This window comes from Echinops telfairi, unplaced genomic scaffold (assembly GCF_000313985.2).
Source record: "Echinops telfairi isolate 266 unplaced genomic scaffold, ASM31398v2 ScPeMD7_1713;HRSCAF=2227, whole genome shotgun sequence".
Taxonomy (NCBI): Eukaryota; Metazoa; Chordata; class Mammalia; order Afrosoricida; family Tenrecidae; genus Echinops; species Echinops telfairi.
In genome coordinates this window covers 21,759,279-21,828,131 of record NW_022105611.1, presented here as the reverse complement: position 1 = coordinate 21,828,131, position 68,853 = coordinate 21,759,279, and the positions used below count along the sequence as shown (strand labels likewise).

General features: G+C 49.3%; 5 protein-coding genes across 10 annotated transcripts in view; 3 read left to right on the top strand and 2 right to left on the bottom strand.

Moving 5' to 3' along the window:
• NUP98 (nucleoporin 98 and 96 precursor) overlaps positions 1-5,374 on the top strand; it is an 89,826-nt gene extending 84,452 nt beyond the window's left edge. For all 6 annotated transcript variants that reach the window (XM_013006202.3, XM_045293061.1, XM_045293060.1 and 3 more), the window contains 2 exons: positions 774-885; positions 1,002-5,374. In XM_013006202.3, the coding sequence (XP_012861656.1) occupies positions 774-885; positions 1,002-1,219 (330 nt within the window). In that variant the 3' untranslated portion in view covers positions 1,220-5,374. The remainder of the gene's footprint in view (positions 1-773; positions 886-1,001) is intronic.
• Positions 5,375-14,967: 9,593 nt separating this feature from the next.
• Positions 14,968-21,835, top strand: CHRNA10 (cholinergic receptor nicotinic alpha 10 subunit). Its single transcript, XM_045293096.1, has 5 exons — positions 14,968-15,052; positions 17,143-17,288; positions 17,710-17,864; positions 19,123-19,655; positions 21,306-21,835. The coding sequence occupies exons 1-5, from the start codon at positions 14,968-14,970 to the stop codon at positions 21,764-21,766; spliced, it is 1,380 nt and encodes a 459-aa protein (XP_045149031.1). The 3' UTR covers positions 21,767-21,835.
• Positions 21,836-23,824: 1,989 nt separating this feature from the next.
• Positions 23,825-28,575, bottom strand: ART1 (ADP-ribosyltransferase 1). Its single transcript, XM_004708907.2, has 4 exons — positions 28,513-28,575; positions 27,482-28,250; positions 25,819-25,863; positions 23,825-23,927 (listed from the first exon to the last, which is right to left on the bottom strand). Exons 1-4 carry the CDS (start codon positions 28,573-28,575, stop codon positions 23,830-23,832), a joined length of 975 nt encoding a protein of 324 aa, XP_004708964.1. The 3' UTR covers positions 23,825-23,829.
• Positions 28,576-33,256: 4,681 nt separating this feature from the next.
• Positions 33,257-36,450, top strand: ART5 (ADP-ribosyltransferase 5). The gene is made up of 4 exons (XM_045293167.1): positions 33,257-33,740; positions 34,636-35,365; positions 36,024-36,056; positions 36,138-36,450. The coding sequence occupies exons 1-4, from the start codon at positions 33,684-33,686 to the stop codon at positions 36,251-36,253; spliced, it is 936 nt and encodes a 311-aa protein (XP_045149102.1). The 5' UTR covers positions 33,257-33,683; the 3' UTR covers positions 36,254-36,450.
• Positions 36,451-36,923: 473 nt separating this feature from the next.
• On the bottom strand, positions 36,924-67,726 carry XNDC1N (XRCC1 N-terminal domain containing 1, N-terminal like). Its single transcript, XM_045293095.1, has 21 exons — positions 67,550-67,726; positions 64,711-64,852; positions 63,801-63,956; positions 61,756-61,934; positions 61,136-61,218; positions 60,143-60,315; positions 59,435-59,507; positions 55,418-55,602; positions 54,586-54,806; positions 52,199-52,906; positions 50,285-50,491; positions 49,233-49,397; positions 47,715-47,889; positions 46,265-46,465; positions 46,001-46,163; positions 45,008-45,100; positions 41,225-41,417; positions 40,634-40,761; positions 40,451-40,529; positions 37,979-38,108; positions 36,924-37,385 (listed from the first exon to the last, which is right to left on the bottom strand). Exons 1-21 carry the CDS (start codon positions 67,592-67,594, stop codon positions 37,000-37,002), a joined length of 3,885 nt encoding a protein of 1,294 aa, XP_045149030.1. The 5' UTR covers positions 67,595-67,726; the 3' UTR covers positions 36,924-36,999.
• Between the last annotated feature and the right edge of the window lie 1,127 nt (positions 67,727-68,853).

The window sequence follows — 68,853 nt, the reverse complement described above, 5'->3', positions numbered from 1 at the left end:
AGGTAGTACCATTTACCAAGGCAGGTAGCACTGGCTGGAAGAAGAGCAGATATGGTAAAAGTGGGTGAGGATTGTGAGTTCAGATGCAGAAAATTATGTTTGGGTTTTTATGAGATAACAAAATAGAAGTATTCAGGGAGTTAGCTATTAATGACTTCGAGCTCAAGATTAGCCTATATTAGATTCATATCATAGGAGTAGATTGCAACATAGGGAAAGAATTACTGTATATACTAGTGTATAAGCTGAGTTTTTTCAGCACATTTTTAATGTATTTTTTGTGGTAAAATTAGCTGCCTCAGCTGATACTTGGGTCAGCTTATCCTCGAGTATATACGGTATTAAGAGTAAGAAAGAAGACTGCAGTATTTTCGAAAAGGCTATGAATTTGGGAGTGAGGAGACCTAAATTAAATGGTGAATTTGTTTCTCCTCCTGAGAATCTGTATGCGCTTAAAAAAAAATTCAGTACTCTTTTAGAAGCCATATATATATATATATCTGAGAACTAGATTTATTTTTTGTGCCAGATTACAGCTTGCTAGTCACGTGTTCATGAATAGTAATCTCAAGACTTGCTCAGTTGCAGGGTTATGTCCACTGTTGGGTGCTATTGCTAACCATAGTACCTTGTCCTCCTGGCTGCCTGGTGGTTCCCTCACATTTCCAAGCAGCTTCTTGGATTTCTTACCCCCTTCCCTCACTGTTTATGGGTTTTGCATAGAGAGTCTGCGAGTAAGATTAACCTAAATTAGTTTACCTGTTTCTGTGCAGGTGGATTGCTCAAGTTATGAGCTGGAGCAGCTACATACCAAAGTGACCTCATTGTGCAACCGGATAGAGCAGATCCAGTGTTACAACGCCAAGGACCGCCTGGCTCAATCAGGTAAGCCTTTCACATTTCTCCTTGTCCTGCCTACCTCCTTCCTACATCTATGATTGTTACCACAGCCCTAACTTCTCCACCCCATCCTCAGTGCTTGCTCTATTTTTTCTTTGTAGACATGGCCAAACGTATAGCAAACCTACTGCGGGTGGTACTGAGCCTCCAGCATTCCCCTGATACAACCTCTGACTCAACAGCAGACCCACAGCGAGTCCCTTTGCGTCTGCTGGCTCCCCACATCGGCAGACTGCCCATGCCTGAAGACTATGCCTTGGAAGAGCTACGCAGCCTCACACAGTCCTACCTGCGAGAACTGACGGTTGGAAGCCAATGAGTCGTAGGCTCTTGCCACCACATTCACATGCTCTTTCACACTCACCACACGGCAGTCCTTGTATTCTCTGTGTTGGGCTCTGGAATCCACCCTCCCTGCCTGCTGCCCAACCAGCGTCCTCTACTTGCACAGGAATTTTCTTAATAATGAATATAGTGTAAGGGCTCTGGAACCCAAGAAAGGAGCCAAGTGTCCTTTTACCTTCCTCAAGGCCATTCAGTTCCTCCCACCCTTTTTAAAGATGGTGAATAAAGTTCCCCCAAAGAACAACAGAATCCTTTTTCACATCCAGCCATTCTGGGTCTTGTGACCCTCCATGCCACCCTGTTGTCCTTTTGTGCTTGGACTCTTTAGAAGGAGTTGACAGGTCATGGGACAATTGTGTTGGTCTGGGTATGTCCTTACCAGATAGCTGCCACGGTAGGAGGAGGAAATTGTCTTTAAGTTGTTGTAATCATTGGGTTTGGGGCATCAAAAGTTGAGTTAGGAAGCCGGTCAGAGTGTTCTGATATAAGTGAGTACGTGCCGTGGAAGGATCAATCTTCATGCTTGTTTTGTTCCTGCCCCAGAATGTTCCATGTGCACCATACCATCCTTAGGTGCAACAGCCCTGGATCACATGCCCCATGTCTTTGGGACCTTAAAACCCCCAGAATTTGGTTTGGCCCCTAGTTCTTGGTCACCTTGCTAGACCTTCTGTCTGGATTTGATTGAAGATAAAAAGTGGAAGGTTGGATAGCCCTCCTTAGGACTTCCATTCTAGCCCCAAAGCATCTCCTACCCTCCATTTGCCCTCCTCGAAGGTAAAACCATCACTGATGCGGGCAAGGAGCTGGGCGCTAGGGGCAAGCAGAGAGCCTGTGCTTCACTGTCACCAGCTCTGGGGAGCCCCTAGGTAGTGTCCGGAGATAGCTGGGGCCTAGGCTGTCACAGACAACATGGTCACCTGGGATCTTTATGCATGAAGATTATGTAAAGATTTTTATTAAAACATATATATATAAATATATATAAATAAATAATCTAGATTATTTTCTTTTTCTGAAGCTACTTTCTTAAAAAAATAATAAATGTTTATAGCATTCTTATAATTGGGTTTCCCATTGTATTTTTGAGCTTTCCTGCCCTGAGGATCTTTCTGGTGGCCTTGTTTAGCCCATTGTTGTAGAGTGTACAACCCGAGACAGGCCATGAGGTGAAGAGAGAACAATTTGATGCTAAACTGAGAGACACCATACCAAGAGCTATCTAAATGGAGATTTATAGGGAAGGGGGCTGAGATTACTGAATAATCCTGCCTGCTGTACATATTGTATGTAAATAGCGATTCCCAGCTGGGGGATAAGGTAGACGTCTGAAATTGCACAGTGAAATATACTTAGCATTCAAAGTCTCCTTGCTATTCTCACTACTAATGCTTTTGTTTATTTTTAAACCCTGGGTCACACACTTCACTTTTTGGTTTTCTCCTGTGTGTAAGGGGCAGAAGGAACCCTGATGTTGCCAATTGACAAGGATGTTGTAGAAAGAGACTAATGGTAAGCTGTTAACATACTATTCATACCTTATTTTGATAAACTGAAAATATGAGCAAATTCCAGTTAGTATCAGGTCAAAGCCTTCTTGGGGACTCCAAGGAATTGATGTGAAAGGAGACTCAAGTATGCCTTTTGAATAGGGCGTCCCTTTAAATTGAGAACAAGGGCTATTCAACTGGGATTCCTCACCTTCCCACTGCAATTAATGATTCACTGTGTCTGTCCTAAAGCACTGCCAGGGTTTCACAATGAATTTCTGATTTGTTTTCTTCACCCAATTAAGTGGTTTGAGAAAAATTATTCTAGAAGTTGTTAGTCTTTAAAAGTGTTAGTAATTGTGAATATGAACATTACATCATGCCCTCTTTGGGCAATTACTATTTTCTTTAGACTCAAAAAAGGGAGCTTTAAATAAAGTCTGTTTATCGTAGAAATCATGTACTGTAGCCAAATTAGAAATGACAAAAGATGAAGAAAATCTCTTCTACCTCCCAAGATCTTATTGAAAAAAGAATTTCTCAAAAATCCAAAATCAAGGAACCTATTTTCTAAAAACAACTGGAACCCACAACCTCATGCGGGTGATAGGAACACCAAAATAAAGTATTTCCTCAGCAAGCTCTGAAATAATGCCAAGATCGGGTGGGTTGGTTGGTTGGTTGGGTTGTGTTTTTTTTGTGTTTTTTTGGGGGGGGGCAGGTGTTAAAGGTTAAATTAGCTGAACCAAGGCCTGCAGAGTAATTACTAATATGGTTTTTTTCACTTTGACTCAGCTTTGTTCTTTCTAAAAGGTTGTTCTAGATTTTCAAGTTTAATGAATGACTCTTCAATTTCTTCTCTATCTAGGGTCTGTCTAATCCCTAATTATATACAGTTGTGCTTGCTTTATCTTTTCCTGATTTGGGTTTCAATGAGTATTGTTTGAGAACCAGCTTTTAGACTTGCTGATAATTTTTACTGGAGCTCTGTATTATAAGATGTTAATTTCAGCTTTAAACATTCATTTCTGATGCTTCCCTCAGGGTTTTTAAAAGTCTTTTATTGTAGAAATTTTCATCTACACAAAGTAAAATAATGTAATGATCCCATGTTCAACTTATGTCTTACTTTCCAATCAATTTCACCTTTACTACCCTCATTCCTTCCCCACTGCACAGTGGTATATTCTAAATGTTTTTAATCCATCGAAACCTAAACGTTTTTAACAGATAAGTATATTTTTATACACGACAGTATTGCTGTCACACCTAACAAAATTATAATCATTCCTAGATATCAGCTAAGAATCCACGTCCAAATTTCCCTAAGTTGTCTCAAAAATAAATGTTTACAGTTTGAATTTATTGAATTAATTGATCTACGCTGATCCACATAATTGCATTTGATAAGTCCCTTAGTCTATTATTAACAGCCCCGTCATGTTTTTAGTACCATTTATTTATACTGAAGTAGCTGGTCATTTGTCCTTTGGGTTAAAGGTCCAGGGACTTCTCGTAAGTAATGATGTGTACTTTAGAAGACACAGTGTCTGGCTATCCTACTTATGTGATTGATTGTAAGATTGTTGGTTCAGGTGTTACCAGCTTGGTTCAGCCTTTACTAAGCTTCCCATCAATTTTTCACCTACTGATTATCATTGCCAAGATTATTATTTCATTATTGTATATCCATTATCTTTTTTAGATGTGGTGCTCTCATTTTCAAAATAAAGACTTAAAACAGTAAACTAAGTTCTTGATTTTTACTTTTATTTTTACTATAATGACTCCTTTTAAAAGGTACCCAGCTAATTTTTTCACTTTCTTCATATTTTCCCCAACACGTGATAGGAAGTGTTTTGACTTTTTTCCCCCAACCACGTTACCCTAAAAAAACAAATGATAGTACAGAAAGATTTTTGATTGTGCATGTTTAGATGAACCCAAGTGGACATGAAAAGGCATTTTGTATAACTTGGCCTATTTCCACATATTTTCAAGTATTATTGAAATTCACCTTTGTTTTGTGCTTCTATTTCAAATATTTTTAAGAGCCATTTGCATGCAAAATAGCCTTAATAAAAACTTCAAAATCATAAAGACTATACATACTGGTCTGGTAGTCTAGATTGGTGGAAGAGGATGGCCCTTAGACCCCTTCAGTCCTGAACCTATTGCCCTCCTGGAGATCACCTTTTAGATAAAGAATAGTCCTCAGAACAGTCAACCGTACAGGATCAAAAGGGCAGCAAAGATGGGTGACTGGGACCCAGGGAAGGGGTGAGAAGAATTTCTGATACACTTTGGGGAGTGCAACTAATGCCACAAAACAATGTGCATAAATAGTTGAATGGGAAACCAATTTGTTCCATAAACTTTTGCCCAAACCACAATAAAATAAAAGCCTTGCCCCAAATGAATTAATAATTGCTGAAGAAAGTAATGCAGAAAGAAGTATCTATCTTTCATGCCCAGCTTTCCACTTGGAGGCTAAGGCAAAAAAGAGGAAGGCTCCAGTTCATATATGGATGGGTTTATTCCAAATAAAACATGTTTAAACAAATCTCTGCAGTAACACCTGTCTTAGTCTTGTCAAAGGATCCCTGTAGGTTATATTAGACCAGTGGTTCTCAACATGTGGGTGGTGACCCCTTTGCTGGTCAAACAACCCTTTCACAGGGGTCACCCAATCCATAACAGTTGTAAAATTAGTTATGAAGTAGCAATGAAAATAATTTTATGGTTGGGGGTCACCACAACGTGAGGAACTGTATTAAAGGGTCGCAGCATTAGGAAGGTTGAGAACCACTGGGTTAGGTATTGGGCTACCAATCACTACGTCAGCTGCTCAAACCCACCAGCTGTTGTCTGCTTCTGTAAAGATTTACTGTCCTGTAGGGTCACTATGTTTCAAAATCATCTCAATAGCAGTGGTTTGGGACTTTTAGGCTGCCTTTAAATAAAAGGTCTTCAATGGTCAGTTTCCTTTAAAGATGAAGGCCAGTTCATGGGGGCTTATTCAGAAGAGGTTTTAAAAAGAAAGTGGAAAATTGCATTGGTGAGAAATAGGCCAGAAAAAAATGAATGCCTAGGGAATTTGTTTCCCCTTTCACTACTGGGAAGCCTAATTATCTACTCTTCACAGTCCTAATCTTGCCTTCTGTTATGATTCCCAAAACTCAACACTAAAAGGAGCAACTATTGGTCTCTCCCTGTCTGGAGGAAAGAAAAAACACATGGAAACCATTAGCCCAGCTACACTATACCAACTGCTCCGAAAAGGGTCACATTTGGAAGTCCTGGAGAGAGTAGGAGAAAATGTGGAACAAAACAAAATCATAAAACAACACCAGGCTTAATTGGACAGAAACAAATGGGACCCTTAAGACTGGTCTTCAGTCATGCTTAGGTCTGGAAATGAACTCACATCATGGCTCACAGTTGAGAGGAATTCAAAAGAAAGTTCAAGAAGGCATCGCATTTATTGCCAAAAGACATTTCAAGAGTGTTTTTTTTTAAGATGAAATTTTACTTTGAATTCTGGTCCGTTTTAATTGAAGATTTTATTAGGGGCTCTTACAACTCATTACAATCCATACATCAACTGTATCAGATCTATTTATACATATATAGCCATTGTTCTAGACATTTTCTATTTCTATTTCTATTTGGTATCAGCACCTCTTTTCTTCCCTCCCTCCTCCTCCCACCCTCATGGCCCCTTAATAGAGTATAAGTTCTTTTCATATGTCACACCGACTGCTGTCTCCATTCCCATCTGGTTTTGTTCTTCCCCCTGTAGAGGGTGTGTGTGTTTATGTGCCAATGATTGCAGTTGGTTCCTCTTTCCTCCCCACCTCCCTGTACTCTTTTGGTGTTATTCCTGTTCCTGGGTACTGTGTGTCATTTTATCTCTATACCTGTGTACATGTTCTGGTCCAGTCCAGAGTGAGAAGCAGCACTAGAGTCATTCATGACAGTGGGGGGTGAGGAAGCCTCAAGAAACCAGAGGAATGTGTGATTCATTGGTGCTCTGCTGTACCCTGATTGACTCATCCCTTCCCTGTGCCCCTCTGTGGGGAGATGTTCCATTGTCTACAAATGGGCTTTGGGCCTCCACTTCGATCCGGCTCGTTCTCAACAATGTGTTTTTATTTGTTGTTTGTTATGAATCTTCTGATGGCCTGTTAACCTGGTCCCGATAACACGGCATGATCACACCGGTGTAATGCTTCCATGTGGGCTTGTTGCTTCATTGCTGGATGGCCATTTGTTTAACTTCAAGCCTTTAAGACCCCAGATGCTGTATCTTTTAATTTTGGGGCACCATCTGCTTTGTTCACCTCATTTGCTTACAGGGCAAGATATGACAAAATAATTTATAAATTATCAAGGGGTCATGAGAGAGGGGGGAGCAGGGAGGAAGGGGAAAAATGAGGACCTGATTCCGGGGGCTTAAGTGGAGAGCAAAATGTTTTGAGAATGACGAGGGCAATGAATGTACAAATGTGCTTTACGCAATTGATGTACGTATGGATTGTGGTAAGAGTCATATGAGCTCCTAATAAAACGATTAAAAATAAATATATGTTAAAAAATGTTTTGGGAATGATGATGGCAACATATGTACAAATGTGCTTGATACAATTGATGTATGAATTGTTATAAGAGCCCCCAATAAAATGATTTATTAAAATTAAAAAAAACACCATTTTGTCAAGAGCTATCTTTAAGTACAATGCTCAGTGATTGGGAAATATCTATCCACATACAAAGAAATTCAATCACTACAACTAGTATTCAAATTTAAGCCCCAACCTCTAAAGCTAGTGATGAAGAAATTGAAGAATTTTACTACCATCTTCAGTCTTAAAACTGATCAAAGGTGAAATCAAGATGCACTGATAATCATTGGCAATTGATATGTAAAATTTGAAAAAAAAGGAAAGAACGGTAGTTTGAAAACACGGACTCAGTGATAGAAACTAAACTGGAGATCCCATGAATTTTGCAAGACCATGACATCATCACAAATACCTTTTTCAACAATACAAGCAGTGACTATATCCGTGGCCGCCTTCAAGTGGAATACACAGAAATCAATTGACTACATCTGTGAAAAGAGACCATGGAGAAGCTCAAATATCAGCAACTAAAATGAGGCTAGGGGCTGACAAACAACCAACAGTTGCTCATCTGCACATTCATATTGAAGCTGAAGAAAATTTAAAGTCCATGAGAACCAAAATACAACCTTGAGTATATCTGATCTGAGTTTCAAGAACATCTCAAGAATAGATTTGACACACTGAACAGTAATGACAGCCTGATGAGCTGTGGGGATATCAAGAACATCATACATGAAGAAAGCAAACGAGCACTAAAAAGACTGTGCTGGAACTGTGCGTTATTTCATGTGGCTCTTCTAGCCAAGTCTTTAACAACCGATCTTTCCCTGCATGGAACTGGTAAGAAGGAAGGGAAGACACCGAGAGAATTAACCTGTAAGTAACTGTGAGCAGGATTCCCTGGAGTGCCATCCTGCTGTGTATAAAATGAACCGAGAAGCAGGAGGAGGGTTATTACCAGCACGGACCAGGAATAGAGCATGTCTTCTGGATTCGAGAGCCTTGGGCAGTGAACCTAGATCCAGATGACAGCTATCCCATCAGAGGAGCTGCAGCAGAACCAGGAGCCAAAGCATGTAACAGGGATGGACTTCCCCACCCAGGGAGCAAGTAGAGCTGAGTGCTTTTGTGCACGCGGCTGGCTTGTGGAGTAGGATGCCTCTGAGCACTTAATTCAGGGAGCCAGCTTTGCTAACTCAGAGCTTAAGCTGAATGCCTTTGGGTTGAGGCTTGTTTAACAGTGGTATATCCTTTGGGCATTTGTTAGCAGGCTTAACCAGAACTTTGAAGCATGTCCTGATAGACATCTCAACCATGAACATTTTCTCACTGGCATTACAACTTGTTAGCTTCCTTAATGAACCATTTAATCACTAATTTTGTCTGTGAGTTCTGTGTAGCCATTGCAATGGATATTAGAACCTATAGATAAATTATAGAAACTAGAAAAGGAAAATTGTGGACATTAAGACAGCATAGGATTAGGAACCGATTACACGGAACTGTTCCCCCCGCCCCTGGGAGACGGAAAACAGAAAGGTGGGTGAAGGGAGATGTCGGATAGGGCAAGATATGACAAAATAATAATTTATAAACTATCGAAGGCTCATGAGGGAGGGGGGAGCGGGGAGGGAGGGGAAAAATGAGGACCTAATGTCGGGGGTTTAAGTGGAGAGAAAATGTTTTGAGAATGATGAAGGCAATGAATGTACAAATGAGCTTTACACAATTGATGTGCGTATGGATTGTGATAAGAGTTGTATGAACCCCTAATAAAATGATTTTTTAAAAAGACAGCATAGGAAATAAAAAAAGGTCAAAATGTTAGAACAAACTGAAACTTGCTCTTAATTGTAGAGTACATAAAGTAGATGGAAGAAATGAACTTAAAAAGCTGAACAGAAATTTTCAAATGGCAGCTCTAGAAGCCAAAGTATTACAATGAAGTGTGCAAAGACAAAACCAAAAAGCAAGAACAAGTTCAACATTTCTTAAGCTGAAACAACAGAAGAAAACTTCAAACCTCAAGCTGCAGTACTGAAAGAGTGTACTGACTGGTGCAGGGAGCATCAAAGGATGATGGAATAACTACACAGAGTAACCGCCAAAAAGTGCTTGTCCACATTCAACCGTTTTTCAGAACTAATCGTACTGAAAATGGTAAAGAAGTCCAAGCTGCACTGAAAGCATTAGCCAAAATCAGGGCTCCAAGAAATGACAGAAAACCAACTGAAACGTTTCACTGGCTGATGAAACACTCATCTAAACCGAGAGACTTGAAACAGCTACCTGACCAACTGACTGAAAGAGGTCCGTATTTGTACCATTTCCAATAGAGGTGACCCAACAGAATGCTCAGCTTATAAGAACAACAGTACTCTCACATGCAAATAAAATTTTGCTGAGGATCCTTCAACAACCGTTGCAGCAGAATATTGACAGCTGCCAGAAATTCAGAAGAGGACGCTGAACAAAGGGATAGCAGAAAGCAGAGAATGCCAGAAAGATGTTTACTTGTGTTTTACTAACTATGGAAAGGCATTCGACTGTGTGGGTCATAACCCACAACGGATAGCTTAAGAAGGATAAGAATTCCAGGACCCTGGTGTTATTGTGTAACCCGTAACCTGTACCTGGATCAAGAGGCAGTGTAAGAATAGAAGAAAGGAATAAATTTTGCATGGTTTAACATCAGGAAAGGTGTGCCTCAGGGTTGAATTTTTGTACCATCCTTAATCTGTGTGCTGAGCAAATAACCAGAGAAGCTTGATTACTATGAAGAACTCGGCATTGGGATTGAAGGAAGACGTCTTTACAACCTGCGATATGCATAGGACATAACCTTACTTGCTGAAAGACGGCGTGGAGCACTTGCTGATGAAGATCAAGGCCTGCTGCCTTCAATATGGACTACAACTCAATATAAAGAAAACAAAAATCCTCACAAATGGACCAATAGGTGACATGATAAATGGAGAAAAGACTGAAGTTGTCAAGAGGTCTTGGTTGGCTCCACAACCAGTGCGCATGGAAGCAGCGGTCCAGAGATCAGAGGGCACATTGCATTGGTACAAGTGTTGAAAAGCAAGGATATCACTTTGAAGACTCAGGTGCTCCTGACCCTGGTCAGGTATTTTCAGTTGCCTCCTATGCATATGAAAAGGGGACAGAATAAGGAAGACTGAGAAAGAATCCATGCATTTGAACTATGGTGCTGGCAAAGAATAGTGAAAGTAAAGTACCAAGGACTGCCCAAAAGAACCCACACGCCTGTCTTGGAAGTAGTACAGCCAGAATGCGTTTAGATGGGAATATAATGAGACTTCATTTTATGTACTTTGGACATGTTCTCAGGAGACACCAGATCCTGGAGAAGATTATATTTAGTGAAATTAGTGTGGCCTCAAAAAAGAGGAAGACCCTTGACACAGTGGCTCCTAGATAGGCTCAAATATAACAATTGTGAGGATGACACAGAACGGCCATGTTTCATTGTGTTGTGCACAGACAGGGCACCTAAGAATGGCATAAGGGAAATAACTATTGAGGTAAGTACACCTTAGGATAATCAGTCGCTTGAGATAAAAAAGGCAGCATTTACCGAAAGATAACGTTCAGAAGAGTTAGCAAAGGAAGAGGAATGGAAGCAGGAGGTGGGATAAGTGATGTTACGCTGCAATTGATTGCAATCTGGATTAAGTATGAATTGTTGAATGTTCACCCAATTCACAATGAAAAGTTTAAATAAATGTAGCTTATTGCTACATTTTAATATTTTTTAAAAGGAACAATGATTATCAATCCCTTGAGGATACAAAAACTGCCCTTTTGACATGGAACAGAAAAGAGCATAGAATTCTTCAGGAAAAGGTTAGATGATGCATAGACCTAAATGCCTAAAGGTCAAAAACCTTACATGTGGGAGAAAAAAAACACTGCCAAATGTAAAAAAAAAAAAAAAATTGAAGTAAAGGGAACTTTGAACTTTATGTGCCAAGAAAATGCTAGTCCTAGATTATTTTTTTGTTTGTTTTTGAAGTAAAATATAAAAACTAACATTTTACAGACCCTGGGAAAAAGAATTTTCAGCAAAGTACAAAAATTTAAAGCATTCCTTTCTTAGATTTTTTAATTCTTTACTGTGGAATATCTCAGAGGGTCACTTCTGTTTTAGATGACACAACTGATAGCTGAGCAAAGGTTAGACAAGCTCATGAGAGAATATATTATGACTTCATTCTAGTTCCTGTTGCCATGGAAGAGGTGAGCCCTTGCATACTTTGTCTCATGTCTCTTTAATTTCCCCCTCAATTACACAACCGCCCCTTGGACCCATTTGATTGTGGAAAGTCTGGTCCCCCATATTCTCGATTATAAAATGTTAATGATGTCTCTAAAGTGAACCAAATTTATATCTATATAAATTTGGGGCTTGCACCTAATCATCACCCTAGCCTAAGAATAATTAGTTCTTATGCTGTGGCCCTACTCAATAATGCCCTCATCAAGAGATCACTGAAGAGATGGGCACTATAGCAAAATGTGGGGAAGAAACTCGATGGTGCCCGGCTAACAGAAAGGAAAGCATCTGGGGTCTTGAAGGCTTGTCTTCAAGCAAGCAGTCACCTAAGAGCGATGGCAACTAAGGCCACATGGAAGAAGCACACTAGCCTTTGTACACAGTAAGATTCCAATTCGAAGGCAGCAACAGTATCAGAGCTTAAATTCTGAATGCCCAGTTTACAGAAGACTATACAGATATATATCCATGACAGTGGAAGCCCAAAATTTGCAGTGTCTCCAAATGGATTAAGCCTCCAGTGAATGCCCTCTGGCCTAGTCCAAGGATGTAAAGAGCCTTGCTGTTTGCCATTATTGCACTCACTCTGTCACTCTTTCTTACTAAGGTCTTCCTCTTTGTCACTGACCCTCCCCGATATCCTTCACCAGGGATTGATCTCTTCTGATGAGTCTAGAGTATGTGAGACCGAAGTCTCACCATGCTAGCTTCTAAAGAACATTGTTCCAGCACAAATTGTCTTCCTCAAAAACACAGATTACCCTCTCACTAACAGATTTGAAGCTTGACGCCACACATCTGTCAGCTTGTTATACTGTGGTGGCTTAAATGTTGCTGGGATGCTGGAAACTATCCCACCAATATTTCCAGTATCAGTAGTTTCACCCAGATGGACAGGTTTCAGTGACGTCCCGAGACTAAGACTGACTGGGAAGGTGGACTTTGTGAAGCTGGTCAGTGACGGGATCCAGGAACAGGAATGGGAACAGTGATACCAGAAGGGTAATAAGTGGGGGGAGAACGGGGAAACCAATCACAATGATTGACACATACACACACACACACACACACACACACCAGGGGAACGAACAACAGAAACAGTGGGGGAAAGGAGACAGCAATCAGTGTAAGTAAGATATGAAAATAATAATATATAATTTTTCAAGGGGTCATGAGAGTGGGGGAGGGAGGGAAAAAGAGGAGTTGATACCAAGGGCTCAAATAGAAAGTATATGTTTAGAAAATGATGATGGCAACATATACACTTGATACAACTGATGTATGGAATTTTATGAGCTGTAAAAGCCCCAATAAAGAAAAGAAATTAAAAGATAAATATATATATATACACATGCTTGATACAATTGATGTATGAATTGTTATAAGAGCCATAAAAGGCCCAATAAAATGATCTTTTAAGGAAAAAAAATAAAAGCTGGGCAGTGAAAACCTTAGGAATCGCTGCAGAACACTGTTATTGCCATCACTCCATACTGCCTGCAGTGCTTGAAAATGGAGAAAAGGTTGAGGCTTCCACTGCAATGGCTGCAGTGACTATGCAGAGGATGTGGGCCAGAGCTCATGCTGTGGGGCCCCCTGAAGCGGCCTGGGGGTCAGTACCATCCCTGCCAGCAGCGGAGACTTTGCTAGGCACATAACTCCGGACTTAATTCCTCAGTGGGAAGAAGCTGCAGGTCTAAGGGAGCGCCCAGAATTCAGGCAATGGGAGCAAAGCTAGTAGGGCAGTTACCAGTGCTGGCCCCTGTGGAAAAGGCATGGAGGCCAGAGCTGACCTCCTCTGGCTCCACAAGGGCGAAGAATCCATCTCCACATGTGCTCAAGGCTGACTGCCAACTGCCAAGAGGCAGAGCTAAGACATGCCTCTACCCTCCATCCTTCTTTACCTATGCAGACACCAGTTGTCCTCCCATGGTACTCTCTTTCTTTGCTGGGTTTGATTATCCATTGCAATGGCCACACAAAACTCACAGACCATACAATGATATGGGTTTATTAGAAAAGTTAACAGGTTACCACAAGTCAAACTAAAAAACCAAACTGGTTGCCCTCAAGTTGATTCGGACTTCTAGTAACCCTATCCCGCAAGTCAGGATCATTAAACAGTACGGATACAGCAGTGGCCCACCGCAGTGCCTCTCCCTCAGCCAGCAACCAACTCTCTCTCTGGCCCTCAGACTCTCCCTCATGCGGTCCCTTGGCTTTTGCCTATGGACCAGGAAGCCCACTTGCTCCTCTACCACATTGTTTCATGCCCTCAGGGCTCAGGGGCACAGCTCTATCTCGGGTTGGCTCCTTTGCTCTGTCCATGGTCTCCAGTCTCTATCCTCCAGCCTCTGTTGCCTCTGGTCTTGGTCTCACTTTAGGCAGGGAGTTCAAAGATGTTCCAGAGTTCTTCTACCTTGATGGTGCCTGGATTCTCTCTGTTCCTGCTTCTGAGATGACACTCTTAATAGCTTAGGGAATGGCAACTAAAACTACCAATCATCTAGCAGTGTTTTACAAAGCCCTATTTGCATAGTCCCACCCAGTCTTTTGGTGGGAGTTAGACATGGATAGGCGAGCCGATGAGCACATTTTACTTTACCACCTCTCATGGCCTTTGGCTCCAATAGCCCCCAGAATATAACTTGTGTCTCTGGGCTCTCTACCCACCCGTGCTGGGCCACTAAGCTGATCCTGCGTGTTGCTTTACACCTGCTGAATAATTCAGGTCCCAGTAGCCGGAGGTGTCAGTTTCAGTTGCTCTGTTCCCATGGGCACAAGTGTCCCCAGTGATTAAGCTAATGAAAAGGACTAAGAAGGAGGGGCTCTGCTGTCCTGTGCCTCCATCCCCTCAACAATGATGAGGCTGGGCTCCTATTGTGCTGAGAGAGCACCAGGCTCACCCAGAGCACAGGTGCAGGAGGTAAAGGGGATGCCAGGGAGGCTGAAGTAGCAGGAGGAAGTGGGAACGAGAAGATGGAGAGCAGAAGAACAGAGTCAGGGAAGGAGGGAGAGAGATCCAGAAAGAGTTACAGGTGGAAAGGCCAAAGGAAACCAACAGGAGATCTGAAGGAGAGGTATAGGGGTGGGGGGCATAGAAGAGAGTAAGGACTGGTGGGAAGAAGAGACAGCAGATGCCAGGGAGGACTGAAGTCCACAGTTAGGTAACTGGGGGATTCCTGGTGGGTAGCTGACCCCAGCAGGGATCTCAGTCTGCCTTCTGCCTTCCAGAAAGGCCTAACACTGCCCTAGATCTGGCCAGGAGGCCCTGCACACCGAGACCTTTCCACTTACTGCAGCTATGGTCATGGAACATGGGAACCGCTTCAGCTTCAGCTTCCTCCGCTCCAGTTGGGGCCTTCTGCTCCTGCTTCTGCCCCTGCCAGGTATGAAGCTAGCTCAGCCCGCCAGCCCTGACCTCAACTGGCACCACTGCTGTTGTCCTTCCCAAACACTGCCCACATTGCTTAGCCTTCTCTTCAATCCCTGCACCGGGAACAAACTCTAGGTGGGAATCATGGAGGAAGGGTGTAAGAAGGTAAGAGGACACTTGGCTGGCTTGGGTGGGAATCATGAGAGGGACTTCCAGAGACAGGACTGGGGGGGATAGAGAAGCCAGATCATGAAGAGCTCTGAATGCCAAGCTAAGGGTTTGGGCTTTGTTCTGGAGATGTTACACACTCGATGGGCTAGATCAGATTGGCTTTTTTTGTTTTTAAAAACAACCAAGTTTTTATTGTGACTTGGGCACACTGGTTTTCTGTGTAATCATCCATACAGATTTTGTTTGGTGATGGCAATCCCCTGTGACAGCATTCTTCTCCCTCTGTTTACCATATTCATACCTCCGGAGGCCTTCTTTCCCAGTCCTCCCAGCCTTCTGAGCTTTATCCCTGCCGAACGCTGCCGCTTCCTTTTCCAGTGGTTGGCAGAAGTTCGTGCCTCCCTGATATTACGGTTCGCCTTACAGGCCCGTCTGTTGTGTGACGGAAAGGTGATACACAGTGATGAGTTCAGTTCCATGCTTGAAGGGTGTATAAAGGCCATAGTCTGGGGGCAAGGGTCTGCCAGTCTAGCACACTAGAAAGCCTGGTCCTTTTTTCAGTCATTTTGAGTTTTGTTCACATTTTTCTCCCACTCTATCCAGAATCACCTATTGTGATTCCTTTCAGAGCATTGAGAGCTTTTCAGTTCTGGTCTCCGGGTCATGAAAGGTGGCATTCAAGGTCTGTAGTCCTTTTGACTTCCTATTTCTGAGCCCTTTTCTTCTCCTTCCTTTGGAAAAGGAGAGGGCAACAGTTGAACTTTTAAGTGGCTGTTCACAAGCTTCTATGACTCTAGTTGCTACTTACCAAAGTACGATGTAGAGTACTTTGTGGCTATGCCAACTGGCCTTGGTGTTCCCTGAGATTATGGTCCTGGGTCCCCAGTTCCAGTGACTCATTCCCTCAAGGTGTTTGCTTACAGTTAAGTTTTCACAACTGCCCGCTGTATGCTCTATTCATATTTGCAACATCAATACGTATACTTGTCACAATGTCCTGTCATGCCTATACATAACCTTGAGTGTCGAGGTTCCTGTTTTTAGATTTGACTGACCAGGGGAGTCCCTGGGTGGTGCAAACATTTAGCTGCTAACCCAAAAGTTGGCGGTTTGAATCTACCCAGGGACTCCTCAGAAGAAAGACCTGACAATCTACTTCTGAGAAATCCGCCACGGGGGCTTTATGGAGCACATTTCTACTCTGACACACCTGGGATGTCACGTCACAAAGGGCTGGAGGGGGGGGGGTGTTTTCAGGAGGAGGAAGTGGCCCACGGTATCAAACTTTGTAGAAAGCGACAGAACCGTGCCAGGGAGGTAGAAACTGGCTTGAGCGAACGGAGGGCGATGGGGTTCAGAATGCCTGGGTGAAAGTTTGGATTCTTGTGGTGTATTTGGGTCCCTCTAGCATTTGCGGCAAAGGCCTGGGGCAGTGCAAACCGTTAACGTGCTTAGCTGCTAACCGAAAGGTTGGAAGTTCAAGTCCACCAGAGGTACTTCAGAAGAAGGGCCTGGTGATCAGCATCTGTCAAATCAGCTAATGAAATGCCTATGAACACAGTTCCACTCTGACACTCATGGGGTCAGGAAGTGTCAGAATTAGACTAGAGGACAGCTGGTTTTAGCATTTGTGGCAAGGCAGACCGAGGTGAGTCCTTAGAAAGGGCAGAGGGGCAGAAACCTCCAGTTGCTCAGGATCCAAGAGACTTTCATAGGGGATGGGAGATGGGACCAACTTGCCCTGTGGTCTTTATCTCATTTGTGCCTGGAGGCAGGCCATGGAGGGTTTAGAGCCAGAGCTAGAGGGGGAGGGGCAGGCATCAAGAGGATAGTGGAGCAGGGGACAGGGGCTGAGCCTTGTGAGGGTGGAGGGTGTGGAGAGGCCCCCGGACTTTGGCTTGTGGTAGATAGCCCTTCTTACTGGTCCCCCAGGATGCTCAGGAGCTGAGGGCAAGCTGGCTCACAAGCTGTTTCGTGACCTGTTTGCAAACTACACAAGCGCCCTGCGACCTGTGGCGGACACAGACCAGACTCTGAATGTGACCTTGGAGGTGACATTGTCCCAGATCATTGACATGGTGTGTTTGTGGTGGTGGAGGTAGTGCAATGATGGAGTGAGCTTATAACAATGTCTGAGAATGAGAGGGTGAGAGCCTGGGAACATTCTCCACACAATTTTGTGAACCGTGATACAAACAGTTCCCACAGCTACTAACTGTTGGGGGCTGGCAATGTGCCCAGCCAGCACTGTGCACACTTGATTGACCTGATTTCCTGCTAGGCAGGGGTGATCACCCCATGTTACTGCTGAGGAAACTGAGGCCTGCAGAAGACACACAGCAAGGTCACACAGCCAGCTCAGGGCTGGGTGGGTACTGGAGCATGGGCAAGCTGGACCTGCGGGTGCTAACCACAGCTGTGGAAATGAGTGTGCTTGCACAGCGGAGGGTCTGTGTATACACATGTCCACTTCAGTGTCCACTCCCTGATCCCCTCTAGGACGAGCGGAACCAGGTGCTGACCCTGTACCTCTGGATCCGACAGGAGTGGACAGACGCGTACCTGAGATGGAACCCAGATGCCTATGGTGGCCTGGATGCCATTCGCATTCCCAGCAGCCTCGTGTGGTTGCCAGACATCGTGCTCTACAACAAGTACTGCTCACCTGGGCCCCGCCCCTCCCCTCTCTCTCCTTGCCCTGGACTCCCTACCAACATCCTAACCAGTTGCCCTGAAGCTCTCCGTGTCCCCCAGGACCCTTCTTAGCTTCCAGGAGCTCACGGCCTCCCCAATTCCCTCATGGCCTCTCACGTTGGATGGTCCCAGGCCAAACCAAGCTGAATGATTCCTGGGAGCCGAGGGCCAGTTTTGTGTCTTTAGAGAGGCCTGGGACATAAATGCCTCTTTCCTGTACCTGCACACCTTCCTAGGCCAGCTCCGAGGCTATCTGGGCTCCTTTAGAAGCCTGCCTAGGGGGTGGATGTGTTCCCTCCAGAGCTTTGGTCCTCTGGAACTTATTATAAAGTTCCCAAAAGCATTTGGCCTACCATCTCATTTTCAGGGGGGTGGGAAATTACTCAGTGCCCCTCTGGCAATTAATACCTGCTGTACTACAGCTCATATAATCCGGGATAAAGTGGTTTTTATCTGCTTTAGGAACCCCCCTCCACCCACAACCAACCATTGTTCCAGCACCTCCCAGGGGGTTGCTATCATCCTCGCTGGAACTACCCGAGGGGGCCGCAAAATCAGAGGCCTACACTTAACCCTGGAGTATGTGCTATAGTAAGTACAAAAGGTTTTCATTGCCAAGAGGGGCACTGAGTAATTTTGTCCCTGAAAGGGGTGTGGTGGGCCAATGCGTTTGGAAACCTGTGCTCTAGAGATGCCTTCTATGGCGCTGTAGCTAAGCGGGCGCGGGGTCTCCCAGACAAACTGGGCTCTGCAAATGTTCTCTCAGATTCCTCTCTGACCTTGGCAGATGACCCCTGCACTGCTGCCAGGTGTTTACTAATGCCTTGGGCCAAATGCGTGTCCCTTCGGGGCCTGCGGCTATAATTCTGCTGGGTTCTTCTATCTTCCAAAAAGCTCAAACCGAAACACTCACCGCCATTGAGACGATTCCAACTCGTAGCGACCCTAAAGGCCAGGGTCTCGAACTGGTCCCCCAGGGTTTCGAAACTCTTCACGGGTGCAGAGAGCCTCATCTTTCTCCCACGGAGGGGCTGGTGGGTTTCTACCACAGACCTTGCGGTTAGGAGCCCCCACCCCCCACCCCCCAGTGTTACCCACGCCGCCACCGGGGCTCCCTTGGCGCGGGGTTCCCTTGGCGCATGTCACCCTCCTCGGCCCACTTGCGGGCCCTTCTCTGCTTGGCGGCCTCAGCGAGCCCGTCCCACTGTCCGTCTGCAGGGCGGACGCACAGCCGCCGGCGTCGGCCGGCACCAACGTGGTGCTGCGGAACGACGGCGCCGTGCGCTGGGACGCGCCGGCCATCACGCGCAGCTCCTGCCGCGTGGACGTGTCGGCCTTCCCGTTCGACGCGCAGCGCTGCGGCCTGACGTTCGGCTCGTGGACGCACGGCGGGCACCAGCTGGACGTGCGCAGCCGCGGCGCCGCCGCCAGCCTGGCCGACTTCGTGGACAACGTGGAGTGGCGCGTGCTGGGCATGCCGGCGCGGCGGCGCGTGCTCACGTACGGCTGCTGCTCCGAGCCCTACCCCGACGTGACCTTCACGCTGCTGCTGCGCCGCCGCGCCGCCGCCTACGTCTGCAACCTGCTGCTGCCCTGCGTGCTCATCTCGCTGCTCGCCCCGCTGGCCTTCCACCTGCCCGCGGACTCGGGCGAGAAGGTGTCGCTGGGCGTCACCGTGCTGCTGGCGCTCACCGTCTTCCAGCTGATCCTAGCAGAAAGCATGCCGCCGGCCGAGAGCGTGCCCCTGATCGGTAAGCCGGCGGGCGGGGGCGGGGCGGGGGTGCGCGGAGCCCCGCGGAGCAAGGGGTGGCCACTGGCCGGGGGTGCGTCCTGTGAGCACACCGTCGTTTGCGATTGAGGGGAGAGGAGTAGGCCCCTTCGATGGAGGTCACTCCTCATCCACACATTGGGCAGGAGTAGGTCTTTGGTCAAGAACTTAATGGGGAAATGCAAACTCTAATAATAAAGCTGCCTTAATTTTTTTAAATCATTTTGTTAGGGGCTCATTCAACTCATCACAATCCATACTTTTACATCAATCATGCAAAGCACATTTGTACATTCATTGCCTCATCATTCTCAAAACATTTGCTCTCCACTTAAGACCCTAGCATCAGCTCCTCATTTTTCCCCTCCCTCCCGGCTCCCCCTCCCTCATGAACCCTTGATAATTTATAAATTATTATTTTGTCATATCTTGCACTGCCCAACTTTTCCCTTCACCCACTTTTCTGTTGTCCGTTCCCCAGGGAAGAGGTTATATATAGATCCTTGTAATCGGTTCCCCCTTTCTACCGCACTCTCCCACCGTGCTCCCGGTATCGCCACTCTCACCGCTGGTCCTGAAGGGATCATCTGTCCTGGATTCCCTGTGTTTCCAGTTCCTGTCTGTACCTCTGGTCTAGCTGGATTTGTAAGGTAGAATTGGGATCATGATGGGGATGGGGAGGGGGAGGAAGCATTTAAGAACTAGAGGAAAGTTATGTTTTCATCGTTGGTACACTGCACCCTGACTGACTCATCTGCTCCCCCGGCAGCCCTTCCATAAGGGGATGTCCTGTTACCTGCAGATGGGCTTCGGGTCTCCACTCCACACTCCCCCTCATTCACAATAATATGATTTTTTATTCTGATGATGCCTGATACCTGATCCCTTCGACACCTCATGATCGCACAGGCTGGTGTGCTTCTTCCATGTGGGCTTTGTTGCTTCTGAGCTAGATGGCCGCATGTTTATCTTCAACCCTTTAAGACCCCAGATGCTATATCTTTTGATAGCCAGGCACCACCAAGCTGCCTTAATTAAATAAATAAAAAAAAAAGAATTTAATGGGGCAGGAGAAAGTAAAATGAGGAATCACTGTACACGTTGGCATTTGTTCCATTTGGGTACTGTAAGCCTAAGAGGTAGGTTCTATTGTTATCCCCACTGTACAGAAAGGGCAGTATCTTGTGTAAGGTCATGTCCATATTGTTAGGGAAACGAGACCCTCTTGGGGTGAGTGCAGTCTCCAGCAAGGAAGAGGAACAGTGAGGAGCAGGGAGAGTGAGAAATGACTTGTAGCAATGAGGGTTGAAGAGAACTTGGCCCTTACCTCCTCCTCTTGCTTCCATCATTCCTGAGAACTTCATGGGTGTGTTCCTTTTTTGGCTTTGGCAGCTGGGCGACTTAGACCTCCTGAGTTCTTGTTGCAAGGTGACTCACTCGTTCTTGCACCCAAAAAACCCATTGCCAAGTGGATTCCGGTTCACCGGTTCATAGGATAGCACCCCTACCCAGGGTTTCCAAGTCTGTAAGTCGTTAGTCGTACAGATAGCTTCATCTTTCGCCCGCCGAACCGCTGGTTAGTGGACCAGTGTTTACCCAACAGCACCGCCACGGCTGCTTCTTTCTCCTGCAGGCAAGTACTACATGGCCACTATGACCATGGTCACATTCTCCACGGCGCTCACCATTCTCATCATGAACCTGCATTACTGTGGCCCCAATGCCCGCCCTGTGCCGGCCTGGGCTCGGACTTTCCTGCTGGGACACCTGGCACGGGGTCTGTGCGTTCGGGAACGGGGGGAGCCCTGTGGGCGATTCAGGCCACCTGAGTCACCTCCGAGGAGCCCCCAGCCTCCTGAGGGAGAAGCCAGCCCCCTGGCAGGCCCTTGCCATGAGCTGCGGTGTCTATGTCACCAGGAAGCCCTCTTGCACCATGTAGCCACCATTGCCAACACCTGCCGAAGCCACCGGGCTGCCCAGCGCCGCCATGAGGACTGGAAACGCCTGGCCCGTGTGATGGACCGATTCTTCCTGGGAATCTTCTTCTCCATGGCCCTAATAATGAGCCTCATAGTTCTGGTACAGGCCCTGTGAGAAGCTGTGCTGCAGCCACAGTGCCCTCGGTCAGGGAAGGCGGGGCCACGGTGGTTGTCTGCCCTCAGATCTTCCAGCCGGTCTCTCTCAACTGGGCCTGAAAACCTGTGACACCCTCTTTTCAAGATCAACACTATTGACTTCACTAATGGAAGAGGTGCTTGTTGGCTGCATACCCTAACCTCCGAGGGAAGAGTCCAGAGGTTTTCCACTCGCCTGTTTGCTAAAGAGGAGGAACAGGATCCAAGTACACTCTCACAGGGACAGAATTGTACTTCCGTGGTGGGTGTTGGAGCTTTTAGTGGGGAGAGTGCTCGTTATTAGATAGGAAACAAGAGTTGTCCCATTTGCTCTTTTCCCTAACTTAACCATGCAGCTGCTGTTGCAGGCACTCAATTTTGCCTATTTCTACCCGAGGGCTCCTGGAATGAGCTAAGTGCATGGTCTAGTTTCCAGACCAAGAGAACATACCAGGATTTGGCACCAAAAGCTTAACTCATAATAAACCAAGTGTGTTGCTAACACCGGTGCCGTGTCTGTCTTGTCTTTGAGCCGCCCTTGATGGTAGAAGTTGGGGATCTGGGGTTAGCTCACTAGTCAGAACAGAAGTTACATCTTTACAGACAAGAATGTGATTGGTATTGGATTGAGATCCTGGCACAAGGCCCAAAGCACTCTGTCATCTTTCTTTCATTCTGTCCTGTAGAGTTACATATAGTCCACTCCATGCCCACTTAGTGACTTTCTAAGCCCCAAAGAGATCGAGGTAGGGGCCATACACGGACTGACATTCACAACGTATACCTACTCCTTGCTTATCAACATGGTTAGGTTCCAAACCCCTACCGGTATTATGTGAAAATGGAGGATGACCCCATAACATCTCAAAATGGAGGATGACATCATCATTACATAGCCCCCAAATTGCATCATTACATAACTACCAAGCCACTAAGAATCATGGCCCAGCCAAGTTGACATATAACCTTAACCCTCATGGCCAGTGTTATTTTTGCCTCGTACCTTGTCATTCATTCCTGTTAGCCTTACATCCTTATGTGCAAAATAGTCGGGTGGTAGGTTTTTACTATTGTTGTAAATGTGAAGTATTGGATAATGAGAGAGTTGATAAGTGAGGAGTAGGTGGTGTATTTGTTCGATTCTGATTTCCATTCATTTCTTAGCACCTCCCATTTGTGAGGCCCTGGGACTCTGATGGATCAGACCCAGGCTCTGCCCTCAGTAAGCTGAGGCATGGACACATGCTAGAGGGGAGCACCCAAGGACCACCAGATGGTGGGAGAGCCCATAAAAGATTTCCTGGAGGATTCAATAGGAGCTCAACAAGCGAGCACGTGAGGCATCAAGAGTAATACCAGCCCTCCCCATCCCCTCCTTGCCAGCCCCTTTGCCATGGCCTGAATCTCGGGGAGTGGCGGGGACAGTTTGAAGCGGGGGGGAGCAAAAGTGTGTGTCTGGGTCTGCTTACTGTCCTCCCCTGGGTGACTGTTCTAGAGTGGCCTCAGGATAGGCGGGGCCAACACCATCTCTGCACCCCACTAAAGGTGACCCCTGCAGTCTCGGCTGCGGAGAGGGTGGCGCTGTGTGATGCTCAGGCATCTCCCCATCCCAAAGGCGGCCTGATGGGAGCAGGGGGAGGTCCTGGCTCTGCCCTCCCGCAGGGAGGGGAGCCATGCTAAGACGCCAACCTCAGGGACTTGGGTTGGGTTCTGTTCTGAGAGCAGAGGACAACATGGGGCATTGTCAATAAACCAATTCTGAATCTCAACAAAAAAAAAAAGAGTAATACCAGCAGTTAACATAGGCAAGTGCTTTCCTCTCCCAACTTAGCTCAAGTCTTACACCTCAGAGTGACTTTCTGCCAGCCTTGTGCCCCACCTCCAGCCAGAGCCTTACTCCTGGAGCCCTGGGTAGGGATTAGTCCCAACATTCTCCGATTTCTCCACCAGAAGGCTTGGCAGTTACCAGAGAACCTCAGAGAGCGCTGCAGGTGGGATTATCAGGGATCTTGGCCCACATTTGACCAGTGTCCTGAGGTTGGCTCAGAGGAGGCTCTTAGGAAAGTCTTCCGCCACAAGGAACCAGAGCAGCAGCAGTAGCAGCAGGGACCAGCATCCAGAGAGGGGGCCCTGACTCATGGCTGCAGGAAAAACAGAAGAAAGAAATGAAGTGTGGTACATGGTGGTGGTGGGGGACAGACAGAGTGTAGGACGGAGACAGGCCGGCTGAGGGAACTGGAAAGATTACTCCATACAGTGCAGTGGGAGATGGAAGTGAAGTGCAAGAATGAGAGAGGAAGGTGGACAGGAGTGATGAGACCTGGGATCCGCTATAGCCATAGCACCCTCAGGCAGGGAGAGCAAAGGTCATGGTAGTGGTTGGCCCTCAGATCTTCCAGCTAGCCACTCCCCACTGGGTCTAAGAGCCGGGGACATCTTCTCTTCAAGATCAGCACTACTGACTTCACCAGCCACAAAACCGAAAAGAAAACCCCACTCACTGCTACCAAGTCGATGCCGACTCATAGTGACCCTGTAGGACAAGGTAGAACTGCCCCTGTGAGTTTCTGAGTCTGTAACTCTTACAGGAGTAGAAAACCCTGTCATTCTCCTAGAGCGACTGGTGGTTTTGAACTGCTGACCTTGCAATTAGCAGCCCAACCTATAACCACTACACCACCAGGGCACCTTCATCAACCATGAGAGCCCCAATTCTACTTCCTGAGGTCATTAATCTGAATCACCTGCTTTCTAGATTTACTCCTCAGCCTAAACCTTGGTATGAGCAGTGCTGAATGTACATGGGGCAAAAATCATAAACTTTTTCAGTGCCTAAAATTTCACCATTGGAACTCAAAGAAGAGGCCTGGATTTCGGAGCCCAGAGACTTCGCTCTGCTATAAACTCCCTCTGTTGCCTCAAGCAAATCACTTCCTCTCAGGGTCTCACTTTACTGCATGAGGGCAGTGCTCCCTGTTCCAGCAGATCCTTGTATGGTGAAGATCAATGAGATGGAATCTAGGCAAGGGAGGGAGACAGCCTGGTGGTGCTCCAGAGTTTGTTTTAGAATAGGGGTGGGGAATGTGTGGCCCTCGAACCTTCTACAGGCTCAGGAAATCATCAGTACCCATGAGTATCACAGGCCTCACCAAAGAGAAGCCATTCCCAGCCATCATCACACTGGGGGTGAGCTCATGAAAGGTTTGACCAGGATGACCTGTGAATGATGTCATAAATATCCAAACGGCCCTTGGCAGAAGAAAGGCTCCCCACCTCTGTTCTAGAGCCAGTTTGGATTCTATACCTTCACTAGCTGTGTAACTCGGCGCTGCCTGCATCTCTCTTTTTGTAGAACGAGGATGATAAGGATACATGCACCATTGGGTTGTGGTGAAGATTAATGACGGGATGTGCCTGGCACTCGAGGTGTTACTGTGTCATGGAGAACAGTGGGGACAAAGTAGAGGCTGCCCCTTGTTCACAGAGCCTGAGTGGGGAGAAGAGGTCCAAGGTGAAAGAGCCACTGTGACTACTTTCTTCTCTAGGAAGAATCCTCTGGGAAAGCCTGTCCCCACCTAGAGAAGTGAGTTCTGGCACAGCAGGTGTTCAAGGTTCCTGGGGAACCACCTAGTTCCATCTGCTTATGATACAGATGGGACTTAGAGAGAGATGAGGCCCAGAGAGAGCTGGGGCAGAGCCCAGGTCTCTAGCACTCAAGGCCTGGCCTTCTCTAGGACTCAAGGCCTGGCCTTGACCTTGGAAGGGGGGTCAGAGGAGAGCCCAAAGTGCTGTAACAGAAACAGTGGACTCTGCAGCTACAAGACAAGCTACAAGGGAAGACTTCGTGAGGAACAGCCTCTCCTCCCTCCCCTTAGGACAACCACAATATCTCTAGGGTCTTCTCCTGTGGGAAGGGTAGGTCTGGGCCAGAGTGTAAGTATATCAGCTCCTTTCACCCCCCACCTACCCATACACATCCAAGTGAGGGCCCAACCCCAGGGCTGCCTGCTCATCCCCAAACCAAGCCCTTACCTGAATTATCCAGACGACGGCACGGCCCAGACTTACACTGCTTATCTAGAGGGAAGAAACACCAAAGCATCAAAGGCTCAAGGCTTCTCCAGACAGAAGGCCTCAGAGGTCTGACAGTCCAACCATGCTTTGTTCTGAGGAAGGCTGCTGTGTTTTCCCCTAACGGCTCTCTTATGGTGAGAGGTAGGGTTGAGATGACCATGGCTGGAGCCCTAGTGACACAGTGGTTACGTGTTGGGCTGCCAACCCTAAAGTTTGAAAGCACGAGTCATTCCGAGGGAGGCATTCTAGTCCTGTAAAGAGTTAGCCTCCGAAACCAACAGGAGGCAGTTCTATGCTGTGCTAGACGGGCGCTATGCATCGGAATCAACTCGATGGCAATGACTAGGGCTCGCAAAGCTACGGTCCATTTCTGCCCCTCCTCCTGGGCCTTTGCCTCCCGGCCACACCGGCCAAGGAGGAGCTAGTCTGTGTTTTTCCTCAAGCAACCAACCTCACTGAGCCCACCCCGAACCTTCTCCCAGCTTAGATGTGGTCTAAAGTTCTGGCCAACAACCTACCTCCGACTACAAAAACTGAGCCTCACAAGCCCTTGGACACTGGTCCACTGGGAACAGCAGCCCATAAACCCAGAGATTGAAAATCTGGGTAGGTCCTGACTCGCCTCAGACCCGAGGACCCCACACCTGCCCCCACACAACCTGAACTGGAGATGAGGGGCGCAGCACTTGACTACTGCTTCCATCCACCCACCCCACCCCATGTGCTCCCACGTGCATACGCACTACAGCTCTTAATTCTATGCAGTCTAATCTCTGTGCTCCTCTAGGAAACCGAGGTTGAGGCTCTGATCAGTTTCTTGCCCAGACAGCCTAGATCAGGGGTCCTCAAACTATGGCCCGCGGGCCACATGCAGCCCACCGAGGACATTTATCAGGCCCGCTGGGTGTTTTTGTCACTGCTGCCTGTCCTGCTTAGCAGCCGGCTTGTCCAGTTTGCATAGGAATTTGTTCATAGTTGTTTTTTTTAAAAAAACTATAGTCCGGCCCTCCAACGGTTTGAGGGACAGTGAACTGGCCCCCTGTCTAAAAAGTTTGAGGACCCCTGGTCGAAATATCAGGGCTGGGAATAGAAGTTCATTACCTTCCAGCTGCTAGCTGGAGCAAGGCCTGGCCAGTTCTGTTTCCCTTCAGCTAAAGAGCCTCTTCAGCTTCCCAAGCAACAAAGGTATTGGAGGTGGAAACCCACAGCCCAGAGGGAAGGCACCCAGGCAGTGTGAAGACGGATGTTGGGACAAGAAGCCAGGGCTTCCAACCAGTTCATTCCTACCCCACCCGATGCTGAGAATCTGCCTGCGGAATCAGGTGGGGATGGAGGCTCTGATCCAGTATAGCTGGAGTGGAAAGAAACCCTCCACAGGAGGTCAAACCAGAGTGAACTGGCTCAAAGCCACGCAAGCAGCACCTTATCGGGATATCTCATCTCCCCTAGGTGGAAGGAGTGGGGAGACTGGTAGGTGTGGCCGAGCCCGCATCACGGTTTGATTTCAATATTTAGCCCCCTATGCCCTCAAAATGTGGGGTAGGGATTTGAGTTTGCCAAGACCCTCGTGGTTGGAGCCAGCTCACCTTCTGCACATGCTCAGATGCGTAGCCCTCCTTACCTTTGATGTACTCACAGTTGTATGTACTGCGCTTGCTCAAGGCCCGTAGGTAGATGCGAGCCGGGCCCTCTGCTGATTGGCTGGCGTTGATAACCTGGAAGGTCTCAAATGGGGGAATCAGCACCTCCTCCTCCCCAGGGAAGAAGGAGTAGCCCTTGATAGGAGCTCCTAGGCAGGTCCAGATGCCAAAGAAGGTGTCCTGACCAAAATTCTGGGCCGCGGAATTATGCAGGGATGCCGATGCAAACCCTCCCAGCCTAACGGTGGCTCTGGGTCCTGTGGGCCGAAAGCGCAACCCACTCACCCCGCGGAACACCTGGCGACACTGGCCTCGGCCCAGAAGCTGCAGGGCCTCCGTCAGCAGGAAATGGAGTGTCTTAAAGGAGAAGTGGCGGAGGTAGTGTTCCTGGGAGCGACCAGCCTCGCGCACAGCCGCGTTGAACATCTTGTGCAGGGGACTGTTGGCCGTGTAAGCCAGGAGGGCCACCGCGTGCTCCTCGCGGAAGCCTGGAGGCGGCTGTGGTGGCCGGGTAGCGCTAAGGCCCCAGGCCTCACTCCAGGTCTGGCGCTCCTGCCACTGGCTGCTGGCCAGCGCCCAGCCGTCCGCATACACTTTGTTGGCCTGGAACTCCGTGTGGTTGAGATCTGGGAGAGCGGCGGCCATGGCCGCTGCACAGCCAGCATATTGATCATCGAAGGAGGTCAGGGCCATGTCCAGGGGCATTTCGTGAGAGAAGAGATTTCTACGTCGTATGGGATGGTTGGGGGCCTGCAGGGCAGGGAGCATCAAGGCCTGAGAGGAGGGATCTTTGAGAGAATGGGATCATAACCAGCTGTCCCCTCCCCTGAGGTGCAGCTGGTGTTGCTTAGAACTCCATACACACCTGGAGGGGCAGGGGGTCGGGAACTACCAGCTGGATGGTCCCTAACATCTAGGAAGCTTTGGGCATTGCTCATTGCTGTGCGACTCTGCAGGTTCCAAGAAACAGCCCAGCACCCTGCGTGGATGGGGATAGTGCAGGTGACCATACCTGATGTGCTCCCGGGAGACCCAGGGACACAAGCAGCAGAGTCAGCACCGCGGGCGTGTACATGTTCGCGCTGGCCCCGGGCAAAGTGATGGTCTCTCTGGGGTCTCACTTTCCTCATCTGGAAAATGGGAATGTTAATCTGTACAGCTTAATGCATATTATTCTATACCTAATTTGTGCCACTCCCAGTGCTCGGCCCAGAGAACCACCAGATACAAAAGCAGGCTCAGAAGGGAGAACCCTGTTTGCTGAAAGGAACCTGGGAGACTTCTTGGGGGCGGTAATTGTGAACAAGGGTCTTGCAGGACGAGTAAGGGAATAAGACTGGAACTAGTCTTGGAGGGAGGAGGGCAGGGGAGGGATTTGGGAAGGGAACTTTGGGGGATCATAAATGAGAAGAGCACATGTCTTAGAGTTAGCAACTCACAGGCTAGACGCAGAGAAGGTCTGCCTCCAGTGTAGCAGAGCTTGGGCAATAGGGATGTTGGAAAGACGGAATGGAGCCAGGCATGAAGGAACTTAGCTGTCATGGTGAGGAATCTAGTCTTCTTCATCTCCTGAGATGTGTGAGGCTCAGAACAAGAATAAACCCAGGGGTGCTAGCTGAGGGGACCACAGCAGGCCTTCAACGACAAGTTTAGCATCAGGCCCTGCAGAGACAAAGCAGTGAAAGAGACCACAGTCTTACGACAGGGAAGTCCAACTAAGGACTTTGGATGATGTGGCCTAAGTAGGGTGGACCCAGAATTACTAGGCAGAATCTTCTGGACTTGGTGGGAATGACATAGGAAGCAACAAGAGGAAAATCAAGGGTGGCACGCAGGTCTGCTCTCTCCAAGTTGCAAGCACAGGAGAGGAGCAGCAGGGACTGTAAAAGCTCATGTGGGGCATGTCATCAAAACCAAACGCGCTGCCATCCAGTCAACGCTGACTCAGAGTGACCCACTGCAGCCATTCCTGAGAGTAGAAAGCCCAGTCTTTCTCCCTCGGAGCTGCTGGTGGTTTCAAACTGCCAACCCTGGGGATCACAACCCAACACGCCACCAGGGCTCCTTGGCATGTAGGAGGTGCTCAATGAAAAAGGTATTTGATGAATGAGAAGGTTTGGAGCGGAAATGATGAGTTGTTTGGAACTTAGGAACGGTCCAGGGCCAGACATCTCCAGGAGGTAGCAGACCGGACCAGAAGAAAAGAGACTTGGGAGTCATGAAGGTACTGGTTCCGGGAATGATGAGATCACCATGGAAAGAGGAAAGAAAGGGATGAGAAGAGAGAGAGCTGCTTGGAGGTGACGCTGAAGCACAGGCCAAGTGCAGCTCCCTCTGGATTCCTGGAGGCTCTTCACTGCTGGCCCTTGGGTTCTGGGCGATGCCCTCAGATCCTTGTGGTAAGTTTCCCTTTGGGCATTATCTGGCTCGGTGTAGTTGCTGTTAACCTGCCGTTTGAAGAGTTTCATTCAGCCAGTTACCTGAGCGGCTCACCCAGGTGTCTGTCCTTTCAATTACTCATCAAGCATGAATGCCGTCTCCAACCACGGTGAGGCACAACATGGAGGCGTCCTACATTTCCCTTCTCTGCCCTGCCTCAGGTTTGCACCTGCCTCCTCTCAGATCCCTTTGCCTTCACTGTCCCTGCTGCAGAGCCACTCTCCACAGAGCTGGGGAGCTGGGCTTGTGAAATTCAAACTGATCATGTCACTTACCTGTTTATAAGCCCTCTGTGCCCAAGCAATCTCAAAATAAAGGGTCAAGATGCAGAATGAGAGTCATGAGAGAAGAGATGAGAACTGCTAACCAAATTGGAAAATTTCTCCGTACCCAAAGAACAGAGTCAACCGCCTGAGCAGACTTCTTTGCCTCCGAAGTACAGAACTAAATTTCCCTCGCCATGGCTGTGCACATACTACCCAGAATGACCTTCTCCTGGCTCCTCTTTCTTCAAGGCTTAAATCAGGGTCACCCACTCCAGGTTCCTTGGGGTTCCTATATCACCATATGCTTTCCCCTGCCACCCTCTAAACCACTGTGCTGACCTTCTGTGGGTGTGTCTCCCACCACAGGCTGTGAGCTCTTTGGGGGCAGGGGTGCAGCAGGATCTTTTCCCTGTTCCCAGGGCTCAGCCAGAGAACCAGGCACAGGTGAGCCCTTAGGGAATGCTTGCTGAGCGTCTGGGAGGCTTTCAGGGTGTAGTTCACAGTGTAGATTACTGTAGAGAAGGTGGATTGCCGACTTTGGCCACCAGTGTTGAAGAAACATGGGGCAGGGCCAGGCTAACGGCTTGGTGAGAACACAGGAGATAAAGAAGTAGAGGGGCAGGGACAGTCCTTCTTTTTATATAGCCCCTGCCCTGATCTTGTCCAGGGCACTTCCTTCCCCCAATCCAGGCACTTGCTGAATATTCCCTTTGAGGAAAATACTCTGCATTGACCTCCAAATCTTTCCCCAAACTGTCAAGTAGCTCAGAGTGCCCTGACTCTCCAATCAGAGGCCTTCCCCCAACTCCCTCCATGTATGCCAAAACTCCATTCATCTCCCCAAACTCCAAACCAAAGTTGATGCCGACTCAGAGTGATCCTGTAAGACTAGAACTGCCCTTGTGAGTTTTGAGACCGCTACACTTTACAGTTATAGAAAGCTCTGTCTTTCTTCTGTGAAGCTGCTGGTGGTTTCAAACTGCTGGCCTTTTCTATTAGCAGCCCACTACCAGCAGGGCTCCCAAATGCCCCCTAAAAACTCCTTTCCTTGCCCAGCTCCAGGAAGGAGGGTGATAAATTCCTTACCTGAGCCTTTTCCAGGGAGGGGAAGCTGGTGCTAGGCTCTTGCTCTGACAACCAGGGGAAGTGGGGGACAGGCTTCTCCTTTATACTGTCAATTTCCCCTGTCCCCTCCCCCCAACAGCTGCTCAGAAATGTGACACTCTCCCCATCTATTTATGGATGGCTCCTCAAAGTTCAGCAACACCAGCTTCCACTCAGTCTGCCCTGGGCCAGTGCTCCTCACCTGAAAAGGGGAATCCTTGAGGCCAAATGAAAGTGGGCTGAGACATGGAGGATCCAGGCTCAACAACTGCCCTCCACAGCCTCCCCACCGACTTCGGTCCCATGCTCTGATCAGACGAGGGACGGGACCGAGAAGGCCTCAGAGAGCATCTACCGACCTTGTGTTCCTTTCACATGAACTGTGGGACTCCCCTAACACCAGCTTCCACTCAGTCTGCCCTGGGCCAGTGCTCCTCACCTGAAAAGGGGAATCCTTGAGGCCAAATGAAAGTGGGCTGAGACATGGAGGATCCAGGCTCAACAACTGCCCTCCACAGCCTCCCCACCGACTTCGGTCCCATGCTCTGATCAGACGAGGGACGGGACCGAGAAGGCCTCAGAGAGCATCTACCGACCTTGTGTTCCTTTCACATGAACTGTGGGACTCCCCTTAGGGGCAAGGAGAGATTCCTGGACAAAGGATGTTAGATGGTGGCTCTCGTCCCCACCACTGGCTTGACATGTGACCTTGGAGACCTTTTTTGTCCCAATTTGGCCTCTGTCCAGTGAGTACATTTGAGTCCATCTCTTGGGGTCTTTCTTGGGTTTCAGGGTTCAGCGGGGGAGAAGCAGTTCCCAAAGCCAGAAAGCAAGGGGGACAAAGCGGTTGGCCGCTGCATCCAGACAGGCTCTTCTCTTCCAGCCACTACGAACACGCAGGTCCCTCCAGGGAGAGAGGCAGGCAGGCCACGTAGCCCAGAGGTGGCTTGTCATAATGACAAACAGTAGAAGGACTCCGGAAAAATCTAAGCTATGGGGACATTGGGATGGCCAGTCTCATTGGAGGAGGTCAGAAGAACTGGTCTTGAAGCTGTGTTTGTGTAATAAGCACTGTGTGGGGGGAGGCCTCTCTCCCTTCTTTCCTCAAGTGTGGCCATATATTTGTCTTCCCTGTTGGTCCACATGAAGGATTTGGGGAAAAAGAAACTTGGTTGACCATCTGAAGAGGCGGGGTGGACAGGGGTGGGGCTAAATGATGAGCACATCAGAATGGAGGCCTTTGGGTAGGTCTCACCTACCCCCTGCACCCCAGCTCCAGCAGTGGGCATCTGACATTCCCGGCCCTCAACTCCTGCGGCCACCGTGAGAGAGTGGCGGCCTGCCTAATGCCCTGGCTGTCAGCTGGCCATTTACTGCGTTCCAGCTGGCCTCTTCTCCTGTGACCTCTGATGGAGCTTCAAAGCCAGGGTATTTATAGAGGAGCCCAGAGGAGGTGGGGGAAAGACTGTGCTTATAAACACTCAGATGGCTTGGGTCTGGGAGTCATCAGAGAGGGCCTGGGGAAGGGCGCAGGCTGGACCCTGAGGATCTGAGGCAGAGTTCTGCATCTAGTCCAGCTTTATGGACTCAGAGAGATAGGGGAAGGGGTCTAGGAAGGAGAGGGACCCAAGACTCAATTCACTAGAGCACGTGACCCATAGCTGAAGCCATATGCAAATTGAAAGCAAATGAGCCAGTGCCTAAGCTGTGACCTCTAAGGGGGGCGGAGCTGTGGAACCCGCACGTGGGTCCTGGGGCCTAGCGGTCCGGCAGCCAGGGCCCAGCTAGGTCAGGGCCCACCCGAGTGAGAAGTCCAGTCTCCCGAGTATGCTCCCCACCTCGGCGGCAGAGGTGTCTGAGAAGGTACCCACCATTCTTGGGAAGTTACTCCCCTCGCCCCTGTACCGCTATCGCTGCCCCCAAATCCCCAGTAAACCAAAGGGGAAGGGCGGTGTCCAGTTACTGTCGCGGGGGCTATAGTTAGCCTCGGGTATTTTGTTTATCAGCGGACTCCAGGGACAGTGCTGCCCTGCCACCAGAGCGCCATCTCGCTCCGTTTCCGCGACCTCTGGGTGGGCCTCGGCCCCCTCCCACTTTCCTCTGCATTGGCCAAAACCGTATGAGGACCACAGCCGCTCAGCATGGGGCGTCCAGGAGTAGGAGCTGAGACCCTCCGTGGTGCTGCGGGACTGTGAAGGCCAGGGCCCGCCCACACCCGGGCCCGCCCTTGCTTCCCCCAGTTCGTGACCTGAAACCCCCTCACGCCGCCACCGAAGAAGGGGTCCAGGTCTCCACCCTTCAGCCCATCGAAGCCTGGATTCAGCCTCTGCCAGTCCCAACCAGACCTCGTCCTCCTGAGTCTGCCCCAGGAGAGATGTGGGTGGCTCTGTTGATGGCCCTCAGCTGCATCGGCCTCCAACCCCTACGGCAGGTACCTGTGGGGAACCACCTGTGCCACTAAGGTAGTTGGGGGACAGAGCCTGAAGAGCTGATACAGCACATCTCGTAGGGACGCTTCCCTAGGACCCCACCCCGCTTACTCTTTTTCCTCTCAGGAACCTCCATCCCTACCAGGAGCTCCCAGGTAATTCACTGAGCCACTCCCAGTGTCTCTGCCTCCACCCCTGCTTCCTCACCGACCCTCCTCATTTCACACCCCTCCCCTCCCCTCCCCTCCAAAGGTTCCACAGAAGCAGAACCATTGGGCTCCCTGTGTGCTGCAGTCCTGTTGACGTTCCCCATCCCTCCCCTCAGGTTCAGGGATAAGGGCTTCGAAAGCAGAGAGGACTCTGGGATCTCAGCTGAGCATCTTGGACAGCTCCCTGAGGAGGAGGGGGAACGTGTCTGAGGAGCAAGGAAGGGGTCTGGGATCAGGGGGGATGTTGGCATTGGCTAAACATTTGTATAAACATTTAAGACTCTGTGAACTGAGTCTTAAAGCCAGGAAAGCACTTAGAGGTCATCTACACCACCTCCCCTGCCCCCTCAGGGTGCAGGGTGCTCTCTGACGCCAAGTAAAGCTCTGTGAATCCTCACAGTAATCCTGTGAACTAGGATGGATCCCTACTTCATAGGCGGTAAACTTGAAATCCAGAAAATTTCTGTCTTGCACAAGATCCCCCAGCTCGGCTCGTAGATGGTAGTGAGGGTTTGGATCCATGTCTGTCTGACTCCAAAGCATCTTCCTGCACCCTCGCCAAACTGTTCGCATACACCAGATAGCCAGCTATGGAAATGAGGTTCCGTTTCTGAGCTCATCTGGCACCCAGCCCGTCCAGTGCTCTGAACTTACCCCCTTTCCTGTGTGGCTCCTGTTACTTCCATAGGTCCAGGCTGTCCCCGTCCTGTCCCTGGGCTTGGCCCCAGACACTTTTGATGATGCCTATGCGGGCTGCTCGGAGGAGATGGAGGAGCAGGCAGCCTCCCTGCTTCAGGAGGAGATGGCCTCCCACGCTCTGCTGCGGAAGGCCTGGGGGGCAGCCCAGGCGGCCTGGGAAGTCAGGCGCCCAGGGCTCGCCTTGCCGCCGGGTTTCCAGGCCCAGCACGCGGTGGCGATCATGGTCTACACCAACTCCTCCAACACCCTGTACTCGGAGCTGAATCAGGCTGTGCGAACCGGTGGTGGCTCTCGGGAACTCTACATGAGGCACTTCCCCTTCAAGGCGCTGCATTTCTACCTGACCCGGGCCCTGCAGCTGCTGCGGGCCAACAGTGGCTGTGACCGGGAAGCTGGCGAGGTGGTATTCCGAGGTGTGGGCAGCCTGCGTTTTGAACCCAAGAGGCTTGGGGACTCCGTCCGCTTTGGCCAGTTTGCCTCCAGTTCCCTGGATGAGGCAGTGGCCCGAAAATTTAGTAATGCCACCCTCTTCTCTCTAAGGACTTGCTATGGGGCTCCTATCCAGGCCCTGTCTGTCTTTCCTGAAGAGCGCGAGGTGCTGATTCCTCCCCACGAAGTCTTCATGGTCACCAGGTTCTTCCGGGATGGAGCCCGGAACCTAGTGACTCTCAGGAGCTATAATCAGACCTGCAACCACTTTAACTGTGCCTACCTGGGTGGTGAGCTGTGCATGGGGGAGACAGGGAGTGTGGAATAGGGCAGGATATCCTGATGCAACCCCCCAAGTCTTCCAGGCGACCCACTTGGTTAATGGGGGAAAGTTGAGGGGAGAAACCAGCCAGGCTTATTGGCCTCTGTGACTACAAGCTCTCCGTGTTTCCTGGACCCGTGACTGCTGTCGGGCATTCATAGATGTTCTGTAAAGGTTCCGTCTGCTAGCTCTAGATAGCCCAGCCTAGGACAGTGCTGCCTTGCTTTCGCCTTGGCCTTAATGAGAAGACCCTGGTCCAGGAGGTTAGCACACAGAGGAAAGAGCCAGGATGAAGACTGCTCAGCTCTCAGGAGGCTGCGGGCTGGAGGGTGGGGGTGGCGGGGGTGGAGGGGGGATTGACAAGACAAAGGCAGAAGCGCTGGTCCGGGGTATTAGCGGGCAGGGGACAGAATGGAGGAGTGATGGGCTGGGGTGGGAGCAGGGAGGGCTGGACAACCTGGAAAGTTCTAAAGGAACAGAGGAGGAAGGGAAACCAGCAGTTTGCACTCAGGAGAAGAGAAAGATGAACTGAGAGGTAGGGGGCCCGAGCTGGGGCCTGGTGGGAAGGGAAGTTTGGGATATGAGGGTCTGTCGACAGGGAGGCCTCACCATGCGGTCTGTTCCAGGGCAGAAGAGGCGGAACTGTGTATTGGCACCAAGTGAGTCACCCATCTGCCCCCGCCCTCAGCTGTTTCCACTCCCACTGCCAAGCCCTTCAGCTGCTTTCCTTCTCTCTGCAGAAGGGGAGCAGCCAGACACCCCTCTTGAGGAGGCCTTCTCTCGGCTGTCTCAGAAGACCATGCTTTTGGCCCCCGGGGAGTTCCTAGGAGCTGAAAGCCCATCGCCTGCCCTTTAGGAGCCCTGGGAATCGGTGGCTCTCATACGGAGAAGAGGGCCTTCAAAGAGCTTCGAAGTAAGAACATGGTTCCTGAGCTAGTCCTAGCAGCCATCTCCCCAGGCTCGGCACCCACGTGGGAGGACCCGAGGCCAGACAAGGTGGAGGGAACCTCACTTTGAGCAGGGAACTTCCGGGGACAACAAGGGCAGTGCTATGATGGCCACTCGATTAAATCGTGTTGCAGCGCAGAGGCGTCACATTTCATGACTGTTTTTTTCCTTGAGGCTGGAGCAACTGCCCTGCTCTGTGCCCGCCAGGCTCAGGACCAAAGGACAAACACACCGCCACACATTGTAATCCACAAAGCCAGAAGTGTTAGCAGTCAGAAGACCCTCAAAGCAACTCTGAGGGGGGGCTGAATTCCTCAACCCCACTTGTCGGGTGAGGGTGGAAAAGGGAGAGACGGAAGCCCTTGGCCCAGGGTTAGAGAATTAGTCTGGCAACCAGGCCTCTGCCTCCTGATCCAGATCTCTTGCCACCAAAGCATTTGAGGAAGCCCTGAGTAGGCCCCGGAGCCCCAGATGGATCCCTGGGACATCGCTGCCCTTCTCCCTCGGGTACCCATTTCTGTGGGGGCCAGGGGACCCTCCAGAGATCCAGAAGCAGAGATTCTCAGACACCGGGGACATCTGGCATCCAGAACACACATTGTATTAAGGCAAAGAAAGCAACACAGCTGTACTGAGTTCATCTAGGCTGTTCTACTAAACAACAGAAGGGGCCCTCCCACTGCCTAGGACCCCCCCCTTTGACTCCTGGGACAGGTCCTCAGCCTCCTCTGCTTCCCGCTCCCTGTGGACCAGCACATGAGCTGGGGAGGAGGGGCCAGACTCTCCAGGGTCCTGGGGTCCTGTTTCTGAAGATGCTTGGGTTTCCATAACTCCCGGCACGGTCAGCTCTGGGGTCTCAGGGATGGGTGGCCCCAGGTTCTGGAAGCTGTTCCGCACTCGGGTGATGTAACGACAGAGGATGCTGGCACCATCGGGGGGCCGGGGTGTCCGTCCCTCTGCTAGGGTCTGCCGCACTCCAGCAACCTCACTTTGCAGTCGAGACACGGTCTTGGTCAGCTCCGTCAGTCTGTTGCCCAGGTCTGCAGGGTACGGAGCATTAGGAGCAGGCCTCAAACGAAGTCCCCCCTGTGCCACTTCTTCCCCAACAGCACCCCAGGGTTTCAAACGCACTTGACCTACTTCTCCCTTTCCAGAAAACAAACCAATACCAAAACGTACTCAGTGCCCCTCACCCCTCTGGCCATTAAAACCGTTTGTACTACAGCCCATGATCCAGGATGAAGTGTAGGTGTCTGTTTTTGCAGCCCCCTTGGGTCACTGCAGTGCCCTTCAGGGGAGGGCACGAAACACTTTGGGAAACACAGCCCCCCACCCCCAAATGCAGCGCCTGGAACAAACAATAAATGTTGGTTGAAACGGCAACCAAGTGATTCAGTATTGGAAACGAACCCTAAGGTACACGAATGAATGGATGGGGAAGGAGAGTGAGTGAGAGGGAGTAAATGAAACGGCAGAATGCACTCCTGAGCCGTCCAGGGGGAAACTGACTGCAAGGGGCTTCTAAGAGCAGGGGAGAATGGGAAGACATCTATATGCAGGCTGGGTGAGGGCTATGAGTCTGGAGGTGAGCATTTGTCTCAGGAAGGGGGAAAGCTTGGCATGGACAACTAACCTTTCCGACGAGTCTCCTCAAACTCACGGCGGGCCGTCTCTATGTAGCGCTGGACCAGGGCCTTGATGACTCGAAGCCGGTAGGATCCTTTTTCTCCTTCCCCAGGCCCTGCTCCTGCCCCGGGATTGGCCTGGAGCAGGAAGACAAGAGGGTGGGAGAGATTGCCCACCTCCAGCATCCTCTCGTCCTCAGCTCTGCCTGTAGGCAATCAAGGACGGAGGCAGAACCTGTGCAGGCTTGCAGTCCCTGGAGGCCACACACCCAGACCCGGGTCCACTGCCTTCACAGGGGTGGATAAAAGGACAGGCACACACGGACGGTGGGGGCTGGAAGGTGAAGGGGGGGTGGTCAAAGATAGACTGAGCAGGGCATTGCTGAGCTGAACTTCCTCTCCTGCTTTTCTTGGGGTGAGTCAGTCGAGGCTAACCCTGTCCTTCAAATCCTACAGAGAGGTCGAGCTGGGGACGTGGGGAGGCATCTGCATGGACGTGCTTGTGCAAACTAGAGTGGCTGATTCTGGTCTGGATTTGGTTTGGGGACAATACCAGATGGGGCAGATGACTGGCGGCGGCGGCGGCAGCGGCAGAGCACTGGACTTGGGAGACATGGAGTCAAGGCCAGCTCAGTCATTCCGCAGCCATGTGCCTCAGCCCATGATTCAGCCTCTCCCTGCGTGAGGGTCTCCACGTGGAAAATGGAGATGGTAATCAGACCTGCCTCACAGGGTGGCACAGTGCCTGCTGTAGAGTAGGGGCTTTACACCTTCTTAAATTATTATTATTTTTTAATTAAAATACTTTCCTCTATTTTCTAAGTACTTTATAGTTAGCCTGTTTACTTCCATAACAAAAATTAAAATTAAAATTAATTAACTATCTTAAAAGGAGAAAGAGCTGGAGCAGACAGAGTTTAAGAGAGAGAATGACAGCCCTTCTCAGCCACAGAAGATTAAAGCATTTCCTTTTCCTGAGGCTGCAGGACAGGGAGGGAGGAGGGAGGGGCCTGACTGGGCCAACCCAGAGCATGCTAGTGAGGCGAAGGTGGCTGGGACCTCAGTGGGGATGCAGTGGCGGACTGAGGTCTGGTTGGTCTGTAGTCATCTAGCGAACGTAGTGTCTCTGCTCATCACAGTGAGACAGACAAGCAAAGGGCCAGGGAACTGAATGCTACACCTCAGGAGAGGCAAGAGTATTGCCCAAGGGCAGAAGAAACCCTGACAGGCAGCCTGCAAACGTGCCTCAGGTAACCCTAACAGAGCCCGGAAGGGTGGTAATCCTGGATGTGGGAGTTCCAGATCTGGGAGATGTTCACAAGGAAAGTGTGGAGGCAGGCTGGGGTGGGATCTGGGGAATCGGAGGCATGGACTTTTTTGAACGCATCCTGCTTTCTCTGTGCTTTTGCGCAAACCTGTTGCCTGAGCCCAGAGCTCCCTTCTTGATCTTATCCTTCCCTCTACTTCCTGTCTACCTTCAGAATCGTGATCTACCTTCAGCAGCTCTGGAAAGCCTCTTTGGTTCCTGAGGTTGGGTCTGGGGCTTCTTTCTATCCTATGCTTGTCATTCTATACAACTACAAAGTCACTGTTACTTCAGCTCTTCAACATACCGTTATGTATATTGCTGCTTCCAATATATGTGTAAGTGTTTGTGGAACAAAGCACTGACCAGCCGGAGTATCTGTCTATCCAGAGACCCCAGAGCTTGAGAGATGACTTGTGGTGCAAGGGAGGCTCTAGCTTAGGGGTGAGCAAACTGCAGCTCTCAAGCCATATGCGGGTCTTTTGGTGTGTACATGTGACGCTGAAGTAAAATTGAAATGTTTTAAGGGATATTATTAAAATAATGGTGATTTCATTTGTAAAAATACATTTATGGCTCTTGAAGAATGTTTAAACTGTTGTGAGAAACAGGACCGACTCTTCTATCCCAAAAGTTTGCTAACTCCTACTGCAGCTTAAAGAGATCCTCAGGGTAAACAATGTTAAGGGGCTAGAACGCTCCACAGACCTGAGTCATGATGGTCTGAATTAGGCAGGGGCTTTACGTCCATTCCAGACTGGTCAGGGGGCAATACAACGGGTCCCTGAGTCCTTTGCAGTCCTAGAGCCCTTTCTCAGGCCTCTAGCAACCTTTTTTCCCCCCTATTAAACTTAAATTCACAAGTATGTGGGAGGACTTGCCTCTCTGATACATGGCTCAGTTTAGGATAAAAGGCTTGTCTGAAGTTTAGAATGTGTTGGTGCTTGGGAGAAGGGTGGAGTTGAACTTATTCAAGCCTAGTGACAATAGGGTTAGAAATTTAGGAGATGGCTTAGGCAGAAGGGGGGGAAAGGAAACCCCAGGAGAGAGTGAGGCTAGGGAGACCTACTGAAAAGACAGACAAGCCAAGAATGTGCCGATAATTAGAAGACAGAATAGACAGGAGGGTTGAGGGCCAGATGTCAGGGAGCGAAACAACCGACAAGGTACTCACGAAGGTGGGCACTGGGGGATAGTCTGGCTCCTTGGGTTTGCAGCAGGCACAGCAACAGCAAATGACCCGGACAATTCTCCTGAGAGTGAGATAGTGGGAAGGGATTAGTTTTGGTAAAGAAGCTGGGGGTGATGTGGGGTGAATTTTTGGGTGACTAGGGGGTGAGAAATCGGAGGTCATCACCTGAGAAGGTAGAAGACGGATTTGGGAGAGGGCAAAATGTTGAAGGGCACGGGCAGTGTCAGCCCCTCTCGGAAGTAGGACAGGTAGAGCTTGGATCGAGCAAACTTCCACTCCACATCAGCATCATCCTGGGGACCAGGAAGTAGGAGATGGTGCAAGGATCACTTTGGTAGCCAGCCCTTTAGCCCACTCAATCTGCCTTCTCTTTTCCCCCATGCTCACACCTCTTATTCTCCATAGTGTTGACCTCTCCCCGATTCTGATTTCCATCCTCACAGATCACCTCCATTGCCTCACCTCTCCATCTTATTTTTACCCTTCCAGTTCTAACCCACACGTCTGCTTCCCTCCCTCTTCTCACAATCCGACCTACTGTTCCACAACTCTGTTAGCGTGAGGTAGGGGCTTAGTGTCCTGAGATTCTGGTAGCCTGAGACCCTCCTTTAACAGATGAGGAAGATGAGGCATCAAGAGGGGAACTTGCTCAAAGTCTCAGGAACCCAAGGGCCTCGACCACTTTCACTTTCTTCTTCTCCATCTATTCCTCCCTCTCCCTCTCTGCTCTACCTAAACTGACCTCAGGTCACGTACCTCAATCTTCTGGAAGGAGTTGGTGATCATGGCAATGAGCATGTTGAGCAGCACTATGACCATGACGATGGTAAAGATGCCGTAGAGGGCGCGGCCCACAAATTCAGGCACCAGAAACTGAGGCATGTCTACCACGCTGTGCTCCTCCATGCCAAACATGGTCCAGAACAGAAACTGGAATGTCTCGTTGAAACTAACACGCCAGGTCAAGGAAAGGAAAACAAGGCACGGGTGAGAGATGAGCCTGAGCTCTGCTCGGACCATCTTCCCAGGCGTCCAGGATCCTGACAAAGGCAGTCTGCTTCCGAGTAGCCCTGGCCGCCCGCCAACCTTTGCTGGTTCTCACCTCCGACTTGTATTCTTTTAGTCAACTGACATTTAGGGCGCACACAGTAGTGCCATACGTGCTAAAGACAGAGCCAGAAACAAGACAAGAGCAGTCCCTGTCCTCAAGGAGGGCGAGTAGCCACTATGTGTGACAACGTTGGAAAATTACAGTAAGTGCTACGAAGGAGCAGCATAGGGTGCAATGAGTTGTAGAACTTGGGTGTTCCCTGGTCTGGGGGCCTGGGAGGTATCTTTAAGAACAAGGAGACCATGATCTAGATCCCAAACTTTGAGACTGAGGAGTCAATCCTGCCCCTGATAACAATTTAGGAATTATTTGAGAGCCATACAAATATTTTTACAGGCAAATGAAATCACCATGAGCTGGATAATATCCTTTAAATTGTTTTCAATTTTACTCCAGAGCCCCATAGGGCTCACAAACCACAGAGAGCTGCGGTTTGCTGACTACTGGTCTGGATGATCGATAGGTGATGGTGGTAGTAATTGCTGTGCCACCTCTTCCAGGAAGCCCTTCCTGAACTCGACTCCCCTGTTCCCCCTTCAACAGAATGTACATGTGTACTAGTCACAGGCTTAACCACAGACACTCTCTCCTGTTGACCGTATGTAAATTGTCTTATCCCCTCCAGCTCAGGCCCAGGTTACTGCAACACCCTGGCCACCTGGCCTCATGTTTTTACCTGCTCCTTCATCTTCCACGTGACAGCTGGGAGGCGCTGTCTGGTGCACTTGCCCTTCTGCTGGTCAACATGACATGTTCCTAACGATCCTCAGTCCAGATGTCCACCATGTAGCCTCCCTGAGATTTTTTAGTGACTACATATTTGCCTTACTAAGCTGCCACCCATGAATGAATAACCCAGGGAGGTGAAGTCTTCCCTCACTACTGCGCAGTGTCAGAAACCACCAGGAGTCATGAAGCCACTGGAATGTGTAGTTGTTAGCCCTAGCACGATGGCTTCACGGGACAGCTTTAAACTGTGCAAGCTCCGTTCCGTTAAGCTGACGTCCTGAAGCCAGCACAGAACCAAGGATTCTGGGTAAGACAAGTGATCTGAATAAAGTCTACGTGTACACTGGAGCGACGAGAAGCCTTGACCAATATCCTAGCGTGGCTCCTTCGGCAGCATCAGTGAGACCGTCAGGAAGTTGAACCATGTGACTTCAGAATTGTGTGACTGCTTGGGGCCCACTTGGAATTCCTTGACCTGCTGGAGAAAGCTCAGCTTCTTAGCAAAGCCTTCAAGCTGTAAGGCCTGGTGCCTGCTACCCTCTCCAGTTTCGTCACTCCTCATTTCCTCCACGTGTTCACAATAGGGGACTTACTCCAGGTTTAGTGGTTACCTGTTGGGCTGCAATCCGCATGATCAGCAGTTCAAATCCACCAGCAGCTCCGTGGGAGAAAGACAGAGCTACTCCCATGACCAGCCATAGTCTCGGAGCCCACAGGGGCTCACTAAGAGTCGGCGGTGACTTGATGGCAGCGAGTAATGTAGCTCCCAGTTGTGGGCTACCCCTCCTCTTTTCCTGGGGAGCCCTGTCTCTTCTGACGTTCAATAGCCCTTCCAGAAGGAGCCCAGATTCCCCTTTAGGTATGAAGGCTTCGCTGAGCGCCCAAGACAGAAGCAGGGTACTCCTCCTCAGGGCACCCTCGGCCTGCGCCTGCCTTTTCCACAGCGCTCATCACCAGTACAAGCTGCAGCTCCTTGGCACAGGCCTATGCTCTCCATAGCAGGACCGCCTCCAAAGAAGGTGGCAGGGCGGGTGTCTTCTCAAACCAGACCAAACGGAGACCAGAAACCAAGACCACAAAGGCAAAGCCGCCTTACAGAATCAAAGGGCAGCAGTTTCCTCAGGAGGCACAAGGGACGGACGGGAAAGAAGGACAAACGGAAAGGGTGAACAAGGGGGATCTGGGACAAGTGCTTTTGCCTTGTGGGGATCGCAGTCAGTGTCATGAAGCTAAATGGGTATGAAGTGTTGAATGGAAAACCAATTTGCTCTGCAAACATTCACCCAAATCAAAATAAAAGTTTTTTAAAAAGCAGAAACAAAAAACCCAATGCAATCCAATGGCTGAATGACTAAAAAATAATGAATTTAGAAAGTGAGTGAGTGAATGAATGAATGAGTAAGCAAACATGAGAATTAATTATTGACCATATTTAGGACAATTTAATCATCAAAAAGAATGATTATTGTTATATTTTTAAAATCTTTGAGTCTATCCCATGACATTACTGCCATCAAGTTGATTCCAACTCACTGTGACCCACAGAGGGTTTCTGAGGCAGTAACTCTTTGTCAAATAGCCTCATCTTCCTCCCTTAGAGCATCTGGTGGGTTTGAACCACCAACCTTTTGGTTAATAGCCCAGCACCTAACCCACATGGAGTCACCAGGACTCCAGGTTGATATTCAAAGTGGCAAGGAGAAAGCACTTCTTTATAAAGAATACCAGCTAATGAATATAGAATATATAAAACTGTGATTTTGCAACCACCATTGTAATAACTCATTCAAGTAAAGATCATCTGTGGCTACTGAAGTGGGAACTTGCAAGGGAGCGGGTGAGTCACACAGTCTCAGCATGTTTCCCCGTTACTAAAAGGAGAAGATGGGAGATTTGCTCAACTCTGCCTTAACCAAATGGCAGCACCAACCCACCCTGCTGACATCATGTACCTCCTGATATGATATGATGGGAAGTTCCCCTCATCAACTAGGTTGTGTTTTTTCCAAAAGAGAGAAAATCCCAATTGTGGAAAACTCTTTATCCACTCTTCACAAAAGTTCATTTGTCATAAAAGACAATGAAAAGGTTGAAAAGGTAAGAAGCGTGTTCTAACTCAAGGAAACGAGACAGATAATAAAGTGCAATGGCTGAGTCCTGATGGGATCATCTTGGGCCTTTAAAGAGCTATGAAGAATGTTGGAGCGCAATTGGGGGGAAACGTGAATGGCTGTTATCATAGATAAAATCATGATACTACTGTTAAAACTTTGAGAGAGGTAACGGCTCTATGGTTATGCTTTTAGGAGATGTGCTGAACTGCTTAGAGGTGAAGTACTGATGTCAGTAACTTGCTTTTAAATACTTCAGAAAAAGGATAGAGACAGCAACAGATCAAGCAAATGTGGTGCCATGTTACCAATCAGTGAAGCCAGCTGAGGGCATATAGATGGTCCTCGTACTATTCTTTTCACTGCTTCATAGGGCTCAACTCTTTATTCAGTATAAAGTTTGGGGAAGAAGTGAGAGGATGAATAAATGAATGAGTAGATGAACAAATGACTTAGCAGCAGAGTGAATCAATGAAGGAGTTAATCACTGGGTAAATAGATGAGGCAGGGAGGGAGGAGGCAGAGTGATCGCTAAAGCTTCAAGGTCCCAGATGCCCATTTGCCCATCCCGCCTCTGCCCTGGCATACTTGCCCAGCCGCTCCGTCTCCTGGTAGGGCACGTAGATGTTGTTGAGGCCACAAAGGAAGGCGGTCAGGATGATCATGAGGATGAACATAAACCTGGCAGAGGGTGTGACAGGGAAGGGTCAGTGCAGGTCTCCACACTCGGGGAGAAGTCATGGGCGGGGGGAGGGGGGAGGATGGTGCCGCCAAGTATGCATTGCCACTGTCATTAGGAACAGAGCTTTTCAGAGGAGGGAAGTGAGAAGGGATTTAAAGTGGGTGCCAGAGCAAGAGCCCTGCAACAATAAAGGGCACTGAGTTCTGTCAACCAAAGTTGGGGAGGGGCCAGTCTTGCAGGGAGGGGCTGAGATGGAGAGACGGTAGAGGGGTGAGTGGGAGTCAGGGTCCTTCTGAGTAGGCGTGGATGAGTCAGGTGCAGGGGTGGAGTGGGAGGGCCTCCTTCAAGCTAAACTGAGCAAAACCTGGCCTTCGATCTAACCAGGGCTTTCCCTACCAAGGTAACCCACGCCAGTCACACTTCTGGGAGGGGGCTTCCTGGGAGCAGGCACTAACTCTGGGTTCTGTGTAGGGTGAGAGGCCAATCTGGCTCTAACTATTAGGTGATAATCACCACAAAGACCAGAGAATATCTGGGGTTCAAAGAGCAGCTTTAAGAGTGGGAAGGGTGGAAAGTGACCTGAGTTCAGTGCCCTTGCCACAAAGGGGAAAATGAGGCCCCAGAGGGTCACATAGAGAGACAGTGACAGCACTCCCAGACCCGGCTCTTTCTGCTAGTAGTGTTTCTTACCCGGATGGCAGGCCACGGGCCTCTTGAGAACCCCATGGCTGTTAGGGACTTTCTCTGAGAACTGTCCATTTACACATAGACTCTAAACGTTGCCCATAGTTTCAGGGGTTCACAGGCCCCTGGAATCTATGGTGAAGAACGAGCATTCTACACTGGAACCGAGTGGAGTCTGTCAGGGAGGAGTGGGCTTGGCAGGGGACGGTACACACCGGATCATGTCGTCGATCATCTTGCCGATAGAAATCTGCAGCGTGCCCAGCGACTCGTGGGCTGGCAGAATGTAGGCCAGGCGGGTGAAGCTGAGCATGCTGGTGACAGCAAAGAGCACCTCAGCCAAGAACTGGGGGTCCTCGGTGCGCCACTCACTTCTCTCTGTGGATGGAGAGTGGGAGGCACGGGGCCGGGGCTGAGAGCCAAGGAGGAGGAGGCCTAGGGGTTCTGAATGAGTGGGGCTGGGGTTGGGGGGCCCTCACCAGCAGTGGTGAAATAATGGCAGGCAGTCCCATTGGGCGCATCCCAGCAGTGCATGTGGGCAAGACCAGCCAAGAGGAGGCGCAAGGCGAAGGCCGCCAGGTACAGCGACAGGATGACCACATCCAGGAAGTTCCACCAATCCAGGAGGTAGCTGCGCAGGCCCTCAATCCACACCTCCTTACACTCGAACCACAGGAAGCCTGAAAGTGGGCACAGCGGCTCAGCACGCGTGGCGCAGCGCTCTCCTCCTTTCAGGTCTCTGTGGGGGGCGGGGGGTGGACCCTGCCTCTGGGGACAGGTTTGGAGGTAAGACATCATGGGGGTATGTTGATAAAACGTAAGCATTTGTTTCCTTAAGTACACAGAGAGCTGCAGTGAAAATAAACAGATACTCCTCCCTGAGCGGTTGAACCCTCTGAGGTGCCTGTGCCATGATCACTGTCAGCGGATATCCAGAGAGTGGGTCACACCTGGGGGAGGCTGTTTATTGGGAGGGGGTGGCTTATTTTTTTAATTTGAAATTTAAAAAAATGCTTTTTACAGTTTTATTGGCACATAATCCACATATCATATAATTCAATAGTTCAGTCTTTTCAGGAACTGTACAATCATTACCACAATCAATTTTAGAACACCCCACACCTGCATGGTTAAATCACCTTTAAAATGAGTTTAATCACCATCAGTTCTAGGGCTCCCCGAAATTGAAATCTTTTTTTTTTTAATTAACAGATCATTTTATTGGAGGCTCTTATAACAATCCACACATCAATTGTATCAAGCATATTTGTACATATGTTGTCATTATTATTTTCTAAACATTTACTTCCTATTGAGCCCTTGGTATCAGCTCCTCTTTTTTCCCTTCCCTGCCCCCCAAATTGAAATCTTTAATATGTTTTCTGAGTTGTTTAACTTGGGGTGGGGGGGAATCTAACAGACCTAACACTCTGAAAAAGAAACAAGTTTATTACAAAGTAAAACTCTCTTGTTATTTATTTATCCTTCAAAATAATGATTCTGCTTCGGCCAGATTTTTCTAGAAAATCACACTCTCAATAAGTGTTGACAAATATTTCCCGACAATTGATTTGAAGGGGCCAGTCTCTCGGCGGAGCTCAGTGCCAGAGAGCGTGAGGGTCTCAGAAGCTGGACCCCATTAACCAAGCGACCCTGCCGACCCCTGGCTATCACCATGTGCTGTCTCGCTCATGGCCACCCCACCTTGAATGGCCTTCATACCTTTTGGGGGCTCAGGTCCAGCATGACCCCTGTGAAGCCTTTCCTAACCAGGTGGAGTGAGTTGCTCCCGACTGTTCTCATCGATCAGGTCACCTCTGATGCTCGTACTGCGGGGCGGTGGATTCCCCCCACGGGACCGCTTCTCCTGGGGAAGTGAGGAAGTACCCCAAAGGAGGCGACCACAAATGTAGAGCCCCACACAGGTACCTGTGACCCAAATCATGTGTAGGGACATCTCCCACACGCTCTGGCTGCGGCCACGGAAGGTGCTGAGCTGGGTCTCCATGACCAGGGACTCTCCCAGCAGGAAGATGAGGAACCACAGGTAGGAGGCGGAGTGCAGCAGGAACTTCAGTACCGGGATCTTCAGCAGGTGGCCCAGCTGGAGGGAGGAACAGAGCATGGCTCTCCCCTCCTAGGAGGCTCCGCCCACTACGACTCGCCCTTTCTTGGATTCTTTCACTCAGTTTTTGTTAAGGCATGGATTGAGACTCTCTCTCTATCAGGCCCAATACTTTCATATCTTTTGTTTCCTTTACAACTGGATGTGGTAGCTATGAGTTCCATTTTTCAGATCAGAAACTGAGAATCACGGGTGAAGTAGGTTTGCCTTGGTGGGCGCAGGGGTGGGGGTTCTCCTCAAACCCAACCAAGTTAAAAATAAATTCATTATCTCCTGTCCCAAATGATCTCCTTCTCTTGTGTCCCCATCTCGGAAAATGACTGAGACATCCAGGCCAGGCACCTGGGTGGCATCCCTGCATTCCCCACCCCCCACCCCCCACCCCCACACCTCTCCAGACCGGGAGTCTCTGCAATCCACCCTTCGTACCACTAAGGCCTGTTCTCCAACACGGAACGGATGGCTTCACTCACCTCATTAAAATTCGATCGTGGCTCCCCAGTACCCCTGGCATAGAGTCCCGATGTCTCACCATGGTTTATGATGCGCTGCACAATTTGGCCCCTGCCCTTCTCACACATTTGCACTTACTATTGCTCTGGCGGTGCTCTTGGGTAAGAGCTGCACTGCTAACCACAAGATTGGAAGTTCAAACACTCCAGCTACTCAGGGAGAGAAAGTTGAAGCTATCTGCATTGGCAAAGATTGACAGCCTTAATGTAGGGTCACTATTTGTCAGCATCTACTAGAGAGCAGGCTCTTTAAAATTGGTGTTGTTATTGCCATTTTCTATTTGACTGAGGCTTTTGCAGCATGGAATTCTTTTAAATTTCTAATGCTTTATAATCTGTTTTATGGGCTTCATACATTTGGTCCCCACTTTCTGGAATCCCTCTCTCTATTCTTTACCTGGGTAATCATTAGCAGAGCTTGTTTTTCATGATATCCCTAGTGCCGGGCACAAGGCCTGGCTCACAGGAGGATCTCAGAGAAGTATTTGTTGAGTGAAGGATTCAAAATATCTGGGTGCACTAGAGGTCCCAAAAGTCTTCCAGGGTGGGGTAGGGCCTCTTTAGGAGAGTACACTACTGCGCATAGGATTTGGGCTTTGGGGCAGAGGGACAGATTTAAAGCCTGACTCTGCTACTTACTGCTACCGTGGACAAATGGAGCCCTTGCAGTCCCTGTGTCGCGGATTAGGGAGCTGTCATACCTACCTTCCAAGGCCACTTCCAGTGACTTAATGGAAAACTGCCCAGGTCAGGGCCGTAGAAAACACGTGTTCAATAAATGACAGTGATCATGAATCTCATTCTCAGTACCCGGGACTTGGGCGCCAGCCAGTAGCCAAGGCAGAGGAAGGGCATGGTGAGGAAGATGAGGAAGGCGACAAAGAGCTTCCAGAGGGTGGTGCTTCCACGCCAGCCGGCCAGGTTCCCACACCAGATGGAGGACAGGACTTGCTGGCAGATGGGGTGTGCTACGAACTAAGCAGAGTAGAGGGGACATTAGGTGGGGGGAGACAAGAGGAACACTTGGGTACACTGCCTTCACTTCTCTGCCACAGAGATTGAGCCAGTCGGACTTCCCCCCTGGGCCGGCCAGCCCAGAAGACCGATGCGTCACTCGCCAGGTAAGTGGGCAGACCTTTCCCACTCTGGGCCTTGCTTTCCTTCTTTGTGGGGGAAGCTGAACTCGGGCATTTGTCTGAGCCCTCTAGAACCAACATTCTTGACAAGTCAGCCTATGGTGGGTGAAGTTGGGTCCCTGAGTCCCTGAACCCCACGGTTCCCTGCCTTCTTAGAGGAATAGCCTGAAGGATCGTGAGAGAGAGAGGAGCAGGGAAGGGGGTTTTGGTGTCTTGGATGGCAGGAAGGCTTTTGTTTAAGGCACAGGTGGGCGAGCCTATCTGAGGGCGGGTGAGGAGAATGAGAACTAAGGCTCTGGAGGAGGCTGAAAGGGGGAGCATGTTTTCAGTTAGGGGTGTGTACGTGTGTGAGTGTTTAATGAGACAGTGACTAGAATCACTTGCTGTCTAAGCCCTGAGAGGTCTAGTCTACTTTCTGTATAGAGTGAGATATTGGGGCCGAACAAGGGAGAAGGGTTGGCCCAGAGTGAAGCAGCAGATCAGATGTAGAGCTGGGTCAAGATCTAGGAGGAAGGTTCTAGTAAGTGATGGGTCTGCTAGGGGCTGGGCAGAGGTTCAAGGCTTAGATGAATGCTAAGAAGGGGGAGTTGGAGACCCCAGGGGGTCAAGAGCCTGGCTGGAAGGGTGCTCAGATTCAAGGAGGAAGAAGGGTCCTATGACTCAGCAAAGGACTTGGCAGGGAGGATACCTAGAAGTGGCAGGGCAAGGGGTGAGGGCCCCACTCACCCGCTTCTGATTGTAGTTGACGGCCAGCCGCAGCCTCGCCAGGTTGGGGATGCCTTCCTCAAAGGCCTGGCCCAGGCCATCAGCCTCCGTCTCGCTGCCCTCGCCCAGGTCGTTGAGTACCGCCGTGACCTCACTCTGGTTCCGGCACATGCCCAGCAGCTCAAAGCCGTAGTCCTGGCTCAGTGACTCCAGCGCAATGTACTCTGGCTGCAGGGAAGCAGACTGTGTGTGCCGGCCCCTTGTAGACGCAGCCCCTATTTATCTCTGCAGTTGGGTGGGCTAGGGCCTGGGTCCTGCCCTAGGGCCACCGCTTTCCTTCATGGGATGTTGCCTTGGGTCAGCGGCCACCTCACCTGTCTCCTGGCTATGAGTTACCTCCTCGGTTGCTTTGGCTCATCCGGAGCTACCTCTGCTTCATCACCCTCACTGAAACCCCAAGCCTGTCGCCATGCTCATCCGGAGCTACCTCTGCTTCATCACCCTCACTGAAACCCCAAGCCTGTCGCCATGCCCATCCTTTTGTAGTTCCCTTTCCTCATCCCTGGTTCCTGCCCCTCTTGGACTCCTGCTCCGGCCTCTCCTGTGCTCCTATCTTATGAGATCTCCTACTAGCAGTGTCAGGAGATGCAGGAACAAATTCGTGGTTCTTGCTGCCACTTAACCTTCAACGCCCCCTACCCCCCAGTTTATTTTTAGTTAATCATTTTATTGGGAGCTCTTACAGATAGAACATCGCGCAGTTCCATCACATCAAGCAGTAGTGTCCAATTGCTACCACCGTTTCCAGACATTTTCTTTCATCTTGAACTCCCTGCCCCCTGGGTTGTAACGTGAAGCACTAGCCCGGAGTGAATCCAGGCTCAGGAGGCTGGGTCAGCACTGTCCCCCAGCTTCCTTGCTATGCGTCCCTCTGCGAAAAAGGAGGGGAATTGTACCTGTGACAAGCCCTTTGGAAGGGCCCCTTTCCTGGTTAGCTGTGAAATTAGGGCTTGCCATGGTCCTGCTCTGCCACAGCCCAGGGGAGGCCACATGGTCCTTGACCAGTTCCTGTGGCAAATCCACGTCCAGCCGTAGGCCCTCATTTTGCCATTCTTGTCTGTTTCCTGCTAACTGGTAATTCTGAGGACCGGAACCAAGTCTGCTTGGCACAGAGCGGGGTGGCAGTGGATGAGGATGAACTGAACTGGAATGCTGGTATTCAAGGGCCCTGGCTGGGTCCTGCTTGCAGGCCTCTATTGGCAGGGGCCCCCCTCTTCTTGGGCACCCCTTCCGCACACTCACCTGGCCTCTACCTTTACCTGGACTGCATCCCTACTCCAGGGCTACTCCTTGCTCCTCTTCACCTGGATGAGACCACCCATTTTGATAGCTAAGTCAACTCCTGCTTCTTCCACGGAGTCAGTCTTTCCTTAACGCAACAGCTCTTGCTTCCTGAACCAGACTGCAGGGCTTTGCAAGCCCAGGCGGCAGCATCCCAGAGGGAAGGAGCAAAGCTGAGTGTCCTGGTGTGCGCTGTTGCCCCCCTTCGGCCCTCTCCCTGCTTGTGAACACACTCTTGAAAGCCCGGTCCTCTGGCTCCTTTGATCCCCAGCACACAATGCTCTGCAGGGTAGTGGGGGTTGGATACCCAGCGGGTACTCAGAAAGAAAACTTATGACATTGAATGCCCAGCTGCTTTTCAACCTTATACCTATTGGTCTCTCTCGACCCTCAGCGCCTGGGGACTTCTGGGTACGGCTTGTGATACCACAAGACTAGGTGCCCCTAGGGATATAGGCATGAAACTGAGAGTCCTTCCTAGCCACACCTTTTGGCTGTTGCTCTCCTACTTCATAGAAGACCTTCACAGGCCCGGCCAGTATGACCCATGTAGCATACGTGGGTGCTGAGAAGGGAGGAGGAAGTTCAACCCACCTTGAACTCGGGCTCCTTGCGTGCGAGGCGCCTGAGCTCGCGGCTGAGCTGGAAGGCAGCCAGCATGGCGTCCTCGCTGGCCAGCGAGAGGTGGGCCCTGCTGGCAATGCCGCGGTAGGTGTTGATGCGGGACAGGGAGAACTTCAGCAGGTCGTAGCGGCGGGCGTTGCCGCACTCCAGGCAGGCGCAGGAGACGGGGTGGGGCCGGGCGATGGTGTGGCCCTGGTCCATGAGCAGCTGCGCGATCTCATACAGGTCCTTCTGGCAGGCCAGCGTGAGTGGCGTGACGCCAGGGGCAAAGCGGGAGCCATCGATCGATGAGTCGAAGAAAGCCAGGGAGAAGGACCTGGTGTCGACTTTGCGGCCCTTCTCCCGTTCCAGGCGGGCCAGCAGGCGACGCACCACAGCTGGCTGGTTGGTGTCCACTGCCACTAGCAACGCCTCATGGATCTGCCGGAAGTCGAACTTGACATTGGCCAACAGCACGTCGGTGATGGCCTCGTGGCCCAGGCGGATGGCCAGGTTGAGAGCTTCCCTCCAGGAGCGATCCTCGGCCTCTTCCACATTTCGCAGGGGCCCGCCCGTGGCCTCCAGCCCGGCCTCCAGCAGCTGATGCACCAGGCCCAGCCGCCCCTCCTGAATGGCACCCAGGATCGTGGGTGGGAACTTCAGCTTTTTGTTGACGATCTCGGTCCAGTTGGGCTGGGGCTGAATGAAGGAGTGGGAGAAGGTAGGACCCATACCTCAAGGCCCTAAGTTGTAGGGCTCCTCTTTGCCCGCCGCCTCTCAAGCCTTTATCCCTTGCCACCCAGCCAGGCCACTGTACCAAACACATACTAACAACGCTGTTGTTTACCTTTTTATTGTGTGGACTCTCAGGTGAGGAAAGTGCTGGGGCTGGGGCACTTCCCTCAGGACAACTTCCACCCCCTACAGGTACCCCTGCCTGCCCTCACAGTGGGGTCAAAAGTGGGGAGGATAAAAGCAGGTGGTGGGGCTAGGCTGGGAGCCAGGTCTATAAGCAGGCACATGATCTCTAACCTCCAGGTTGTTGATTTCATTCCCCATCAGCTCTCCTCCCAGAAATCCCGGAGCATCTCTGATGGGCAGGTGCAGCTGGGTCCGCCCAGGAGGGTCTTTGAACTGGGTTCTTCGGAAGCCCTTCAGCACCAAACAAGCCTCCTGGCAGGGTCCCACCATGCTCCCCCCTCCACCAAACCCCTAACTGCCTTCTTTTGCTTTTGGGGTACATTTCTCCCCTCACTGTTCCCAGGAACAAGCCCCTCCTCACCGGTTGTCTCTTCTGGGCCCCCGTTCAGGGTTTCAGAGGTTCTTTTCCTACCCAGAGGAGCTCACCATACACCTACCTGGTGGCTAAGATGTCCCTGCTGCCTCTCTGGGCCAAACTATGGTTTTACTCATAGCCAGAAATGAGACCAGGATGGGGGGAGGGAGGGAAGCAGAGGCCTCTTACCGTGAGGGGGTCCATGGCCGCACCCACCTATGCTGGTAGAGACTGAGGGACTGCGCTCTTGCTGGGTGCTCCCCTGATGGAGCCTGGCCTCCTTTCTACCCACTGAAAACCCCGCCCTGGGCCCTCCCTCGGCCAGAACCAGCTGCTCCCCCAATGCCCTGCACTCCGGGGACTGGGGAGTTGGTGCCACAAAACAAAAGCTTCTGGGAAGAGGGAGAGAAGACATAGTTGCTCAAAGGAGGGGCTAGAAGTTAGAATGTTCTAACCGGAGAGGGCTTAAGAGACTCTCAAGTCCAACTAACCCTGTATAAAGAATGGGATTTGCCCCAGGTCCAGAGTCAGGCCTGGAACCATTGCGGAAAGCATTAACTTGTAGACGGGGTGCAGGAGGGTGAATCTTCTGGGCATAAAGTCACACAGTAGCACGAGGACCGATTACAGGAATGGGAACCCACAGACGGCACTGGAATGCGGCCTATGGCTCACTCAGCACCACGCTCGCCTTCCTCGGGCACTGCAGGCTCTGATCGGCAGCGTTTTCCTCCTCACTGGGCCTGTTTTCCTCTCAGGAAAATGAGCATGAGGCTGTGTTCTCTTCGTCAAGAGGAAGAAGTCCTGGATTGTGTTCCAAAGCCCTAGAGAGATCACTCATCTTACCCCAGAAGTTCCAAGGGGGAGAAGACAGGGCTGGAAGAATCAGGCACCATGGTGACAGCAGCCTTGACAACTGGGAGTTGGGAGTAAGCTGGGCCCACAGGGGCCTTCGGACGGAGTCCTGAGGGAGTGGATGAAGTAAAAGAGAGAGAGAGGCAGCTAGGCCACATCAGCCCTTCTCAGTTTTCAAGAGCTCCCCACCCTGAGTCCTCCCAGGGGGCTGCAAAACCACAGGCTCTCATGGCTCAAGTCAAGGGACGTCCCCGCACATGCCGGCGTGCTCTTCCACATCTCCCGCTGAGAAGTAGGACTGACAGAGAGGGCACTGGATCCAGGAAATGGGCGGCGAGCTCTCAGGGGAGGAAACCCACACTACAGATTCAGATGAAGAAGGTGATGAGGAAGGAGAGGCTGGCTGAGGTGGGGAGCTCTCTCCACAAGTGGCAGCGTGCAGGGGGAGAACCTCAATGTTGAAGGAGCCTAAGAGGGAGAGAGAGCGAAAGTAAATAAAATGTGTCTGCTCCCAGGTAGTAGTCTGAGGGAGCATCTGATGTCAAAATACAGGAATTTTATCACCGTCCAAAATTGTATAGCACAGAGATACTATATAGTCATGTATCCACCAAATATTCTTGGAGTGTTTACGATGCACCCACCCCCGAGGCTTGCCTCATGGAATGTAGAGCCCAGTGGTGAAGCTACATGGGGAAGCCATTACAGTGACACAGCAGGAAGCGAGGCCTGTTGAACCTAAGGGGATCAGAGCACTGCAGGAGCTCAGCTGGGAAATGACCGGAAAGAGGCAGGATCTGGCAAACAAGTACCACCTTCACAGAGACTCAGAAAATCCATTTCAGTGTGGACTTGAAGGAAATGCTACGCTTTCTCCAGTACTGCTTTCTATAGAACTACTTCATGCTTCCAAGGGCAGGGCTCATATCCCTTCCTTAGTGAACACAACCTGAGCAGGTGCTCAATATCGCCCTGTCTGATACGTAGATGTTCTTGACAATATTCTCAGATCTAGCTCCTCCTCAAAGGATGCCCAATGGTCCCATAACAGCCCTGCATGCCCAAGCCAGGGGGCTTACCAGCACACATGGGACATTGTCCACTCTCCTGGGCACCACTGCTTTGGGCTTGGGGTTGCCGTCTCTGTCCACTGCTGTGGGGCTGCGACTTATGTTGTCGTCTCTGTCCACTGCTGTGGGGCTGCGATACACGTTGTTGTGCTGTGCCCCTTCCCTTTGTTTGAGAGCTAGAGTTAGCTAGAAATCTGTGAGGAAACAAACAGTGAAAGACCAGATATTAGCAGTGGATGGATGGGATCACCAGTCATTAGAGCTGAAAGAGCCTAGAATTGGGTGGGGAAGGTGGAGCCTGGAGTTGGAGTCCCAGTCCCCCCACTTGGTGTAACAGACTCGAGGGATGTCCTTGAACCTTTGAACATCTGAGAAGAGAGATTCTATTACTGCTCTAAGGTGATTTTTAAAAAGCTGAAACATAATTCATATGCCATAAAATTCAAACCTCTAAAACATACTATGCAGTGACTTTAATGTATTTTTTACTGTGCTATTCATATATATTTGTCATTTTGGGGTGGAGCTTTTACAGACATAGTAACATTTCATAGTTCAGTTACATCAAGCAGTATTGACACTTGTTACCACAATCAGTTTCAAAACATTCTCCTTCTTCTTGACCGCCCCTATGCAGTGGTTTTTAGTATATTCATATAGTTGTATAATTATCACCAGTATCTAATTCCAGAACACTGTCATCACTCCACAGAGAAACCTGTGCCATTAGTAGTTACTCCCCATTCTCCCCTTCCCACAGCCCGACACCACTAAGCACACTCTCATCTCAATGGATTTGCGAGTGATGGTTTTTCTGGGGATCACAGTATGTGATCCTTTGTAACCAGCTTCTATCACAGAGCATGTTTTTTAGGCTCTTCCGGGTTGTAGCATGCATTCGCACTCCATTCCTTTTTTAATTCCCCCAGAAGTTTTACTCGACAGTCATTTAAAAATCATAGAATAATTCAATCATGTCAGGGAGAATCATACAATCACCCCTACATCAATTTTAGAACACCCCTCCCCATGGTCAAATTGCCTTTAAGATAATTCATGTGATCAGTCTGTTCTAGAGCCCCTTCCCCCTCCCCTGTTCATTAGTTACTCCTGAAATCCCCTTTTCCTCCCCATCTCCCTCCGTTCCTTTTCATGGTAAAGTAAGATTCCACTGCCAGGACAGACCATCTTTTGGTTATCTATCAGTCAGTTGATGAATATTTGGGCTGTTTCTACTTTTTTGATTTTATGAATACGGTTTTTGTAGATTTCTTAAGAATCTTCATACGAGGGGTACTCCCCCTCAAAACCCGATACTCATTTGTTTTTTTGATGTGAGGGGGATAGTGTATTTGGAGTTCGTTCCACCAGGTCAGACTATTTATCAAGTTTAAGGTTCTGAAAAGGTTGCGTAACAGTGTGTGACAAAGAAGGCCTGATTTGTGGCAGATGGGAAACCAGTTTTGCCACCATGAACATGCACTTGCACATCCAGTGCACTAGTTTTGGGCAAAAACAGCATACTTCTCTTGCCCCATGCATCCGACTCACCTGACCTCACTACGTACAACCTTTTGTTTCTGTGAATGAAGAGGGACATAACAGGATAGCGATTTGATAATGTAGAAAAGAGAGGAAAAAAACAAGGGAGGTGCTGTCAGCCATCCAGATGAGTTTGAAAATGTTTCCAAGAATGGAATTGCAGATTTGACAAGTGTATTAAGTGTAATGGAGAGTAATTTGAAGGTGATAAGGTTGTTTTGTGAAAATAACAAACACACACACATAGCTTTGAAAAAGCTTACTTAAAAAAAGAAAAAGAGAAAGCTTATTTGGGGGTACCCCCTTGTACATTATCGCGTGAATTGGAAGTTTTACTTCTTGTTCTCAAATCTGGATGCCTTTGATTTCTTTTCCGTCTTGGTCTCCAGTGTACGCTGAGCAGACGTGGATAAAGGGGCACCCTGGTCTTATTTGGGAGAAAAGCTCCCAGCCTTCACCATTAAGTAGGGTATTGATGGGCTTTGTCTGCTGAGAGTGTTACCATGGAAAATGCCGGACTCCTGTATCTGTTGAAATGATCAGGTGACTTTCGTCTGTGTCCAGTAATATAGTGCATAGCATTGATCCATTTTCATTTGTAGAACCAACCTTGCATTTCTGAGATAAATATCACCCGCTCTCTTTATTGCTTTCATTACAGAATATCTGAAATGATCCACAGGCAAAGCAGAACTAGCATGGTACTTCAGAATCTAACACAAGGAAGAGGGTATCAGGAATCCACGGACTTTCTTTTTGGGGGGTTGTTTTGTTGTTTCTTTTTCTAAAAAACTTTCATGGGCGGCTCTTACCTCTCTCATCACAATGCATACATTCATCCAGTGTGTCAAGCACATTTGCACATATGCTGCCATCATCATTTTCCAAGCATTCTTTTCCCACTTGAGCCCCTGATATCAGCTCCCCATTTCTTTCCCCCCACCCCACGAACTCTTGATAAGTTATAGGTTATTTTTTCCATATCTTATATCATCCTTCGTCACTCCTCCCACTGTTCTGTTATTCATCTCCCTGGGAGGTAGTTCTAGATTGATTCTTGTGACCGATTCCCTCCTTCCCCCCACACCCTCCCCTAATCCTCCTGGTATCTCTACTCTTCTTGTTCGACCTGAGCGGTTTATCTATCCTGGATTCCTGTATTGCGGGCTCTTATCTGTTGCAGTGTGCATACTCTGGTCTAATCTGATCTATAAAGTAGAATTGAGGTCATGATAGTGGGGTGAAGGAAGCACCAAAGAGCTAGAGGAAAGTTGTGTTTCATCGGTGCTATACTGCCCCCTGACTGGCTTATCTCTTCCCTCTGAGCCCTCTGTGAGGGGATGTCCAATTGTTTACAGATGGGCTTTGGGTTTCCATGCCCCCCCCCCTTTCACCTTGAGTATGGTTTTATTCTGGGTCTTAGATGCCTGATACCTGATCCCATCGACACCTCATGATCACACAGGCTGGTGTGCTTCTTCCATGTGGGTTTTGTTGCTTCTGCGCTAGATGGCTGCTTGTTTATCTTCAAGCCTTTAAGACGCCAGAGGCTATGTCTTTTGATAGCTGGACACCAACAGCTTTCTTCACCCCATTTGCTTATGTACCTGCTTTGTCTTCAGCGATCATGTCGGGAAGGTGAGCATCACAGAATGCCGATTGTTAGAACAAAGTGTTCTTGTGTTAAGGGAGTACTTGAGTCAAGGCCCAATCCACTGACTTACTTAATAAACAGAGGTCGGATCGTCCATTTGAGAAAAGGATAGGAGTTCGCTCTCATATGCCCAATTAAAATTGGAGCCCTACTCCAAAGACTCACCTTCAATTTCAGTTAACAACTACTAAGCAACACATTTTAATGAGTGTCTACTGAACGCCAAGTTGGGTAGTGGGGAAAGCAGGTGGGGAAGATTGGTTTCATTATTACTGCTCCCATTCCCTTGAAGATACTACTCCAAGAGTAATACACTAATGTTCTTCAGTGGTGTTAAGGGTTTGTTTATTATAAGACAAGGAACAGTAATGCCTGAGGATGGAAGAGGCAAGCTTCATCTCAAGGTAATTCCTTAAAAACACCAAATAGCAAACCAAACAGGTGCACCTAGAGCGTAAACTTCCTTCCGTTGACGTCTATTCCTTCTAGCATTGCTGAACTCCCCAAGTCACACATACATCAGATTTTTTTCAAGATCAGGAACAGCACAAAGGTAAGTAACCACAGGATACGGGAGAATTAGGCAACACTGTCCATGAGATACAAAGTATTTATCTTCAGACTCTGATGCACTACAGGGCTTTCTCCTTGCCCTGCTCCCAGCCTGAGAAAATGGAGAAGAGGCTATCTTTTCTCCACTGCCCTCCATGTGTACCCTAACAGATCAGGACCTACACAAAGGTGCTTTCTGACCTAACGAAAGCAAGCGAGAAGGAAGGGCAACATGGTCTGTGGCGGTGGTTTGGGGTTCTTAGGTTGGCCTTACTCACCTGTGGTCCTGTACTTTCCGTCTCTTTGTCCTGCTTGCACCATTCTCCGAGTTTTGCTTCTTGGGTCTGGGCTCTGTTAGAAATACTCATCAAATCTAGCTCATTAGCAAATGTCCTCACCTCTACTGTACCTCCTCACTGGTCAATACTTTTTAGAGGAAATGTTAATTCCTACCAGACACTTGCCCTGGATATTCTAATCTAGTCCTTCTATATGCTTCTTCTCCGAAGCACTTCGTTTTCAGTTTTGTTTCTTTGTGTGACATGGACACCCGTTTCTCTGGGAGGCAAGAGGCATTGCTATTTTATTCACTGTGGTATCTCCAGCACCTAACATGGAGCCTGGCAGACAAGAGATACTCCATTTCGGACACATGAGTGGTAACAAAACCCAGTAACAACCATTTGTGTAGTGATTCAGTATTTATGAAACCTTGTAAAGCACAGAATACTTCACAAAGTGCTTTCATAGTCCTCCACTTGGAAGGTAAAGGAACCGAAGCCCCCAAAGAGAAAGATTTTTCTGATTCCTAGACTGATGGTTCTTTTAATTCCTACACAACACTTGGACTTTTCTTCTGGAGACAAGACACTAACAATCCTGTTTCCTCCCCCCACTGTCCCACCAGGAAGTCCCATTTTATAAGCCTTTATCGTAGTGGTGGATTCAGGTAGAGGACAGGGCTAAGGATAGATCATGGGCCTCACCTGAGTGATCTGGATGCCTGGAGCCTGGTCCGGAGTGGTTGTCCCCTGGATCTGCTGCATTGGTTGGGGCTGCCCTGCGGGCAGCAGAAAGCACCATGCGAGCTGAGCGGCCAAGAGTCCCTGGCTGCAGCTGCTTCAGAATGTTCTTGAGCTTTGCAATGTTCTTGTTGCTCCTGTAGCCAAACACAGAGAGCGCTTGGCTTAATTCAGAAGAGAGACTTCACTCTGCTCACACTGGTCAGTGCCCTCTGGCTTCCTGGAAAAGGCTGGTTTGATATGCAGGCATACCTCGGTGGTATTGCGGGCGTGAGTACAGAGCACCTCAATAAAGTCACTATCACTAAAGTAAGTTACATGAATGTTTTTGGTTTCCCAGTACATTGAAAACTTACATGTACCCTGTACACTATTCTATTAAATGTGCAGCAACGTTAATGACAAAGCTTGAACTATTGTGAGGATTACCACAGTGCGACACGGAAACCATCCACACTATCTGTGACGTGCAATAAAAGCGAGGCACAATGAAGTGAGGTCTGCTTGAATATAGCAGGCTAGGCTTAGAGGAGTCGGCCCTCAGTGTCCAGCGCTCTGCCCCTGGATGGATTCAACCAACCAAAGATGGAAAGCAGTCAGGGGCTTGGGGTGGGGAGCAATTAAGCAAGCAAAGCTCCTGGCCTCAAAGGCTTCGAGGGACTGAAGCGGCATTTACACTGTATTAGGTACTAACAGTATATTAGGCATTACATGAGCTTTTACACTGGCATTAATGCGGAGATGATTTTCAGTATATGGGAAGCTATGTGAGATACAAATGCTATAGTATTTTATATAAGGGGGCTTGAGCATCCTTGAATTGTGGTATCTATGGGGGGTCCTGGATACTGCGTGTGATTAATTGAGCTTGTGCGCCTCTGCACACTTGGTAGTATTTTTCTTCCAGATAAAGGAATTTGAAGTGGCTGAAAGGATGCCACGCTGGCAGCTACGTACTTCTGAGGATCTGGGAAGAATGTCCTCCGGATGGAAGGATTCGCCAGCCAGGGGCTGGAACCAGACTCCTGCGCATCAGATCCCTGAGAAGAAAATGGAGAAACAGGAAATAATAGAGCTTCACCACCAGGGGACGCTGTACCCACAATAACTCCTACAGGCGTGTTTGCTTGTGTGAGCACGTGCTCAAATTCTCTTCCAGCTTTAAGAGCTGAACTTCTGTAATTTTCCTGTATGTAGTTCCCCAATGGTAAGGATTGTATCACGTTCCTGAAAACTCCCGGGGGAAGAGACTACTAACTGTGGAGGAAAAAAGGGGCTGAGAGGCGAAGTGTAATAAAAGCTACCACCATCAAAAACCAAGAAGTATGAGGTCTACTTTGTCTCCAGGAAGAACCAATGGTCCAACAACTCTGAATAGTCGATGTGAGGCTCACTCTTCCACACAGGAGAGGAGAGAATTCATTTCTTCCTGTGAGAGGGCAGCAAGCCCATGTGCTTGCATCGGAATGCGTGCACAGCCCATATGCATCAGTCTGTCCCACACAGGCCACAGCTTCCTCACCAGAAACCAAAAGGGGATGGGAGACGGTAAGTCCATGTTCTATCCTCATACATACCTGGCTCGGCCCAGAGCTCTCAGGGGCTGAGGGCCCTGTTATGGGGTCATCGGAGGAGTCCAGAGGGGAACGAACCCGTAAGAAGGCCAGGCCAAAGGGCTGATGACGAGTGAAGGGTTGGGAGCAGGTGAGGCGGAGTCGGTCCCATGACTCCCTTGATGCTGAGGCCAGGAAGTCATCTAAGGGGAAGAGAACGCACACAAGGGGGAGAAGGGAGAAAAGAAGAGAAGGTCAGGACAAAGGAGGGGAAAGGAGGTGGGACTATAAGGAATAAACTCCAACTACAGGAAGGATGAAGGCCCCTGGTGTCTGACCACCTCAGGCCAGGGTGCTCAGGGCTCAGCAGAGCCACACAGGCCAATCAGGGCCCTCTCGAAGCCCTTGCTCTCCCACCATCAAGCTGCTCTGTCATGGTTCCACTCTGTTCCGCACACGGCTACATCCTTGCTGGGTACCTCTTTGGAGACCTCGTCAACAGCTCATTTCAGGAGGAGGTATTTATAATGTCCGGGTGGGGGGTGACCCAATGGATTAGCTGAGACAGAGCTACTCTTCTTCCCTGACCACTTCACCTCAAGCTTCCTCATGCCATGGCACGCCCCCCACCACCACACACTCCCATCACACTCAACTCCCCACACCAGCCAACCAGTACCTCAGCTCTCCACCTCATGTGCCTGTCATACCACTCGTCCTCGACAGCAGGGCTTCTCAACCCTCCCAATGCCGCGACCCATTCATGCAGCTCTTCAGGCTGTGGTGACCCCCAACCGTACGATTATTTCTGTTGCTACTTCATAACTGTAATTTTGCTATTGTTATGAATCGTAATGTAATATCTGATAGGCAGGATGTATTTTCATTGTTACAAACTGAACATAATTAAAGCTTAGTGATTAAAGCATTGATTAAAACATTTACCCAGTAATTACAATTCATGAAGTATCATTTTACCTCCAATACTGCTGCTTTCAACACAGTAGCTGCTTTTAACAGAGTAGCTGGTTTCAACACAGAAGCTGCTCTCTACACGTGTGACTAGTTTGCATAAGTACATTATGACACCAATCGTCACATACACTTGTATTTGTACGGGGTGTGTGGGATGGGGTTGGCACGATGATGTCATCATGCCGGGTACTCATATGTGGGTGTATTTGCATGTGGGTGGACCCACCTGGAGACGGATAGAGGAGTGATGTCTCGGTTCCTAAGACCAAGGGAAATATGTGTTTTCCGATGGTCATAGGTGACCTCTGTGAAAGGGTCTTTCGACCCCCAAAGGGATTGAACCTACAGGTTGAGAACTGCTGCTCTATAACATTACAAACGTTTCCAACTTAAATGGAGACAAATTCTGCAAAAAAAAAAGGAGACAAATTCTGACTATAGATGGAAAGTTCCCAGAGGTCAGAATCAGGCCTCTAGCGTCTTCAGCAGCACCCACTCCACTCGGAGATTAGCACAGAACAGAAGGCAAGAAACACTGTGCTACACGTGTTCTCTAACCTCCACTCGCCTTCCCATCACAGACGGAAACATGCGCCTCATACCCTTACAGACACAGATGCACGAACAAAAACACACCAATGGCAAATGAGAGTTCGACTTTTGAGTTCCACTGGATCTCGTGATGCATAAATAAAATCATAGCGGCTCACACCTGGGAGACATAGCAACTGACACGACACATGGACCCACCCTGATGCAGCCCTGGAAGCTGGAGAAGCCACGTAGACCCCTGCCAGCACTGAGATGTTTCCAACGCCACTGGATCCAAAGACTTTCTACCCACTGGCCTGTAATCTTCTACATTCGGCATCATTGCATGTGTTTTGTGAGTCTGAAGAGGACTTTAGAGATTGGTATCGGACATATGGGCTAATATAGGACTTATGAACTTGATCTGGACTGGGCTGGGATGTTTTCTCAATGTTCAAATGCTCTTGTATATAAATCTCTTTCTTACACACACACACACACACACACACACACACACACACACACACACACAAGTCTCTCTCCCCTGCTTTTTCCCTCTTTACCATCTTTAAACATGCGGACCCCTGAGCGGTTCTTCCCTTGCTTTGAATCAGCCAGGGACATCAGCATGGTTGCAGGGAGCAGGGTGACAAAAGGTCTGTCCAGGGACCAGGAAGAACGACCCACATCAATTTGCACGAAAGCAGAGCCACAGTTACCTGGGGACACAAAAGTTGAGAGGAAAATAAAGCTAATAAGGAGACAGGGTATAAGGGAATTGGGTGGGAAAGGGTCCTTCTAGAGCTCACTGGAAGTCCAGAAAGGTCAAACAACATGTGAGTCTCATGGGGACCAGTAGCTGAAGTGAACTGAGACCTCAGCCCACTAAATCATCATATGAAAGATCACTGGGCTCCTCATCAGAAACCTTCCCTTGTCCCTCCCCTATCCTCTGACCTGGCCAGGCAGAACTGAATTCTGTCTCTACTAAATCTTTCTCGTGGGGTCTGACACCCCTCTGGACAGAGCTGGAAGAAATGGTCTTTGCTAGTCTTTTATTCTAGAAACTTCTAGGAACAATCTTCTTAGGCCATAAACTCCCATCTCCTTCAGTAAACCTTTCTAGATTAACTGCATAATTCATCATTCCAGCCTCTTCTTGACTCTGACATCTGGAGGTGCATACAAACGCTACTTGTCAGCGTTCACAATCTTGTTTAATGGCAGGTACGCTGCTTGATTCAAAGGGTGCCATTCACACTGTAATCTCATAGCCCTGGGAGTACTGCAGTATCACAGATCTGCCCCAAGGTCTGGGGCGGTATCTCCCCGTCATTCCCTGGTAGGGTTGTGTCTATGAAGGCTGCTCAGCTAGACTTCACCAAGACGTTGTTGTTGAGGGGGGTGAGGGTGTGTGCACATTATTTCTGTGCTCTCTTTCAGAGGTTCTCGGGCTCCAGAGAACTCACTCACCAACATCGATGTAGCCAATAGGCACTGCTCTCTCCAGCTGCAGTTCCACCTTCAGTTGCCCACTTTTATCCTCTGGGCAGCTGAGCCAAGGACCCCTCTGCCTGTCGGGGTTCAGCAGGTTCTCCACAGGATACTTAGGATCCTAAGTCAGAGAGAGGAGGCAAAAATCAGGAACCCTACTGAGCCCAAGGGAAAAGAGGATGTCTATGAAAAGAGTCAGGTACTCTGACTCTCCCAAACCTTTCCGGGCATCCAAACGTGAAAGAAAAAGCATAGTCCGGAACCTATAGGAATATGAGGGTGAGTAAGAAAAGCCTTCTTAAAAATCCTAGGCACCTTCATTAAACAAAGACATCAAGCCATGAAGCCACTGTTCCTCGATGTCAAGGTCCACACACTGAAGGCAGGGCTTCACCTCTCTAACCCTGGAGTGAGACCACGTGAAAATGGCAGTGTGGGTGTTCTCAAGGGACCCCAAAACCCATGTTCCTTTTCAATGTTCGTTGAGTTTGGGGAACAAATGGAAGTCTAAAGAGGCAGCAAGATCAGGGCTGTGGGGCACATGGGATAAAGCTTCCCAATGACATTCTCTAAGGACAGCCCTTGCTACCCTTGTACAACGAGCAGGCATATTGTTTTGCTAGAAAACACAACAGCAAATGGTCTTTTTCTCATCAGTGCAGTTTTCAAATTTTAAACACTTCCCCCTAAGAAGCCCCTCTGTTTGTCCTGTGCCTTTAGAGAAAATCTATCAAGATGACCCCCTTGAGGTCCCCCAAACCGGGGCCATAACCTTCTGAGCTGCCCTCTGTGCCAGGAGATTCCCACAGAAGCCACTGTTTGGATTTGCTCTTTACAAGGCAGCTGATGAGAATGAGACAACAGTATGAGGGAGAGAACCTGTCTGCAGGTGCCCCTTGATTGCAGAGACGTTTCAGTACAAGTGGTGTTTGGAATAAACCCACGCAAGCGTGAACTGGATGTTTTCACAGCATTTCTTTTTCACCTACCTCCATAGGTCATGAGCTAAGTGCATTACAGACACTATCTCATTTCATCTTCCCAGTAACTCTGAAGTAGCCGCTGTTTCCAAAACCAGACTGACCGCTGTGAAGTAGATTTGGACTCATAGTCTTTACAGGACAGAGGCGAACTTCTCCCAAGGGGTTCTGAGGCTCTACGTCTTTACAGGAGCAGACTATAAAGCTTCATCTGATGGTGGGTTTGAACTGCTACCCATGAGTTAACAGTTCAATACGTAAGCCACTGTGCCACCAGCACTCCTTAGTCACAATTAGTATTTTTTAGTAGATAAATAAACTCAAGCTTGGACAGGTTTATTAAGTTACCTAAGTCCATGAGGCTAGATAATCAAGCAAAGCCAGGATTCTAAACCAGGACTTAGAACTCAGAATTCTTAACCACCACATTATACTCCAAAGAACAAAAAACCACCTCAAACTCACTGCCATTGAGTCAGTTCTGTCTCATGGTGACCCTATAAGGCAAGGTACCCCTGAGGGTCTCCAAGACTGCAAATCGTCATGGGAGCCGAAAGCCTCATCCTTTTCCCTTGGAGCAGCCAGATGCCTTCCCAGATAGCTATTTCATCCTGGAAATAACTCTGTAAGGTAAAAGGCAAGCATTTTAATCGTGCATCTGAGACACAGACGTAAAACGATGTGCTCAGAGTCAACACTCGTGGTACTGAGAGAGAAAGTCTGAGTTCTAACCCAAGGGCAGCTATTTTTGAGGCAAGTGGTCTTGAGGAAAACATCTTCCCTCTCTGGACTGAAACGGTTTCATTTGGAAGTAAAATAAGAGGCTAGATGTATGGTTTTCAACAGTTTTGTTGCTGTTTTAAAGCAACAACCCCCCTTCCTTTTAATCGAAATCTTATACTGAAGTGTATATGTACGTGTGTGTACATGCATCACACACCTATACAAATAAATGGCTTTAAACAAATAAAAGCACAGCTCTGGCCAAAGTGCCAGCGGAGGAAGGGCTAGATACATGCTTCTTCTTCTTCCCCTTAACTTCGAGAGGTAGGTTCTCACAAGGTCGTTTGAAAACCACTACGTTAGAAGATTTAAAGGGTCACTGGCATTTTATATGGCTCAGAGTCTAAGACAAAAACCATTAAGGCTGACTATACAGTTAAGGATATGGGTAATTTTCAATTTATTTCACCAAGAACAATCATTTTAGTTATTAATTGGGACAGGGTCACTCCTTCCAAAGGTCTTTCTGAAATGTGCGGGTGGGGTTTGGACTGGCACAACAACCAGGAAGCAATATGGCACTGCTACACAACGCAGACTCATCCTACTCAAAATGCCATTGGAACTTCCTTGAAAAATGTTAAGAGTAGCAGGAGGAGAGGCGAGAAGGAATAAACAGATAAAGCAACAACAACAGAGAAAAGGACGAGCCGTCTCTAAGAATTACCACCCTGGATCAGTCTTAGGACCCAGGGTGGGGGTTATGGCTCTATCTGGGATATTACCGAACTTCATGATGACGGTGGTGTCTTGTCAGGGCAGGGGTGACTGTGAGTACCCTGGCCTGCTCTGAGACAAAGTGGCCAAATTACCTTTCCAGGAGCTGCGATGCAGACTGGACACACAGCTTAACCAGCTCCCTCTAACCCATGGGTAGGGTCCTGAATGTGCCTCCCTCTTTACCTCTCATGACAAGCTCTGTTTCCCTCATTAGGCTTTGGGCTCCCAATGAAGAGGCATTGTCATATTCAAGGATTTCTTGAAAGTGGAGCCAAATCTCCTATTTCCCTTTCATTCTTTCCAGCTACCAAGAAAAAAAAATCCTGTTAATCTACCTGAGAGGAAAATGACACCACGTGGCTGATCTTCACAGGCGCCATGGCGGGCCTGGCAGCTGTCCCAAGTCCAAAGCAACAATGTTTTCTCCCAAGCTTTCTTCCAGCTTTGCCGCCACCTTGGCACTGCCTATATTTTGGTTCTGCCAGCTTCCAGAAGAGAAAGAACGTGCATGTCACTCCTGGGGAAGAGAGCACAAGGCAAACAAACAGCTCACCAGGGAGGATTCTCTGGTCACAGGAGTCATTTGCATCGGTCAGTCAGGCTGACACTGATGACTGGCCACTCCTCGCCTGGTACAAGCGGCGGGTAGGGAGCAGATCGGAAGCAGCCAATGAGACTCCAACAAACACAAGCAAAGGGAATACAGCCATGGGGCAACAGAGCAGCAAGAACAAAATAGCACATTCATATATTAATGTTGGGTCACAAGTAGGCGAGTTCCTACGGAGAAGCACAAGGCACCGATTGTGCTTTAAATCATTCACCTTCAGATCCCTACAGCCGAGCACAGAGTAAGGATGCCCGACAAGGGTTTCACTAAATATAGGCTAGAAGCCCCTTCTGTTTCCTTTCTCCCCAGAAGATGAATCTTCCTAAATTAGCTTTTCCTTATGTTTCTCCTCTACTAGAAATCTTCAATGGCTTGTGGATATATATAAATCCCTCGCTACACAGTAGACGCTTAGGCGCCCTGGTGGCGAATTGGGCCGCTAACCACAAAGCCAGCCGCTCAAAACTACCAGGCTGCTCTGTGGAAGAGCAATGAGGACTTCCACGCCTGTAAAGAGTTACCCTCTCGGAAACACACAAAGACAGTTCTACCCTGTCCTACAAGGTCACTGTCAGTCAGACTTGATTCGATGGCACTGAGTGTTGGGTTTGTTAAGTCAGCTTGGTTCCTTTCTTTCTCTTTAAATCATTTTATTTGGGGATTGAACAACTCCTATGACAATCCATACGTACATCCACCGTGTTCACCACATTCGTACATCTATTGTCCTCATCACTCTCAAAACATTTGCTTTCTACTTGAGCCCCTGGTATCAGCTCATTTTCCCCCTCCCTCCCTGCCCACCGTCCCTCATGTACCCTTAATAATTCTTAAATTATTACTTTGTCATGTCTTACACTGTCTGATGTCTCCCACTTTTCTGTTGTCTGTCCCCCAGGGAGGGGGTTATATGTAGATCTTTGTAATCGTTTTCCCCTTTCTACCCCTCCTTTCCTCCACCCTCCAGTATCGCCACTCTCACCACTGGTACTGAAGGGATCATCTGTCCTGGATTCCCGGTGTTTGCAG

What these genes read in the sequence shown, in the direction of transcription:
- CHRNA10 (XM_045293096.1), top strand. Translation starts at nt 14,968, where the DNA reads ATGGTCATGGAACATGGGAACCGCTTCAGCTTCAGCTTCCTCCGCTCC. An exon ending in TGTCCCAGATCATTGACATG is followed by an intron (nt 17,289 to 17,709) that starts GTGTGTTTGTGG and finishes GATCCCCTCTAG; the next exon opens with GACGAGCGGAACCAGGTGCT. An exon ending in CGAGAGCGTGCCCCTGATCG is followed by an intron (nt 19,656 to 21,305) that starts GTAAGCCGGCGG and finishes TTTCTCCTGCAG; the next exon opens with GCAAGTACTACATGGCCACT.
- ART1 (XM_004708907.2), bottom strand. Translation starts at nt 28,575, where the DNA reads ATGTACACGCCCGCGGTGCTGACTCTGCTGCTTGTGTCCCTGGGTCTC. An exon ending in GTCTCCCGGGAGCACATCAG is followed by an intron (nt 28,251 to 28,512) that starts GTATGGTCACCT and finishes CCTGCCCTGCAG; the next exon opens with GCCCCCAACCATCCCATACG. An exon ending in CAACTGTGAGTACATCAAAG is followed by an intron (nt 25,864 to 27,481) that starts GTAAGGAGGGCT and finishes TCTTCCCTCTAG; the next exon opens with ATAAGCAGTGTAAGTCTGGG.
- ART5 (XM_045293167.1), top strand. Translation starts at nt 33,684, where the DNA reads ATGTGGGTGGCTCTGTTGATGGCCCTCAGCTGCATCGGCCTCCAACCC. An exon ending in GCCTCCAACCCCTACGGCAG is followed by an intron (nt 33,741 to 34,635) that starts GTACCTGTGGGG and finishes TTACTTCCATAG; the next exon opens with GTCCAGGCTGTCCCCGTCCT. An exon ending in TAACTGTGCCTACCTGGGTG is followed by an intron (nt 35,366 to 36,023) that starts GTGAGCTGTGCA and finishes GGTCTGTTCCAG; the next exon opens with GGCAGAAGAGGCGGAACTGT.
- XNDC1N (XM_045293095.1), bottom strand. Translation starts at nt 67,594, where the DNA reads ATGGCGCCTGTGAAGATCAGCCACGTGGTGTCATTTTCCTCTCAG. An exon ending in GCAAGGAGCCCGAGTTCAAG is followed by an intron (nt 50,492 to 52,198) that starts GTGGGTTGAACT and finishes GCTTCCCTGCAG; the next exon opens with CCAGAGTACATTGCGCTGGA. An exon ending in ATGATCGACGACATGATCCG is followed by an intron (nt 45,101 to 46,000) that starts GTGTGTACCGTC and finishes ACCCTCTGCCAG; the next exon opens with GTTTATGTTCATCCTCATGA.